Source organism: Suncus etruscus, chromosome 2 (genome assembly GCF_024139225.1).
Source record: "Suncus etruscus isolate mSunEtr1 chromosome 2, mSunEtr1.pri.cur, whole genome shotgun sequence".
Taxonomy (NCBI): domain Eukaryota; kingdom Metazoa; phylum Chordata; class Mammalia; order Eulipotyphla; family Soricidae; genus Suncus; species Suncus etruscus.
Genome location: NC_064849.1, coordinates 33,328,949 through 33,399,497, shown reverse-complemented (window position 1 = coordinate 33,399,497; position 70,549 = coordinate 33,328,949). Strand labels below are relative to the sequence as shown.

The 70,549-nt window shown below is 42.2% G+C and overlaps 1 protein-coding gene and 1 pseudogene across 1 annotated transcript; both read right to left on the bottom strand.

Annotated features, from left to right (window-relative positions):
• Nucleotides 1-12,108: 12,108 nt before the first annotated feature.
• On the bottom strand, nt 12,109-37,909 carry LOC126001666 (C-X-C chemokine receptor type 2-like). Its single transcript, XM_049768937.1, has 2 exons — nt 36,861-37,909; nt 12,109-12,136 (listed from the first exon to the last, which is right to left on the bottom strand). The coding sequence occupies exons 1-2, from the start codon at nt 37,907-37,909 to the stop codon at nt 12,109-12,111; spliced, it is 1,077 nt and encodes a 358-aa protein (XP_049624894.1).
• Nucleotides 37,910-67,903: 29,994 nt separating this feature from the next.
• LOC126000889 (lysM and putative peptidoglycan-binding domain-containing protein 3-like) lies at nt 67,904-68,494 on the bottom strand (annotated as a pseudogene).
• Between the last annotated feature and the right edge of the window lie 2,055 nt (nt 68,495-70,549).

Sequence of the window (70,549 nt, the reverse complement as noted above, 5' to 3'; positions counted from 1 at the left end):
TACTCTCTGACTCAGCAATTCCACTCGTACATATGTAGCTAGGAGAATTGACAAGGTGGCTTTGAATGCTGTTAGCAGAATAGTTCATGATAGACCTTCCAACCCTCAATGAAAACAGTGTAGAAATCCATCAGCTGAGAAAAAGCTAAGTACATTGCGAGACACACAGACAACAGAATATTATTCTATCATAAAAAAGGAATGCTACTACCTGTATCTGCTAACAATGTGGATGAAACTGAAAAACATTATTCTAAGCTGATGAGGAAAAATTTCTTAAATGTTTTTAGGTCTTATATATATATTTTAAACTTCCCTTTTTCAAAGACTGCCCCATCTTAGAATTCTAGCCTGCAAACAGAAACCCCTGCCAGAAGAGCGGAGAGCTGCAGAGACAAGAGGCCTCAGACAGTTAGAAAAAGGCCTCAGACAGTTAGGAGTTAAGATAAACAAGTTCTGCTCTCACAACTCCCAAGGACAGCAAGCCTGGGAGATAAAGACCTGGGCATGTGGGATCAAGGCCCATTTATACTTACTATTATGTTATAGCTGCCACTTTAAGTAAGTTTTAAGTTTTATAGGATATATGTATATCAATAAGTTAAGTTAGCCATTAAGTATTATTATATTATTGCTAATAATTATAAGCCTAGAGTGATTTCAGCAGTACCAACCAGAGGCCAAAAAAAAAAGCCAAAAAGCCCAACTCCCATGCTTCTGAGGCTGACATATGTGCCACTCTGTGCAAAGGAATCTAACAATTAGCTACATTTGAACCTTGAGTTTTAGTGACCCCCTTTCTTCTCTGTAACTAACAAGGGTCAGGTGTTCCCATCCTGGCCCACTGTGATAAGCTGACACCTGCAATATGTAGCACTAGGGTTGATAAGTTTTTTTTTTTTGGTTTTTTTTTTTTTTTTTTTTTTGGTTTTTGGGCCACACCCGGTGACGCTCAGGGGTTACTCCTGGCTATGCGCTCAGAAGTCCCTCCTGGCTTGTGGGACCATATGGGACACCGGGGGGATCGAACCTCGGTCCGTCCAAGGCTAGCGCAGGCAAGGCAGGCACCTTACCTCTAGCGCCACCGCCCGGCCCCCTTTTTTTAATTCTTCTTTTTTTTTTTTGGTAGGGTTGATAAGTTTTAATGATCATCTCTTTGTTCATTGAATTATGTTTCTTTCTTCTGGCTAAGTTATGAAGTAAAAATGCACACAAACTGCGCTGCGGCCTGTAAGAAAATGATGACACTGTTCCTTTAAGAAATGATCTATATAAACCTTGCTCAAAACAAAGCTTGAGGGTCTTTGCTTTGGGGATCTGTCCCGGGGTACTGACCCTGGATCCAGAATAAAATCTCATCTGTCGCTCTTGCATGGTCTCTAAGTCATTCTTGGAACACTCGGGTGCCCTGAGGATGGGGATTTTTCCCAGACCCCTAACAAGCTATGTGCAAGAGAAAAGCCCTACCCATTGTGCTATCTCTCTAGCTTCATTTAGCTCACTTTTGAAAGAGGATGCAGGTTCTAGAGTGATGTGGAATTCCAGATTGAAGAACTCCATTAGGGCTGAGGAGGCCTGCGAGATAGCATCAAATGTGCTTCTTAAATAAGTTCTTATCTAGATTCTTTGCACACCCTGGAGGATGCAGGAGGCTGGTGAGATCCCAACCCCGGCAGGCAGGATCACTGAGGGGGAACATGGTCCCTGCATGAAGGAGGGCAGAACACCCAGAACAGAAAATCCAGCCAAAACAGAGAATGACCTCAGGCAGAAAACGTGTAAGAGAATTGTAGGGACCACCACAGAAACTGGAGAGAGGATGTCTGGTTTGGCAGCAAATAGGTCATTCCCTGAGAGGTATTCCCATAGTGAAAAGTGACGAACATGGCTAGGAGCTCATAGTGGTTCATGGATTCATGGTGTCCCTCAGTAAGTCAGTTAATCCATTCAGCCATCAATAGTTCCACAGCTGATTCTGGTCAGAAGGAGTACAAAGAAGGGCCATACCAGAATTCCCCCAAAGCTTGAAGGACTTTTCTAAAAGAGCGAATCTACTTCTGAGCCCACTCACATTTCCTGTGTTAGGTCCATTTGCCAGCAGGTTCTGGAGACCATGTGAAATTAACCAGTACATTGTTTTTGCTCAGGGGCAGCTGGTTTGTGCATGGATTTCTGCACTCTTCCCAAAGCTCAGTACAGAAGAAAGTATAGAAGCTCTTGTAGGAATGAGAATTTCACCAACTGCCAGGAACTGCCTAATTCTGACTCACCACCCAGTCTTATTTTTCAGGACCACGGAGAAGGTCCCTTTATGGGCCTCTCTGCTAACTCCCTAATAACCCAGATTGCTCAGAAGTTCTTAGGATGGGGTCATTTTATTTAGGTTCCTGAACATGCTTTAAAACAAACACACAGATTTCAATCAACATATATAATAAAAATAACAATGATGGATCAAATCCCCATCATCTATGCCTCTCAAATTAGAATCTGCATATATTTTCAGAAGCCAGAGTGATAATGCAGCAGGTAGGGCATTTGCCTTGCACAAAACCAACCTGAGTTTGATCCCTAGAAGCCCTGAGTCCACAATAAGTGATTTCTGAGTGCAAAGCTAGAAGTTACCACTGTGTACAGCCGGATTTGACTCCTCAAACTAAATAAAACAAAAACTGCATATATTTGCACTGTTTATGGGTGCAAGACAGTGTCTGGCTCTTCCTCTGATCCACATTCCCCATTTAAAAGAACTCTCTGTAGTTCCAGAGGGCAGGGCTACTGGCTTAGTGGACATGACCAAGGGTTTTTAATGTTAATGTCTCCTTTGGGTGCAGAGAGATCTCAGGAGAGAAAATAAAGAGATCAAGGGTAGAGAACAAGAGCTTGCCATGAGAGGGGTCTAGCTTGTCTGGGGGACAGGACAGAGTCTTTGGGAGGTGGGATGGAGGGGATGTTCTGATTTACCGGGACTTCAAGCTTCTCACCTGGAGGACACCTCCAGATGACACTTCTGATGGCCTTTTGCTAACCCAATGGACAAAGTGAGTGGGAAGTTGGATTACTCAATTCTGGGATGGAGCTTGCAAAGTGCTGGGTGCTTTGATCACCTGAATATTAATTCCCAGGCCAGAGCAATAGGACAGTGGGTAGGGTACCTGCCTTGCACATTTTCGACCTTGGTTGGATTCCCAGAAACCCCTATGGTGTCCCAAGTCACACCAGGAGTGAGTGATTCCTGAGTGTGGAGCCAGGAGAAACCCCTGAGTATCATCAGGTATGACCCCAAAACCAAAAAGGAAAAGAAAAGAATATTAATTCCCAGGACAGTTCCTCCATTATCAATGAGTTTATGGCTGGGAATAGCTCCTATTCGCAAATGTGAGTCCCTCTTCCCCTTTCCCAGATGAGGAAACTAAGTCCTGCACAAAGAAAGTGGCCTGTTGGGGGGTATGAGTTTCTTTCCTCTTTGCCTTTATGTCAATCCCCCACTTTTTTCTGCTGGCCTGAATCTCCCAATCCCACTACCCTGGACTTCCTGTAGCTGGCACCCCAGCTGTTCTGCTGCTTTGGAACTGATTATTATTTTGGTTTTTGAACTACACCTGACTCAAAGTTTAGTTCTGGCTGTATTCAAATAGAATACCCAGTACTGAACTCAGATTGGGCAACAGTCAAGCCAAGTTCCTTTCCCACTCTATAATTGTTCTAGCCCCTAGAATGAAATTTTTTCTGTGTAGTCAAAGGGTAGTTGGAAGGGTTGAAGAGATAGCACAGCTGTAGGGTGTTTGCTTTGCTTGCGATTTACCCAGGACTGACCTGGGTTCAATCCCTGGAATCCCATGCAGTCCCCAGGAGCGATTTCTGAGCACAGAGCCAGGAGTCCCTGAGCACTGCTGCTGGGTGTGGCCCTAAAACCATAAACTAAAGAAACAAAAACAAACAAACAGAAAAAAAAAACAAAAATAAACGAAGGTTAGATGGCAAGAAGTGAAATTACTGGGTCACATGGAAGCTCTATTTTTACTTTTTGAAGAAATGTTCATACTTTCACTTAGTGATCTACCAAGCTCAGTGAGCCTAAACTATAACACAGAAAGCTCAACTAGCACCAATCACAGCCTAGAAAATTCGTAGATGCTGACATTAGTAACACATGGAAAGATAGAACAAGTATTACAAATTGACTCTTGCTAATCTAAGTTTTGATAATTCAGTTTGGCTTTGTGTTGTAACAAATATCTGAAGTATACTTGTTTGTACCTGCCTGGAGGCAGGCTAGGGTGGTGGGTGAGAGATGGGGGACACTAATGAAGAAAGAGTCACACTGGTGTCAGAATTGGTGTTTGAACCTTTAATGCCTCACCTCAACTGAACAACTTAGTGATGGGTAACTTGTGTGTTATAATAAACATTAGGAAAAAAAGAAATTAAATGAAATAAAAATTATGTGTTGCTGACATAATCTACATAGAAACAAAATGTAGATTCAAAAACAAATGAGGCAAGGAGTTGAAGAGATAGTACAGCAAGTAGGGTGCTTGTCTTGCACATGGCCAACTGGGTTCAATTCCCAGCATCCCACGTGGTCCCTTCAAACCTGCCAGGAATAATTTCTGAGTGCAGAGTCAGGAATAACACCTGAGCATCACCAGGTGTGACCAAAAACCTAAAAAAAAAAAAAAAAAAAAAAAAAAGAGCTATGTTCAAGGAGCTGAATACTTTCTGAAGACATATGGGTGACATATGGAAAAGTGTTTGCCATTTTATTTTTCAGGGAAATGAACATCTAAATGACAATGAGGTATTATCTCACAGCAGCAAAATAGCATGAATCAGAAAACTGAGACCACCCAGTCTGAAACTTCTCTCAACCTCTCCAGACCACAGTGGTGTAATTTAGGTTTCCGGCACATCTGGTAGCTTTTCTGCCTGGTCAAGGCCTCTGGTCTCTGACTTCCCCCTTCCTCCTAATCTTTAAAACTTCTTCTTATTTATGATTCATCCTTTGGACCAGTCTTATATGGGACCTCATTACACTCTGCTTGTCTTTTACCTACCTCCTTCCTGGATCACCAAGTCTGGGCATATGGCCCCTGGGACACTCACTGCCTTTCTTCTTTGGCCTGAACCCTTGTGCTGGGTGAATAGCAGCTGTCATTTTCAGACACAAGACCATGTAATTTGGAAAGAAAGCCTTTTAGTTATCCTTCAATCCAGCCCAGCCCCAACTCATTTTTGAACAGTGGCAAGTAAACTAAGGATGTATTCTGTTGCATGGGTTATTCATTGATTATGATTAGAAGGAGAAGTATATGTGTGTACAGTGTGAGTGTGTGTGTGTATGAGTTGTGTTTGGGGGAGCAGGGAAGGAAATGAATAAATAATTTTCTCACTAGCTCCTATCCCAGCAAACTCATTGCTGCCTCTGAGCCTGAGACCCTTGCTCTGGTACGTTAAGGCTCAAAAAGCACCCAAAGACTGGGGCAAAATCCTCATAACACCTCACCCCAAGGAAAGAACCTTTACATCTAATGTCTAGCAAATGTTCTTAGTATTTGTCATCTCTTTCCTATTTGGAGAAAAGTACAGTGAGCTATAGAAAGGTGAATAGACCTGGGCACCGTTTCCAGTACTCCATAGTCCTTCAAGCACTGCCAGGAGTGACTTTGTCCTAATGACCTGGCTCAGACCTCAGAAGAATGGGCATTGTCCATGCATCCCTGAACCAGGATGCCATTTATGAAACAACCACGGTTGTCTATAACATAACCTGGGAGCAATCCTCTATCGCAGAAGACCCTACTGCTGCCCTGGCATCTACTTACTCCAAAGAGAGGTCCCTTAACACCGTGAAGGCATAACAACAACAATCTGCTTTTAGAGCAGAGCTATACACATTGCCTCTAATTGTAAGGTGAAACTAGAGGATGCTCCACATCATCCTGACTTCAATGTAGGATATGCACAGAATTCAGGATCTTTAACTGCAGAAAACTGACAGTCACAACAGTGACTGCAGGAAAAAAAAAAGTTTATTGGCACTACAGACAATGACCTAGTTTGGACAACCTAGGGTGCCCAGAGCCTAGAGTTGGTCTTATGCCAGAAAACTTCAGGGGTAAGGTCTCCTTGTATGTAGACGAAGGTTTTTCCTTTCCATGTCTCTTAATTTTGCTGGCCCTATGCAAACAACAATTGCCACTCTAACACCATTTTTACTGTATTTCTTTAACTCTTATCCTTAAAAAAAAAAAAGAAATAAAAGAAAAGAAAAAGAAGAAAAGCTTATTAAACCTTTTGCTAGGCTTTTAATGAGTTAATTGGTGATTCAACCATTTTCAAAAAATGAGAAAAGTTACAAAGGTTTGATTTCCTATTCTCCTTTTTTTTTTTTCTCCTGGAGGGAAGTCTCGGGGTTTGTTTACTCCTGGTGTTGTGCTCAAGTGGACCCTATACAGTAAAAGAGAATTAAATGTGTGTCAATGGAATTCAAGGCCTTAACCCTCCCTTAACTATGTCTCTGGCTCAGTGAGAGACATTTAAAATGCAATACGCTTTTTTAATTCTAAAACACATTTGTTTTGTGTTTGGGACCACACCTGGCTCTGTCATATGTAGTGTGGGGGTAGGGGGAGTAAAATCCAGATCTGCTGCAGACAAGATAAACACCTTGTACTGCCTCTCCAGTCCCTAAAGCCCAGCAAGTTTGAAATGTCAACACAGAGGTCAAACACTGTCCAGTCCCCCAGCCACACACAATGTGCCTGGTGTTTACACTTACACTGCCTGCGAAGGTAAGTGACTCTTATCCCAGAATTCTCTCCCACCACTTCTCTTTTCCAGGCTCAGCTCAGGGAGTCAGAATTCTGTAGAAAGGAAGAGAGGAAGGGCTTTAGAAACCCTTTTCTTTCTATAAAAAAAAAAAAAAGTCATTTCCAACTTGGGAAGAAGTTCTGTTGCCCAATAACAACCTATTAGACTACATCAGCACCACTGGCTTCCCATATTGTAAACAAGGCAATCTTCCTGAAAGAGAGAAAGCACAGACTCAGGGTGTCTGCCTAGGATAGGACTGGGTTCAATTTTTGGCATTCCATATAGTCCGATGTAAAGGAAAAGTTTCCCCTGGATTTGCTAACTGCCCTGATCACCTACCCCCCTTCACAATTCTGGGAACTTAAGTTTCCCCTGAGTTTCCTGACCGCCTTAAATCATTCCCCTCCCTTCACAATTGTGGGAACGTGAAGACCCAGTTATAGTTTAACTTTCTTTCTGTTCCTACATGGTTTTAACCTGGTCATGTTAACCCTGTAAGCTTGCACCTGTACCTTGCAAAAATGTGATTGAGCAAATGCCAGATGTCATGTACTTCCTAAAGCCAATCAATCTACTGAACCTTTCTATTGTTTGAAATACTATATACAGCTTGTATGCTCATGGCTCAGGGCTGGCAGTTTCTGGCTAATGCTGGATTCTAGCGCAGCCCCTGCATGCTTGTAAGAAAATAAACCCCCTGTTTTTGCATGAGACTGTGGTCTTGGTGTCTTTGAACGGCGCATCATCCTCCTGGACTTAACATTGGAGGCCCCAGCGAGATATTCACGCCTGTTCAGGGACATCAACGCTTCACCTCGGGGTTTTGAGAACACCGGCGCCTAGGAGGTAAAATGTGCACTTGGTGTGGGCAGTGTGACTGCCGTATGAGCCCGTGAGGGTTCTCGGTGGCGGCTGACAGACGTGTCTAGAGGGCCGCAGGTCACAGATCTGAGGGACGCCTCAGTGAGGTTTGGGGTTCCCGAGGACGCTCGGGAGCCCTTCTGTATGTATGACCCTTAGTGGGGTATACATTTGTAAACTGCCCAAGTATCGGGACCTAGGTCAGATTCTGTCTGTCTACTGTTTTGTGTAAGTTGTTTCTCCTTGTCTTGTGTAACTTGTTTTATTAAGGAGCCCTAGGGAGAAGTGGCCAGAGGGGCCCTTCTCATCGGGGAGGAGGTCGAGCGAGACCTCCTCAGCAGGGAACAGAAATCTTGGCTCCAAACGTAGGAGACTCCACGGAGCTCCAAGGATCAGTGTAAGTCCCGGCCGGGCTTTCCAAAGTGGGCGTGAGCCCTTCGCAGATCCTTCAGGTTGGTTTGATTACATTTTGATCTCATTTTTAGTTTTGGTTTTATTTTTTGGCTTTCCACTTCTCTGGTTCATTTTCTCCTGTCTCTCTCTTCAAAAACTGGAAGTTACTCAGTGAGGGAAAAATCCCTCCCAGTCCTGGAGAGGTGTGGAGTCATTGGGCATGGCTCAGAGAGCAAAAGAAATTTGTAAAGTTTAAAGTGAGAGTGAAGACCGGTCAGTGTGAGTGGTGAAGTGCTTGGCAGAATGTGTGGGGAATTTGTGTGATAATTGATTTCTTGATTGTTATTATCTATTGCCTTTTCTCAGTCAACCATGGAGCAAGCTCAGACTGCTCAGACCAAGGTCTCTTGCTGGCAAACTTCCCAGAGGTGCAAAAATTGGTGTTAAGTGGCAATTTCTATACTTCCTTGTTATTTTCTGTTTCGTTGTGTTTTTGTATTTCAAGGCAGGCTCTGTTAGGAACAGGGCAAGGTGGTGGTCGCAAACTCTGCCTCTTTGCTGGCCAGCAGGACTTAAATTTGTCCTGGAGGGGCTGGACTTTGTGACTAAACACCTCAGCCAAAAGGTAAAAATCAGAAAAATCTTGAGAGCTGCCGTCTTGTTGCTTCTGGCTGGGAAGCTAAGAAATTAGTCAGTTAAAAAAATTATTTACTGGAGCTTATCCAAGAAAGGGAAACTTACCAAACTCCCTCCCCTCCCTGGTTTACATATCAAAAAAAGAAATTGGAAGTGGCTGGAAGTCCAAAAGGAAAAATTGGGTCTTTAAATCTCTTTGAAAAATTCCTCTGACTTAAAGGTTTCTTAGAATAAATAATTTGGTGGGAAAATGTTGCAAATTATTGTAATTAACTTTTCTGATGAAACTAAGTTCAAATACAGACTGGAAAATGCCACCTGCCATAAGGAATTTCACTCACTCTAAGAAATTATCAATCAGTTCAGAGACAGGTTCCAACAGCATTGTAATGTGGGAATAATACAAATTTTTGTATTTCTATTTCTGTTAAAAATAATATTAATTTTAAGAGGCCAAAACTGTGTAAAAAATGTTGTGGTTAGCATTTTGATAATATTGTTAATCTTGTGACCGCTTAATATTGTTGAAATAACTAAATCTAAATAACAATATGAAATTTAATGTGGTTTTAAGGTCTTAATGTAAAAATGCCTAGATTGTCTTTACTAAGTGATAGAAAAAAACTTGCTCCTGTCAGATAAAAGTAATTCTAGCAATTTGTTTTCTAATTGGAAAAATAAAAGAAATAAAAGTTTTAGGTATTTGTATAAAGTGCAGACCTTTTAAAATTGAAGTAAAATTAGTCATATTTAATATCTCTAAGGTTTTTATAACTTAAGTTATACTGTAGTGCTTGGATGGTTACAATACCTTCCTCTCATTTGCTGAAGTTGCATCTTGTAAAGCTTAAGTAACTTGGTAACTGGAATTTAAGATATAACATATTTGAACACTGTCATAAATTTGGCATTTTAATCAATAAACAAGGTATATTTGCAGTAAACTCATTTGGACCTATGATAAGTTATAGAGCAGTAAAAAATTGTAAAATAAATTTTTAGAAACTGCAAAATGCTATGTCTGAAAATAGTTAAAGACAAAAGACCATTTTGGATAATGTACTAAGTTGTTCAGAAAAATAAAGTAATTAAAATTGAGTGGAAGGATCAGACTTTAAGAACTATAACTTCTCTAAATTGTAAATTTAAAATACTTTTAAGAAAATTTATGTTTTGCTTTGGTCTAAAAATTTAGTCAAATCTGGCATATAGGAATTTTAACATGAAATACATAAAATATATCAAATATTATTTATGTAGAAGAATATGTGGTTATGCAAAATAAAAAGATATAAATTTAATACTGAAAAAAAAAAAACTCTGAGAAAGAGTAGCCAGTTGGTAAAACTGAAGGAAGTGTACTATTTGTAAAGTGAATTTAAAAAGAAAAAATGTAAAAATGTGTAAAAAAAAAAACTAAGGAGGTGTACTAAGAAAGAAACTATCAGATTAAGTCGAATTATTATTATTATTATTATTAAAATGCCTCTAACTCAGGAATTAGCCAATGTTCATGTAAAAGAAGTTTAAATGTTTTAAACCATGTTATAGTGTTCATATGTTGTTGGGTGAAAATGAAATAATAATGAGGTATTATAAACACCTAAAATATATATAAAGGTTTTAAAAGAAAATAATCAAGAATTTAAAATATTGAGGTTCAGTTTAAAGGTGTTTAAAAATATAGTAATTGTTAATTGTAAATTTTTTAAAAAGTCTAAAGTCTGCCAGAAAATTTTGTAAAATATAAATTGCTGGTGTCTAATATGTTTCTGCTTTAAGCTAAGTCCAGAAGAATAAGCAAACTTCTACTCTCTGTATGTAAATTTATTTGCTGCCAAGAATATTAATAAGTGTATCACAAGGAACTTTGTGAATATGAACATGGTTTAAAAAAATTAAAAATATGGAAAATCTTATTGTAAAAGCCTTTAGACAATAATCAGGTTTAGAATTTTCTGTGCAAAATTAAGTAACATTTGTTTTTTCTCTCCTCCTTAGCACTTTTAGTTCCATTATTTATGTCATGGCATCAATTTGCTTTGCATAAAATACAAACAAATAAATTTCCTCTCTGCATGAGGAATAATCCCCGTGCAAACAGGGAATCTTAAAATTAGTAAGGGGACCCCAAAGCCCTCTTTTGGGAAAATAATCAGGCTTGAAGTGGTGTGACAATCAGGCACCTTTAGGCATCTGGCTAACAAAACCAGGAAGACATCAAGATAAATGGCCTGAAAAAGGAAATGGGAAATTTCCTAGAAGTTTCTGGACCTGCACTAACTGGCCACGGCCACTCTCACCTTCCACCCTCAGTCACAAGAAAAGAGGACTTGAGGTCAGAGTCTCTTCCAAGCCTGAAGAGGAGTGGAACAGGCTACCTCTAGGAAAATCCTGCAGTGGGTGAGAAGACAACAGCCATCCTCGAACCAACTCGTTCCTACATCAGCCTAGCCTAAGTGACTGTAACGTGACAAACCTGCTGTGTCCCCACCCTATCCTCAAAAATTCTCTGTAAGTATTGGGGGTGCCCCAAATGGAGATTTCTCCAGTAGTATTGTGTTTATGCAAAGAAAAGAGCCAAAATTTTTTCAAATATCTGGTAAGGTGCAGGGTGGAGGTGGAGAGAAAAATAATTTTTATAATTAAAGTAAAGTAACCTATGTGTAAAAGCATTCTCATTAATTGTACTGGAACAGATCATAAATTATACATGCAAGCATAAGTCTAACTAAAAATAATTTAGAGCTGTTTGTTAATAATGCTATGATGCTTTAATTTCTGTTGTTTAACTTGTGTTATCATTAATTGTTACACGCCAGGTGTAAGAGACAGTTCTCTTAGATACAGAACAAGTAAGAAACCCCCCAAGAACCTCTTCATAAGTCTTTTTCAGATACTTCTCAGAAGCCCACAGCCCGGGTGGTCAGTGGCCTGGACGGACTATCTGAGACCTCAAAGGACCCCCCTGCATTTCCATCTGACTCAACTTCCTGGACCGGGGCAAAATGAAGATCACCTACTGTACCAGATGACAGCATGGGACTGTAAAACCACCGGTCAGGCATACTGGAAGCTCCCTTCCAGTTGGGACTGAATCGTGATAACCAGATTTGTAGTGAATCACACTTTTTGAAGAGCAGCTGGGGAAGGGGGCATAAAAAAAAAAATGCCTTGCATTGCCCTTGAAGTTTTTTAATCTGGCTTCCCATTATTATGTGCTAATTCAGAAACTGCCCAGAGTGCTATATTATAATTCTGATTTCTTTAAGGCAAGGTTTAGTAGCTGCTCTACCCTCGAGAACTAGTTTCCCTCACCCTCGCAGTCATCCTAGGGATGGGGTTAGCTGCTGAAATTAAAACAGGAACAACTGCGCTCTTAAGGGGGGCCGATCAAATTAGTCAGCTTGAAACAGCCGTCAGGCAGGACCTAAGAGAAATAGAAACCTCAGTTCGAGCTCTCAAGGACTCGCTAACTTCCCTGTCAGAAGTTGTGCTCCAGAATAGAAGGGGGTTAAATCTTCTCTTTTAACAGGAAAGTGGGCTATGCATGGCCCTCAAAAACACTGGGGTTGTACAGGCATCCATGAACATACTTAAAAAGAGGCTAGACGAAAGGGAACAAAAATCCCGAGTTCAAGACAACTGGTTTCAGTCCTGGTACAAGAAGTCCCCCTGGCTAACAACTCTAATATCTGCCATTACAGGCCCACTTGTGCTCCTACTGCTATTACTAACTATTGGGCCTTGCATTATTAATCGTCTAGTTACTTTCATTCAAGAACGAGTGGGGGCGGTAAAATTAATGATTATTAGGCAGCAATATGAGGCACTCAATCAAATAGCCCAAGATCTCTAGGATTAGAGATCAAACAAAAAGAAAAGGGGGGGATGTAAAGGAAAAGTTTCCCCTGGATTTGCTAACTGCCCTGATCACCTACCCCCCTTCACAATTCTGGGAACTTAAGTTTCCCCTGAGTTTCCTGACCGCCTTAAATCATTCCCCTCCCTTCACAATTGTGGGAACGTGAAGACCCAGTTATAGTTTAACTTTCTTTCTGTTCCTACATGGTTTTAACCTGGTCATGTTAACCCTGTAAGCTTGCACCTGTACCTTGCAAAAATGTGATTGAGCAAATGCCAGATGTCATGTACTTCCTAAAGCCAATCAATCTACTGTACCTTTCTATTGTTTGAAATACTATATACAGCTTGTATGCTCATGGCTCAGGGCTGGCAGTTTCTGGCTAATGCTGGATTCTAGCGCAGCCCCTGCATGCTTGTAAGAAAATAAACCCCCTGTTTTTGCATGAGACTGTGGTCTTGGTGTCTTTGAACGGCGCATCATCCTCCTGGACTTAACACCCCAAGTCTGCCAGGAGCAATTTCTGAGCACAAAGCCAGGAGGAACCCCTGAGCATGGCTGGTGGGACCCAAAAACAAACAAACAAACAAAGAGCTGGCTTTGCTTTATTTGCATGTGTTGTGGGTTGAATGGGGATGAAGCAAGGAAGATAAAGGGGCCACAAAGTGGTGGCTTTCCACTTTGTACAGTATGAACTGTCCCTGCACATAGGCACTAAGGCCAGTTTGGAAACATCTCCAGGGCTGAAGAAATAGAGGCAGGCTGGGGGATCAGAGGGGGCAATGATAGAGGTAGTGGACACTGGTAAAGGGATTGGTGTTAGAACATTATATTCCTAAAACTCACTCATAGAAACTCAATCATGAACAACTTTGTAACTTGGACACTATATGTGTATGTACATATATATTATATAATTATATATAATTAAACATATCCAAGTTGTTTTATTGGCATTTGCTTGCACTTTCCAAATTACCAGCAAATGACAAGACTAAGTACCATTTCAAAATATAGTAGTCACTTCTATTTCCATAAACATGATGGCTATTGTATTTAACAATTGAACCGGGGCCGGAGGGATAGCATGGAGGTAAGGTGTTTGCCTCTCATGCAGAGTGTCATAGAGGTCATGGCTCGAATCCCGGTGTCCCATATGGTCCCCTGAGCATGCGAGGAGCGATTTCTGAGCATAGAGCCAGTACTAACCCCTGAGCACTGCTGGGTGTGACCAAAAACCAAAAACCAAAAACCAAAAAAAAAAAAAACAAAAAAAAAACCACCAAAAAAAACCCCCCAAACAATTGAACCTAGATAGAATTGTCTTTGTGGAAACATAAGAAGGGCATTGAAATATGCAGAGAGGAGCAGAGAAGGGAAATGGAGGGGAGGGGGAGACAAAGAAGGAATCCACAGACACCCCCCTGGATTCTTTCTGCAATCTTCTTTCCCCTCTCCTCAGTTAGATCTCTCTAAGGCTTACATCCCTAATTTCTCATTTATCCAATTACATGGAGAGCCTCTAAACTCAAACTGGATGGGCTAGACAGACTCCTCCTCCTAACCCCAGGAACAGCATCTTAGACAGAATGATGCCCTACCCATGACAAGGCAAATGCTGTTAGTTATTTCCCCAACAGCCACAAATGGGAATAAACAGACATGGTGATTGCAGGACCACCAGGGCATTGCTAGCAGGCTCAGCAGGAAGACCAGGATGTAGATGAATACCATAGCGTAGTGGTTGAACAACTCATTCTCCAACTTACAAGGTACACTAATGGGTAGTATGTACGTGAAATTTTCAAATTCCTCAAATTCTCTCCACAGATCGCTATCATTCCATATATTTTCCATGAAGAAAGTCATCGTTTGAGCTAGCTGCAACATGTAAAGCAAAACAACAGGATTTTTCACTCAGATTTCGGATCACACCCATTGACCCTATGGGAAGCATGACCCAGATGTCATTGGCTTCCTTGTAGATTCAGCAACTAAACACCAGTTCTTTGGTCTTTGGCTCTGACCTTTCTGAAGATCAGCTTTGAAGTGAGTCAACCTTCCCTCACTCTGAGTTCTGACTTGAGCATGACATACATGGAGCACAGGATTGATCCTACTGTGGACTGATATCACCATTGCATCAACTTTCCCTTACCAGCCATAGTTTGCCATCCTTCTCCTGCTATAAACTCACTGGGCCCATCAGGATGATCTTTTTGTTTGTTTCTGGGCCACTTCTGGTGGTGCTCAAGGATTACTCCTGGCTTTGCACTGAGTAATTACTCCTGGCAGGTTTGAGGAACTCTATGGGCTGCTAGATATCAAACCCTCGTCGGCCTTATGCAAGCATAAGCCTACGGCTATGCTATCACTTCAGCCCCAGGATGATATTTTTTATTCCACCTGGTGTGAAGGTTCAGGGATTTGGGGAATACCTGCTGCTCCATCTCGCCAGGCTCTTTCTGGAGACGTATTCTACATTCAGAATAGGGTGAGCATAAGTCTAAGTAGGAGACAAGCCTTGCCTGAAACATTTCTTTCTATTCTATAACCCTTTCTATGATCTCCCTGTTGCTTCTCTTATATTCTTAAAACCTACTGAGGATTGGGGAGGAAAAAGCCATAGAATTGCAGTAAAATATTTAAACTTCTCTCTAATGGAGCAGTAAATATTTTGGTCCTCAGTATCAAGGGAATCAAATTATTTAAGAGAAGTCCCTGACCTGGATCATTCTGGCTCTGAGATCACTAGTCACAGAATTCAATTGTTTTCATGCCATTTTTACAAGGTTTGTCTAGGAGATTCATCTGCACCTGAAATGTACCTTATGGCTTCCCTACCTTACCATTGTCTCTGAAAAAGCCCATGTTCTCTCTCTCTTTCTCTCTCTCTCCCTCTATCTCTTTCTCTCTGTCCCTCCCTGTCTCTCCCTTACTTCCTTTCTCTCTCTTTCTCTCTCTCCCTCTATCTCTTTCTCTGTCTCTTCTTTCTGTCCCTCCCTATCTTTCCCTTACTTCCTTTCCCTCCCTCTCTCACTTTCTCTCTCTTTCCCCATTTCTCTTTTACTCTCTCCCTGTCTCCATCTCCTTGTCCTTATCTCCTTCTCTTTCCCTATCTCTCTTCATCTCTCTCTACCCCCTCCTCCTCTAACTAAAACTATTATACTTCACTATTCACCTCTTCCTGAAATTCTTTAAAACAAACCAAAATAAATGTGAAAGAAGCAAACCAAACTATAAAGAGGCCAGAACAAACTTCTCCTTAAAGCCTTTTCTTACAACAGGGAAAACGCATGTTAAGTCCAGGAGAACGATGCGCCGTTCAAAGACACCAAGACCACAGTCTCATGCAAAAGCAGGGGGTTTATTTTCTTACAAGCATATGCAGGGGCTGTGCTAGAATCCAGCATAAGCCAGAAACTGCCATCCCCGAGCCATGAGCTTACTAGCTGTATATAGTATTTCAAACAATAGAAAGGTACAGTAGATTGATTTGCTTCAGGAAGTACAAGACATCTGGCATTTGCTCAATCACATTTTTGCAAGGTGCAGGTGCAAGCTTACAGGGTTAACATGACCAGGTTAGAACCATGTCAGAACAGAAAGAAAGTTGAACTGTAACTGGGTCTACAAGTTCCCACAATTGTGAAGGGGGGTAGGTGATCAGGGCAGTCAGGAAACTCAGGGGAAATTTTTCCTTTACACGCACAAGTTTACTAGCTGTGGATCAAGGCAGTGTCCCTCTCTTTGCAGTGACAGTCAATGGGGAGCCCCAAAACAGACCCTACAGGACACAAACCCATCTCACTTGGATAGGTGAGGTGAGGACAGAGGTGAGGGTTGCAGAGTTCCCAAGACAGGAAGGCAGGAGAGCAGAATTTAAGACACAGTCAGGTGGGACCCCAGGACACCATCAGAAGAGGAACTCTCATGTCCCAGAGAAGAAAAGGCATTTTCTAAAACACAGTCAAACACCACCTGCTGCCCAAGGAAATGGGTAGAATGTAGATGTGTCCTACTGAGGCATCCTCCTGGCTCCTCTAAGTATCCAATCCAGGGAACGCAGCTCAGCCCAGAGTCCAGAGCAGTATGAGTGCCAGTGAAAGGGAACTTGGTGAAGAAAGAGAAGGAAGGAAGAAAGAAGGAAGGAAAAAAGAAACAAGAAAGAAGGAAGAAAAAATGAAGGAAGGAAGGAAGGAAAGAAAGAGAAAGAAAGAAAGAAAGAAGAAAGAAAGAAAGAAAGAAAGAAGAAAGAAGAAAAAGAAGAGAAAGAAAGAAAGAAAGAAAGAAAGAAAGAAAGAAAAGAAAGAAAGAAAAAGAAAGAAGAAAGAGAAAGAAAGAAAGAAAGAAAGAAAGAGAAAGAAAGAAAGAAAAGAAAGAAAAGAAAAAGAAGAAAGAAAGAAGAAAGAAAAAGAAAGGAGAGAGAGAGAGAGAGAGAAAGAAAGAAAGAAAGAGGGAGGGAGGGAGGGAGGGAGGAGGGAGGGAGGGAGGGAGGGAGGGAGGGAGGGAGGGAGGGAGGAAGGTAGGTAAAGGGGAGTACTCTAAAGACGGTTGGGCTGGGGCTATCAGCAGCAGTTTTCTTTCTCGCTAGTCTCCATTTTCAAAATGATATTAATTAAAAATATCTTCTATCATTAATGTATGTTTTGCAGATGCAGAATGTCCATATTATATTCTGCCCTTACTTACCACAGTACAAGCTCATGTGTAGTCCTTCACTCTCTCATCCCCAACCACCATTACCCCACATTTAATCCTTTATACCTTCAGTTCATGGCTCCTCAAGAAGCAGATAATTATCCCCACACAAAACCAGCTGCCAAACCGTACACTAAGTGATATGATAGACTCACAGCTTAAGAAGATCCAATACTCTGTTGCTATTTATCTACTCTCAGAGGCCTTCTTCCTTCCTCCTTCCTTCATTGTGGGCTTTTGCTTACTAAGAGACTCGATTTCTGAGAAGTCATGAGCTAAGGATTTTTCCTGATATGGGTCCATCATCAGTCGGTTATCAGACTGCACAAGCCAAACCACAGATCAAACCCTCAACTATTTCAGAGACATAAAAAGGACACACACACATATGTATTTAATATCTTGTATGTATTCGCTTAACAGCTATAACCTTTACTGAATATCTCTTATACAGTAATGATTTTCCCCACTGTTTTGTCTGTTCTCTTTTTGATCTGTTCAATAAGGAATCTTGGAAGAAGAGTTCCTAGATTTAGAGCTTATGTTGGAACCAAGTTATGGGGATTGTTGAACTTATTCCAGTGTCCCCATACGCACCAAAAACACCATAAGGTATTGTTCAGCTTTTGCATAGGCACATTAAAATGAGAAAATACTATACATACAGGAAAGTTCTTATCTAATAGAGATAGAAACACACAAACCCTGTAATGCAATGGGACCTTATGCTCTGAACATTGTTATAATGACCTTTCTCAGGCCTCAGAAGAACGGGCATTGTACATTCATCCCTGAACCAGGATGCCATCTAGGTAACAACCACCGTTGTCTATAACATAACCTGGGAGCAATCATCTACTGCAGAAGACCCTACTGCTGCCCCCACATCGACTTACTTCAAAGAGAGGTCCCTTAACACTGAGAAGACATAACAACAACAACCTGCTTTCAGGGCAGAGCTATCTACATTGCCCTCTAATTGTGAGGTGAAACTAGAGGATGCTCCACATCATCCTGACTTTGATGTAGGATATGCACAGAATTCAGGATCTTTAACTGCAGAAAACTGACACCAATAACAGTGACTTCAGGAAAAAAAAGTTTTTTGGCACTACAGACAATGACCTAGGTTGGACAATCTAGGATGCCCAGAGCTTAGAGTTGGTCTTATGCCAGAAAACTTCAGAGGTAAGGTCTCCTTGTATCTAGACAAAGGTTTTACCTTTCCATTTCTCCCCCATTTTGCTAAGCCTATGTAAACAACAATTGTCAGTCTAACACCATTTTTACTGTATTTCTTTAATTCTTATCCTAAAAAAAGGAAAGAAAAAGAAGAAAAGCTTATTAAACCTTCTGCTAGGCCTTTAATGAGTTAATTGGTGATTCAATGATTTTCACAAATATACTTGCTACTGAACTTTTTCTTTATCTTCCATCTCATTAGTTTTTCTATTTTTTAAATAACTTTGCCTTTGTTCTTCCTGAAACAAATATATCATGACCAATTGTCTCAACTATGTGATATATTTTCTTTTTTTTTTTTTTTTTTTTTTTTGGTTTTTGGGCCACACCCTGTGACGCTCAGGGGTTACTCCTGGCTATGCGCTCAGAAGTTGCTCCTGGCTTCTTGGGGGACCATATGGGACGCCGGGGGATCGAACCGCGGTCCGTCCTAGGCTAGCGCAGGCAAGGCAGGCACCTTACCTCCAGCGCCACCGCCCGGCCCTATTTTCTTTAAATAAATTTTAAAAATTTAAAAAAGAAAGTAAGAAAAAGGTAAGGAAGGAAGGAAGGAAGAAAAAAAGGAAGGAAGGAAGGAAGGAAGGAAGGAAGGAAGGAAGGAAGGAAGGAAGGAAGGAAGGAAGGAAGGAAGGAAGGAAGGAAGGAAGGAAGGAAGGAAGGAAGGAAGGAAGGAAGGAAGGAAGGAAGACAACCAACATAAATGACTGCATAGAGAGTAGATACAGAAGCTATGGTCTGTGTACTAAATGGAATACTACTCTACCATGTAAAAAGATATGCCTTGAGACAAAATGGTTAGAACTTGGAGTGATTATGCTCAGTGAAATAAGTAAGAAAGTAAAAGACATGGGAGGCCAGAGCGGTGGCACAAGAGATGAGGAAGCTTCCTTGCCTGCGCTAACCTAGGACTAACTGCGGCTTGATCTCCCGGCCTCCCATATGGTCCCATAAGCCAGAAGCAATTTCTGAGCACATAGCCAGGAGTAAACCCTGAGCGTCACAGGGTATAGCCCCCTCCCCCCCCAAAAAAAAGGGAAAGAATGTAAAAGACATGGGACTGGAGATGAGATAGCACAGCAGTAGGGCAAATTTGCCTTGCATATGGCTGACCCAGATGGACCTGGGTTCGATTCTCAGCATCCCATAGGTTCCCAAGCCTGCCAGTAGTGATTTATCAGTGCAGAGCCAGGAGTAGCCCCTGGGCATAGCCAAGTGTGGCCCCAAAACAAACAAACACACACACACACAAAATAGAAATGATAACTATCAGTGGTTTCACTGATGTGTGGAACATGAAATATTAAAGCAAATGAAATGGTAAGAAGCCACATATTCATTGCCTAGATTCAGAGCAACTAAGAACATTCCTAGAGGAAAGAGGAGGGTGAGAAGAACAAGGAATGTGGATTTTTTTATGTAGTGGGATGGTAGGTGTTTTGACTAGTACATGTACACAACGATATAAAGCTATACCCCATTTGTTTTTTTAATTTAGTTAAAGAAAATGCATCACATAATTGGCATAACTGATCATAATACATTTGTTTCAAGATACAGAAGGCAAAGTTATTAATAAATAGAAAGAAAAACTAAAAATGGAAGAAAAAGGAAAGGAGAAAAAGTTCAGTAGCAAGTATATTTGAGAACATTTTTGTATCTCCAAAGAACTCATTAACACAATAGCAGAATATTTAGTAAGCTCTTGTTTTTTTTTAAAAATAAGAGATTTAAAAAATACAGTATAGAGGATGTGGGGGAGTGGGGAGGGGATAAAAGGGTGTGGATGTGGAAATTGTTGTTTGCATAGGCCCAGCAAAATAGGGGAGAAATAGAAAGGAAAAGCCTTTGGCATACATACAGGGAAACCTTAACCCTGAAGCATTCTAGCATAAAACCAACTCTGGGATCCAGGCATTTCTGAATCATTCTCTGTAGTCCCAGTAAAAACTTTCCACACAATTGTGGTTGTTGCTGTCAGGTTTCTGTAGTTAGAGATCTAGGTTTCTGTACAGATCCTACATAGAAGTCAGGATGACTGAAGTGTTTTCTGGATTAATTTCACCATTAGGGGGCAATGTGGAGAACCCTGCCCTGAAAGCAGGTTGTTGCTGTTGCTAAGTCATCTGGGTGTCAAAGGAACCCTCTTTGGAGTAACTCGATGCCAGGGCAGCAGTCAGGTCTTCCCTGATAGAGGTTTGCTTCCTGGTGATGGTATACACAATTGTGGTTGTTTCTGTAAATGGTGTCCATGGATCAGGGGTGAATGGACAATGTCCATTCTTCTGAGCCCTGAGCCAAATATTTATGACAATGTTCAGGGTATAAGGCCCCACTGCACTAAAAAATCTGTGTGTTCCCATTGTTTAGTACTCGAGATGCAAAACCTATGTGTATCATAAACTGCTCCAGCCATTATCTAACCCTGAAAGCTTCATTTAGCAAGGCCCAACCCCATCATTGACAAAATGCCTAGAAACTGGGAAAAACGCCCAACTCCGATGCACCGACCCAATCTCTTTTATTTGATCTATTAACTTTTCTTTAATTTATTTTTACTATATTTACCTATTTTGCTGTTCTCCTCTCTTATCTCTTGATCTCCCTTCCTCTCTTTCTTAAGCTATACCTAAGCTAATTATTTACCTTAATTCAACCAGTCCTTAAGAGCTCAGACTCATCCTATTAGGGTCAGGCCCCTAACAACACCTTAAGAATAGACCACTAATGTATGTCTTTATGTGGGCATGAGTACATAGAGAGAGGACTCCTCTATGAGAGCCAAACCTAAATTGTAAACAAGCCATGCCTATAGTGTATGTAGCCCCTCCTATATACTATCCCTCTCCCACTGTCAGAAATGCTGTTATCCCTTAACACACACTCCAAATCCCAATTCGATATCCTGTCTTATTAATGCTCTTTACCCTCAGTTCTTAACCCATTAGGTATCAAGACCGACCTCCTGCCCCCAATAAGCCATCACCCAGCTCCCAAGCTAAGGGACACCCACTCAGCCCCACATCACATCTCTCAGCAAGAAACTGCAACAAACACTCCTGCTGACTCATACTCTGTGGCCCTCGTTCACCCCCCACCAAATGTGGACTGTTGATTGATACCGGATTCAGCTTTAGAAGGACCCCCAGTGCAACAACTCTACCTGAGTGAACCCTTTCTGCCACAAAGCACTTCTCAAACTCAACAAGACCAGGGTGTGTGATGAAAATGTACCCTGGATTCCACCCCACAAGAATATCCCAAATGACAATGGGGAAGCCTATATTTTCTTTTATAAGTTTAAGACTTTTGTAAAACTATCTCTTAACCTGTTTATCCCCAAATGCAAAATAGCCTCCTGCATCATTTTGTTTCCTTAATTACCTTTTCTTAAACTTATTTTTAATTATTTTTCTTTATATATATATATATGAGTATATATATGGCACAAAAAATAATAGAAAAAGTTTTGCCTGGAATAAAAGCTCAGGTCAAAACCAGGACACAGAGATGATGAAGCCTGACACTCTCAACCCCAAATGCAACAGCAATATAATATAGCACCATTTTTTTTTGCAAAGGCACACTAAAAAAAGGAAATTTTACATATAGAAAAACTCTTATCTAATAGGGATAAGAACTCATACATTTTACAATACAGGGGCACCTCCCACCTTGAACATGTGTCATGTGGTCCCAACTTGGACTCCATGTGATTAGACAGCTACCATCTAACACTAAACCATAGATCTCAGACATACAACCGACACAGGTCTCTGCAAGAGCTCCAGGTACCAAACTCCCTCTGGGACATTCATAATGCTGCTCTGACACCAACAGACACAAGTTTTGACATGACATCCTGAACAATGAGGAAATGGCAACAACTTGATCTAAGAGTAGTTTATCTTACCTCACCACCTAACGATAAGATGAAGACAGAAGACACGTCATCCTTTGATCTGTGCAAAAGCCAAGATCACTAACTACAGAAGATTGACTATGACAACTATGACTGGGCAGAACATGTCCTGGGACCAATAAAAAAGACCCTAATCTAGGCTTTGGCTTATGATCTGTACAACAACCAAGATCTGTAAATCTAGAGGTCTGACTGAGACAACTGCAATTGAGCAGAACTTCTGAAAACATAATGAAAGACTATCCCAGGTTTCGTCCTAGGATTGATGCAAAAACCAAGATCACCAACTATAGAAGTATGATTAAAACAACAGTGATGGAACAGAACTTCTAGAACCATAAAGAAAGACTCCATCATTGGCTCCATCCTATGGCCTGTGGAAATACCAAGGTCTCTAGTTACAGAGACCTGAGTTTATTATCCAGGACTGAGAAGAAAGTTTCCAGACACCACAAAAGGACCTAGGGAAGAGTCAAAGAGTATCTATGGAGCCTGGAGTTATTCCCATGACAGTATACTTCAAGGGAAAAGAAACCCTGTATCCTTTTTTTTTTTTTTTTTTTTTTTTTTTTTTTTTTTATTTTTTATCTTTATTTAAACACCGTGATTACAAACATGATTATAGTTGTATGATTACAGTCATGTAAAGAGCACCCCCCCTTCACCGGTGTAACATTCCCACCACCAATTTCCCAGATCTCCCTCCTCCCCACCCCCCTACACCTGTACTCGAGACAGGCTTTCTACTTCCCTCATTCATTCACATTTTATGATAGTTTTCAGTGTAGTCATCTCTGCAACTGCACTCATCACTCTATGTGATGAGCTGCATGTCCTGAGCTGCACCTACCAGCCCTCATCTCTCTTGTCTCTGAGATATTGTTAAAAATGTCCTTCATTTTTCTTAAAGCCCATAGATGAGTGAAACCATTCTGCGTCTTTCTCTCTCCCTCTGACTTACTTCACTCAGCATAATAGATTCCATGTACATCCATGTATTGGAAAATTTCATGACTTCATCTCTCCTGATGGCTGCATAGTATTCCATTGTGTATATGTACCACAGTTTCTTCAGCCACTCATCTGTTGAAGGGCATCTTGGTTGAGAAACCCTGTATCCTTAAGCCAAAGGAATTCCCTTTCTAATTTCCTCAATATTTATTGTGCCTATGCAAAAAAAAAAAAGCACAAGTTAATTTTTTTTAGTTGTTATTTTTGTTTGTTTGTTTTTGCTTTTTGTGGGTTTTTTTGTACTCTGTTTTGTTGTTTTTTTTTAATTTTGGGACCATGGTTATTGTTTGGTTGTTGTCTTTATTGCTATGGTGCTTTTTGGGTTATTTGTTTGATTTTTTTTTGTTTTGTATTGTTATGTTTTTCTTCCATTTCTTCTCTTAAATCAATATTTATAACCTCTAGAAGGACTCCTCCCATTTTTTGCTTGTTTGATTTTTGCCCCCTCTCTTTCTTTCTTCCTTTTCTTCAAACAGAATCATATAACTGAAACTATCTTATTCTGCCTCGCAAATTGAAGGGGAAATAATGGAGAGTACCAAGATCAAACAGTCTTATGAACATTGAGTAGAAATAAAAAATGATCAGACTTAGGTACCAAATCCAAAGCCAACAACAACAGAATCAATATCCAATCTACAACAAGTAGACACAGAGGGGACCACTCACACTAGCAGCCCAGGGGGGAAAAGAGGGGGATATGGGATGCATGCTGGGAATTGGGGTGGAGGGAGGAGAACATTGGTGGTGGGAATGCCTCTGATTTAATGTCACTATGTACCTAAAATACTACTGTGAAAGATTTGTAATCCACTTTGGTCACAATAAAAAACTATTAAAAGGAAAAAAAATCTGTGTGTTCTTATCTGTATTAGATAAAAACTTGTTTGCATATGTAATATTTTTCCATTTTAATGTACCTATGCAAAAAAAAGGAACAATGTCACAAGATATTACTGGTGCAAATGGTGGCCAAGGTAACTAGATCAACAGCCCCCATAACCTGGTTCTAATATGAACTCTAAACAGAGAGACTTTTCTACTAGAATTTCTTATTTAACAGGTCACAAAAAAAGCAATGGAGGAAATTGTCACTATCTAAAATGATATTCAATAAGGGTTATACCTGTTAAGGGAATACATCTAAAGAAATAGTCAGTGAAGATATACATGTCCCCTTTAAGTCTTTAGAAATAGTTGGAGGGGGGTGTAAAATCCAGAACACCACTTCGACCTGATCTGAAGTCTGAAAAATGGCTCCTAGCAGTCATATATCAGGAAATGTCCTCAAGTGGGAGACTTCTCAGAAACCGAATCTGGGAGCAAGCAAAGGTCTACAGTGAAGGAAGGTGGAGGAAAAGGGGCCATTGAGAGCAAATCAATAGCAACAGAGTATTGGTTTCTTCTCAGGCTGAGAGTCTACCTGTTCACTTTGGGAGCTGGTTGGCAGCTGGAGTAGGGAGAATAATCTTCTTTATGAGGAGCCAAGAACTGAAAGTAAGAAGGGTTAAATATAGAGTAATACCATATGGGGATGAGAGAGTGAAGGACTAGAAAAGAGTTTGTAAGGTGGTAAGGGGGGAAGGACAATATACAAGATAGACATTCTATATATTGCAAATGTACATTAGACCGACATTGGTGTGGCGAACCTATACACTCATGTGCATACATCAACAGACACTGAGGATCAACCCATAGGTTACATTCAAATAGCTGACCCAGGTGAAATGGGAGAGTATGCTTAAAAAGTAAAATAAATAAGATAAAGCCGGAAAGACTGATAGAAAGGTTTTCCATTTTCTAGGCTAGTAATGGTTGGTGAGAGTAGACTTTACTGAAGAAAGGCTGCCTGGATTAGATTGTGTATAAAGCATTTTTAGAAAAAATAATAATTTTCAAGTCTAGAAAGCTTAATGATATTGTAATGAGAACTGTATGCGGAGTCTATACCATGAAATAGATATATGTTACAGAGGACATTGGTATGGTGAACACATATACTCATGTGCGTATATTGGCAGACACTGCTGATAGATTCATGCATTACAGTTGAAAAACTGACCAGGTTCAATGAGACAAAACACTTTAACAAAAAAAAAAAAGAGTAAATAAGGTAAAAGAAAAGAAAAAGAAAAAAAAATATATATATATAAAGCCGGCTAGTTTGATGTACAGGATTTCCATTATCTAGACCAATCATGATTAGTTATGGTAAACTTTACTGTAGAAAAGCTTCATGAATTAGATAGTGTAAAGGGTATTCTTAAAAAACAATCATAATTTTCCAATCTAGAAAACTGGGTGATATGATAGTAGGCCCTGTATATGGACTTTGGGTTTTTTATGTATGTATGTATGCATGTATGTGTGTGTTTGTTTTTGTTTTTGTTTTGGACCACACTCGGTGACTCTCAGGGTTACTCCTGGCTATGATCTCAGAAATCGCTCCTGGCTTGGGAGACCATCTGGAATGCCAAGGATCGAACCAGAGTCCATCCTCGATCAGCCATATGAAAGGCAAACGCCCTACAACTGCGCTATCGCTCCGTTCCCCTGTATGTGAAATTTGTACCATGAAATACTGTCCAATGGATCTTGAGCATACCATTTCCTTTCCTAAAAGTAATCTAAGATTATGAGCACTATGATATCCTGTTAAACTACCTATAATTTTCATGCAGGAGTGCTAGCACCCGTACAGTTTTGAGAATGAAGTTTGATGGGAAGGAAGGTTGCTGGCAGCTTCCCCAAGACTGCCCCATGGCCCCATTCAAACTTGATAGAAGGCATTGGGAGTGGGGCTTCTCAGTTCCCAATGATGGCAAAGGCCTCCCTATTCCCAGGATAGGAATATTCAGCAGTAATGCTGGGAACCAAAAGGTTGCTGGAGACACACCCAAACTGCCCCACTTGTGTTGGGTTTGGGGGGTGAGGCCTAGGATCCCCTTTAAAGTCCTCCCCAGCACCAACCTCACTGCCCCCCTTCTAGGCAATTGCTCACTGGTTACCCTGGAACACTGGAGGCAGAAGTGGGAAGGTATAGGGGGACCAGAAGTCCCGTGGCCTCATTCAAACTCGATAGAAGGCATTGGGAGTGGAGCCTCTCAGCTCCCAATTCCAGCAAAGGCCTCCCTGTTCCCAGGATAGGAAGATTCAGAAGTAGTGCTGGGAACTGGAAGGTTGCTGGCCTATAGCCCTGTAGTTTTGTACTACTACAAATCAATAATCAAGCAATAGCAGAAAATAAATTAAGTTCAATGATGAGACATGAAAAGATATTTAAAAAACAATGTTGAATATTTTTATTTATTTATTTATTTTGGTTTTTCGAGCCACACCCGTTTGATGCTCAGGGGTTACTCCTGGCTAAGCGCTCAGAAGTTACCCCTGGCTTGGGGGGACCATATGGGATGCCGGGGGATCGAACAGCGGTCCTTCCTTGGCTAGCGCTTGCAAGGCAGACACCTTACCTCTAGCACCACCTCGCCGGCCCCACAATGTTGAATTTTTTTAAGTAGAAAATACACCATGAAAGAGAGCTCAAAGAGCTTGAGATTGCTCTCTGGCATCTTATGGCATACATGTGCGCATGTGCACATGAACCAAGCACTACCAGGAGTGAGCCTCCAAGCAAATAGCCTGGAGTGTAACCCTAAAATAACAAGCAACAAAATCAAAAACATGGAAGAGCTTATCCTTTTGTGTATTAACAAACCATAAGATACATGGCTTTCTTATTTTTTTTTTTTTTTGGTTTTTGGATCACACTTGGCAGCTCTCAGGGGTTACTCCTGGCTCTATACTCAGAAATCGCTCCTGGCAGGCCCAGGGGACCATATGGGATGCTGGGATTCAAGCCACCATACTTCCGCATGTAAGGCAAACACCTTAACTCCATGCTGTCTCTCCGGCCCCAGATACATGGCTTTCTAATTGTTCAGAAAATACCAAGAAGGATTACATGAAGAAACAAAAATAAGTCATTAAATAGAAGTAATGGGAAAAATTAAAAAAAACAATAATAAATGTTTCAAAATATTTTTAATGAAAGAATTGATGGAGTAGTATGTATGATTTATTCATACTATTTTGTCTCTTTTTTTTTTCATTTAATTAGTAAAAGGTTTTTTGTTTTTGTTTTTTGTTTTTTGTTTTTTTCAAAAATGGGAGAATTGAGTGAGGTCTGATGGTCTGTGGATGAGCCTGCCAGGCAAAACTTGAACAAGAAGGTTAGACTTAGTGGATACTCCCATTTCTAAGCATGTATAGTTGGTTTTGTTTGTTAATTTGTCTGTTGGTTTGGTTGTTGGATTGTTTAGGTTCTTTGGTTGATTGATTAGTTAGCCAGTTAGTGTGGGGGGGTTGTTATTGTAACTCATGGGATACTCCTGGGTCTGTGCTCAGAAATCATTCCTGGCCATCTCTGGCTGGCTGGCTCCGGGGGCCATATGGGATGCTGGGATTGAACCTGGGTCTCTCCAGTGTCTGCCACGTGTAAAGCAAATACCCTACCACTGAGCTATCACTCTGGCTTTTGTTAGCCAGTTGGGTTAATTGATTGGAATAGCTGGCTGGTTAGTTGCTTGGTTTTTGTTAGTTTGTTGATTGTTGATTGGTTTTGTTTACATGGCTGTTGGATGGATTGGGAGGCACATTTGTCAGCCCCCACGTAACCATGAGGATCAGACCTAGAACTCCATGTAAAACAAGTACTGTAGAATTTGTGCTATCCCTGTGCATTTATGTGTAAATACTGAACAGCATTTATCTTTTTTCCACTTCATTTCCTGTTAAGGTTGGTTATATTTCGCAAAATATGGTTGTAGCTTCAAAAAGCTTAAGCACATCAAATGACCCTGAGAATGAAAGTTTGGAGCAGCTCTCCTAAAATGGCTCATGTTTGGAAAAGTCTTCTTGCTTTTCTGGAACTGTATGACCACTGTTCAAGGGTGCTGGTGAGAAACAAAGAACATGGGGCAGGACAGGGAGAATTGCATCAAACTTCTGAGAATTGGATAAAGGACAAAGGGTTTGGAGAAAGTAATAAGAAATGTTGCAGGGATCCAGAAATATAATCAATGGGTGGAACATTTGCCTTGCCTGTGTCTGTCCCAGGTTTGATCCCTGGCACCACATATGGCCCACCAAGCCATGCCAAGAGTGATATCTAAGCATAGAACCAAGAGTAAACCCTGAGCATATCAATGTGGCCCAAAAAATGGCATGTAGGGGGAGGACTGAGTGATAGTACAGTAGCTAGGGGGCATTTGCCTTGCAACTGGACATTCTAATCCACTCCTCCATCACTCCTATGGCCCGTTGAGCCAGCTTAGAAAGTGATCTCAGAGTACTGAGCTGGAGTAAGATCTGAGAACTGCAGGATTTGGCCCAAATTGGGGAACCAAACTTATAAAATTACAAAGTACCACCCAGACACAGCTATTGCAGGACAGAGAGATAGCACAGCGGTAGGACGTTTGCCTTGCACACAGCCTATTCAGGACAAATGGTAGTTTGAACCCTGGCAACCCATACGTTCCCCCTAGCCTGCCAGGAGTGACTTCTAAGAGCAGAGACAGGAGTAACCCCTGAGCACTGCCGAGTGTGACCTCCTTCCCACTCCAAAAAAAAAAAAAAAAAAAAACAGACACAGCTATTGCAAAGCTGCTCTAACACACAAGAAACACCTTGAAACAGAACAGGTACTCCTAGCAATGCTCTCCCCCATCACAGGTCTGCATCCAGCTTCTCTATGCCTGCTTCTGATCTCCAGAACCTCCTACTGCAACTGACCCTCAGCCCAAAGTGAACAGCCTGGCTTCAGGAGCTGCCTCCAGGGTGCACCAACAGAGCAGATAGGAGAGAGAGCTCAGGCAGGTGAGAAGGAGCAGAGATCCCTGTCCCGCTTCAAGGCCCCTCCCCCAGCAGCCTGAGAGAAGAACAGGGGGCCCCTTCCTGGACAAAGCAGACACACACTGCTGATTTCCTAACAGAGTCTCACAAGGTCTTATGTCAGGCATGTTCCCCCTGGTCATAACAGCAGTCGTTTCCATCAAAGCTGTTGATGCACCAAGCTCTCCCCTCACTCTTGCCTCCCACAAGATAGGCTTCTGGTGTATTTTATCTCTTCTGAGGCAGTGTGAAACCAGCTCGCATTTCCCAAGAACCTGGCAAATGCTACTGTGATGCTACTGTTAGACTGTCCAGCAACCAACCTCACCTTGATCACCTGGGTTGTCCCTACCCAACAACACACTTGCCCAGGTATCCAAACAAAATTTCTGAAAACTGACTGGAGTGTTTATACAGCAGATAGGACCTTTGCCTTGCAAAGATCTTTGCCTCTGCATACCACATGACTCCCCGAGCACCCCCAAGAGTGATACCTTAGCACAGAGAATGGAGCAACCCCCTGAGCATGCCTGGATTTTAAAAAGATTTTTTTCCCAATAACTCATAAGTCCAACTTAGACATTCATTCTGAAAGTCTCCATAACATAGGAGCTCCCAAGAACAAGGGTCAGTAGTGCGTAATGACATCCTCCCACCACAACTCAGCAGCTAAAGTACCCGAGGCCCTGAATTTGATCCTTAATGCCATCCACATTCACTGGGTTTTCTGCTAAACCATAAATAAACATGAGTGAACACCACAAAAAGAATGTGTGACGGTGGTAAACACAGCCATTAAGTGTGCAAATCCGGCAACCAAGTCTGTGTGCAGGCCTTCCCTCATCTGTCACCACAAAAACAACAGAGGTAAGGAAATTTATTAATTTTTTGGGGGGTCACACCCGGCGGTGCTCAGGGGTGACTCCTGGCTGTCTGCTCAGAAATAGCTCCTGGTAGGCACAGGGGACCATATGGGACACCGGGATTCGAACCAACCACGTTTGGTCCTGGATCGGCTGCTTGCAAGGCAAACGCCGCTGTGCCATCTCTCCAGGCCCGTAAATTTATTAATTTAAGCTTATAGGAAGATTCTAGAAACTCATCTTAGGACATAGGCATATACTGTGTTGCTCACATGCTATGCACAAGGTTTAGTATGGTTCTTTGGCTGTCAGAACTGCCCATCAGGAGCTGGAGAAAGTACAGGGGCAAAGGTGCTTTGCTTGTATGTGGCTAACCTGGGTTCAAATTCCAAAGCACCACCAGGGGTCACTCCTGAGCCCAGAGTTGGGAAATGCCCCTATGTCCCACAGGGTGTGGCACCCAAACAAAAAGAAGCAAACTTAGAAACAGTTGCTGGTTCTTCAAGCAATATGAAATAAATTTGTTATGTGACTGCCAAGAAGGCAGGCAAGGGAACAGGAGGAAACCTGGGGAGGGAAGGTCATTCTGGTGGTGGGATTGGTGTTGAAGCATTGTATGCCTGAAACAATTTACCAATAACTCTGTACTTTGTAAATCACGGTATCTTAATAACATGAAACTAAAAAAATAAGAACACCAGTTGAGCAACAAAAAATTCGGGCCGGAGAGATAGCATGGAGGTAGGACGTTTGCCTTTCATGCAGGAGGTCATCAGTTCGAATCCCAGCGTCCCATATGGTCCCCCATGCCTGCCAGGAGCAATTTCTGAACCAGGAGCTAGGAATAACCCCTGAGCACTGCCGGGTGTGACCCAAAAACCACAACAAAATAAATTAATGAAAAGAGGTATTCATAGGGCCAGAGAAATAGCAAAGCTAATAGGACATTTGACTTGCATGTAGCAGACCCACAGTCAATCCCAGGCATCCTAGATGGTCCCCTGAGCCCACCAGACGTAATTCCTGAGGGCAGAGACAGAATTACGCCAGAATTAAGCCTTGAGCACTGCCAAATGTGACCCTAAAACAAAACAGAACAAAAAGATGGGATCAGTGTGATAGCGCAGCAGTAGAGTGTTTGCCTTGCACTCGGCCGACCCATATGGCGGGCCATATGGTCCCTGGCATCCCATATGGTACCCTGAGTCTGCCAGAGCGATTTCTTTTTTTCTTTGTTTGTTTGTTTTTTTTTTGGGGGGGGGGCATACCCGGTGATGCTCAGGGGTTACTCCTGTCTATGCACTCTGAAATCGCTTCTGGCTTGGGGGACCATATGGGATGCTGAGGGATGGAACCGTGGTCCTTCCTAGGTGAACCGTGTGCAAGGCAAACACCCTATCACTGAGCTACCACTTGCCACGGCTCCAGCTCCCTGCCAGAGCAATTTCTGAGAGTAGAGCAAGGAGTAGCCCCTGAATGCTGCTAGTGTGGCTCAAAAAAAGCAAAACAAAACAAAACAAAAAATACCACCAAAAAGAGGTACTCATCTAAAAGTGCTAGACCTAAGTTCAAGATAGGGACAGGAAAGCAGAAGTATATCCTTGCAGACCCTCTTTTCTTTGAAAGGAGAGACTTGAGGCTGAAGTTAATATAGTTAAGATCAGGGGTGGCGAACAAGTTTGACAGAAAGAGCCAAAATTTTAAACTGTGAGAGTCAGCGAGCCACACCACGCAGTGACCTGCCAAAACAGACAAACACACAAAAGCATCTAATTTTAACAATAATCTATTAAACACATATTGTGTTTTGCCATTTTGAGTGAGGGTCAAAATCCTGCAGTGATGGTGAGGGTGTGCTGCGTCCTCCACACGAAGAACTAACAGCAAGATGTGACCCAACATGTGACACATGGTCCCTCCTCCCCACTCCACCCCTCGATGGCCGGTGCAGTTGTTTCCGAGAGATGGGAGACGGAGGACACAGCCTGGGGCGGAACTCCGAGCTCGGAGATCTCTCCTCAGAGGTCCCTCCTCAGGAGCAGCAGAAAAAACTCCAAACTTGGCAAAGAGCCAGGAGTTGCCCCTGAGCGCTACCGGGTGTGACCCCCCCAAAAATAAAATAAATTCTTTAATTAAATAATCATAAGGCACACAGTTACAAAGTAGTTCATGATTGAGTTTCCATCATAAAGTTCCAACACCTATCCCTTCACCAGTGCACATTTTTCCCGCCACCAGTGACAAATGCCGCAGTTTCCCTTCAGCCCTCTCCTTCCCTCTGCCTGCCTCCATAGCAGATATTCTTATTATTCTTATTATTTCTTCTCTTTTTCTTCTTTCTCCCTTTTTTTTTCTTTGTTTTTTTTGTTTTGTTTTGTTTTGTTTTGGGGTCACACCCAGCAGTGCCCAGGGTTTACTCCTGGCTCTTCGCTCAGAAATCACTCCTGGCAGGCTTGGGAGATGCTGGAATTGAAGCCCCTTCAGTCAGGGGTCAGCCGCGTGCAAGGCAAATGCCCTACCACTGTGCTATTTCTCTGGCCTCTCTTCTTTTTTTTGCTTTCTTCTCCTCCTCCTCTTCCTCTTCCTTATTCTTATCCTTTTTTCTTTTCTTCCTCTTCCTCCTCTTCCTTCTCCTCCTCCTCCTTCTCTACCCTTTTTCTTCTTTTTATGATTATGATTATTATTTTTTTCCTCCTTCTCTGCTTCTTTCTTCTCCTTTTTCTTCTTTCTTCATCTTCTCCTCCTTTTCCTTCTATTTCACCCTCTTCTCCTTCTCTGTTCTCCTCATCCTCCTCATTATTATTATTATTATTATTATTATTATTATTATTATTATTATTTTTTGGTTTTTGGGCCACACCCAGTGACACTCAGGGAATACTCATGGCTATGTGCTCAGAAGTTGCTCCTGGCCTTGGGGGACCATATGGGACACCGGGGGATCGAACCGCGGTCTATCCAAGGCTAGCGCAGGCAAGGCAGGCACCTTACCTCTAGCGCCACTGCCTGGCCCCCCTCATTATTATTATTATTATTATTATTTCTTCTCCTTTTTCTCCTCCACCTTCCTTTTTTTTTTTTTTTTGTATTTTTGGGCTACACCAGGAAGTGCTCAGAAGATATTCCTGGCTCTGCACTCAGAAATCACTCCTGGCAGGCACAGGGAACTATATGGGATGCCAGAATTTGAACCACCTTCCCTCCTGCATAGGCTGAGTGCAAGGCAAATGCCCTACTGCTGTGCTATCTCTCCACCCTCCCTACTCCTTTCTTTCTTTTTTTTTTTTTTTTTTTTGGTTTTTGGGTCACACCCGGCAATGCTCAGGGGTTACTCCTGGCTGTCTGCTTAGAAATAGCTCCTGGCAGGCACGGGGGACCATATGGGACACCGGGATTCGAACCAACCACCTTTGGTCCTGGATCGGCTGCTTGCAAGGCAAACACCGATGAACAAGTTCTTATGCACACTGCATATATCTTATTTTGAAGTGAAGAAACAAAACAAAAACAAATACTGTATGTGGCCCACTGGCTGTAGTTTGAGGACCACTGCTCAACCTATTTTAATTCCTTCCTATTTGGGCCAGTATTTCTTTCATTCTCCACTACATCCCAAAATGCCACTGTATTACTAACTTCCTTTTCAACTGACCCAAAATCCAGCCTCAATCTCCTATCCAGTCACTTTTTTGATCTTACTGATTTTCCTGGATCTTCCATCCCTACCCTCAAAATCAAATGAAAGACTAGAATCATCATACAGTGAATAGGGTATGTGCCTTACATGTGTCTGACCCAGATTTTATGCCTGGCACCACATACCGTCGCCCAAGCCTGCCAGAAGTGATCCCTGAGTCCAGAGCCAGGAATAAATCCTAAGCACAATGGGGTTGGATTCAAAACAAAACAATTTAAAATACTATCTTTTATGTTCTAAGAGTTTTTGGTTGGTTTGTATTGTTGTTTCTATTTTGTCACAGCCACCAGTGCTCAGGGTTTACTCCCTGCTCTATGCTTAGGGATCACTCCTAACAGTGCTCAGGGGACCATCTGAGGCAGAAAAGATTGAATCCTAGTTAGTGATTGAACCCAGGTTGGCCACAGCAAGGACTCTACCTGCTGTACTACGTCTTCAGCTCCTCTAAGATTTTCTTATTTTAGCTGTTTTTGTTCAGGTATCATTTATATTTTGAGTGGATTTTTGTATGTGCTGTAAAATAAGGGTTCCATATTCATATTTTTATGTGGATATCTCATTTTCAGGTGTCATTCATTAGAAAATAATCTTTTTTTTTTTTTTTTGGTTTTTCAGGCCACACCCATTTGATGCTCAGGGGTTACTCCTGGCTAAGCGCTCAAAAATTGCCCCTGGCTTGGGGGGACCATATGGGATGCCGGGGGATCAAACCACAGTCTGTCCTATGCTAGCGCTTGCAAGGCAGACACCTTACCTCTAGCACCACCTCGCTGGCCACAAAAAAATCATCTTTTCTCTATTGAAAAGTCTTACCCTGGCTAAAAAACCATGTGATCACATAAACTATGATTGAGCTCTGAGCTCTTTGCTTTGTCAGACTCAATGTGTGAGTTTCTTGCCTCAGAGTGCATGACTAAATGGCTGCCTCAATTTCACTGATTTGACCCTATAGTCCTATTCAAAGACAAGAACAAAATTGTGGGTATATCTCTCTCTTTATTTGATGAGAAATATTTCCCTAACTCTTGAAGATTTCCCCTTTACTGTATGCTAAAGTCTGTTTACCCCTGGCTGTAAAAGCTGGTGTTGATATTTCTAGAACTCTGTTGCTTATACCATTTCCTTTAGCTTCCCTGGCAGAAGCATTTCCACTGTGGAACTGAGGGAATGCCATATATCAGGACGTTCCCCCTGGACAGTGACTCAGCAGCACACAAGTGCTCTGGTCTTCTTACTAGTACCCACTGACTAGTAAGTGTGGCCACTCTAGCTTCAAGGAGCCTTACAAAGTGAGTCTCTGTCTTTCTGGGCTTCTCAGAAGGCTGCTGGCTTGGCAAGCATAAGCAGAGCTGAGAAGCAACCATAGTTAATAGACTGCACATAGCAAATAGTGACTCCAAATGTCATCATTTCAAGAAGCAGCTAAAAAGTATGTGAGGAGACAGAATGCTTAGAGTTCAGTCTAAAGATTTGGCAGAGAGGAGCAGTCAGATGAGTCCTTAAGGTAGGGGGCAGGCTCCCAGGCAAGCTCTCTCCCCACTACAATGAGACTGGTCATCCCGTGGCCTCAGGCAATCCCAGAAACCACAGTGCTGTCAGGCAGCCCTGACACAGAAATATCTAGGTCAGAAGATATAAGACTTGGGGCCGGAGAGATAGCATGGAGGTAATGCGTTTGCCTCTCATGCAGAAGGTCATTGGTTCGAATCCCGGCATCCCATATGGCCCCCCGAGCCTGCCAGGAGCGACTTCTGAGCGTGGAGCCAGGAGTAACCCCTGAGCACTGCCGGGTGAGACCCAAAAAAAAAAAAAAAAAGATATAAGACAGCAATGAAGTGAATAGATCGGGGATAAATCCCCCTCTCCCCAGCGTAGTCTCGAGAGCCCCAAGGAGAGAGACCATGCAAGTCACAAAGGTAAATCTTTATTCTGGCGCCAGGGTCAATGCCAAGAGACGAAGCTCAACACAAAGACCCCGGACCGTTACTTTGGCAGGGTTTTTATAGAGCATTTTTCAAAGAAACAGCATCATCATTTCTTATATCACAAACGCAGCTAGGCATTCCATTACTGTCTTACATATTACTTAGGAAAACAACATAACTCAGTCAGAAGAATGAGACATTCATAAAAACAAAGAATCAATCATTAAACTTAAACTTAAGTTTGGCTACAAACTTATCCTACAGGAAAACATTAAACTCAAGGTTACATTCCTATTTCAAAGGATGGGGGTGGCCATCTTACTGAAAGTTTAGCAAGCAGAGATAAAAAACAGAAAACATAAGCAAACTGGGAGTACACTGCCCTCCCTTGACCAGGGCCAGGTTCTTATCTTTCGGTCAGTGCTGGCCTGCAACTGTGAATACCAGAAAGCAGGAGGCCCTCTAACTGAAGCTGCCTAATACAGGGGCTTTGAAAACTTAAGAAAACTTAAACTGGAGGCCAGAGAGATAGCATGGAGGTAAGGCATTTGCCTTTCATGCAGGAGGTCATCGGTTCGAATCCCAGCGCCCCATATGGTCCCCCGTGCCTGCCAGGAGCAATTTCTGAGCCTGGAGCCAGGAATAACCCCTGAGCACTGCCGGGTGTGACCCAAAAACCAAAAAAAAAAAAAAAAAAAAGAAATCTTAAACTAAATACTTAAAATTAAACTATACTTATACTTAAAGAAAAGTTCTCGTCCCTTTTAGAAGGACTGCATGGGAAGGGCGAGGAGTGGAGGGAGGGTATGGATGCTTAGAGTATAATGGGAGGAGACTGGTCCTTCTTTTTTTTTTTTTTTTTTTTTTTTTTTTTTTTTTTTTTTTTTTGGTTTTTGGGCCACACCCTGTGACGCTCAGGGGTTACTCCTGGCTATGCGCTCAGAAGTTGCTCCTGGCTTCTTGGGGGACCATATGGGACGCCGGGGGATCGAACCGCGGTCCGCCTAGGCTAGCGCAGGCAAGGCAGGCACCTTACCTCCAGCGCCACCGCCCAGCCCGAGACTGGTCCTTCTTAGCCAAATAGTCCTTGCTGACCAGGCCATGGTGTGCTATGAACCTCAAGAGGCTGTGCCGAAACCTCTGGCCAATGAAGCAGTAGGTGAAGGGGTTGAGGCAGCTGTGCAGGAAACCCAGAATCTCGGTGACATTTAGAGCCCGGACAATGTCATTGTTGAGATTGCAGCTATCTTTGATGAGCCTAGTGCGCATCAGAGTGTCCGCAACCAGCACCAGGTTGTAGGGTAGCCAGCAGAGCAGGAAGATCAGCACCACAGCAAAGATGACCCTCATGGCACGGTGCTTCTGGCTCATGTGGGCCTTGAAGAGTGTGCGCAGGGAGAGCCCATAGCAGATGAGCATGACCAACAGGGGCAGCAGGAAGCCGAAGGTCTGAGGCAGGATTCGCATCACCAGGCGCCATTTGGTCGTGTTGGTTCCCATGGCCTCGTAGCAGAAGACGTTAGAATTGTATTCAACAGTAGTACGGAAGAGGAGCATGGGCAGGGACAGGATCAGGGACAAAGTCCAGATGCCCAGGCAGATGAACTTGACCCAGTGTCTTTTCTGGGTGAGTGTGCGGGTAGCATGCACAATGGCCAGGTAGCGATCCACGCTGATGCAGGCCAGCAGGAGAATGCCACTGTAGAAGTTGACCTCCTTCAGGAAGGACACTATCTTGCACAGGGGAATGCCAAAGACCCAGCCCTTGACCTTGGAGGCAGCCCAGATGGGCAAGGTCAGGGCGAAGAGCAGATCTGCGATGGCCAGGTTGAGCAGGTAGATGTCGGTGACTGAGCGACTGATCAGACTGGAGAGGACAACCAGGACCACCAGGGCATTGCCCAGCAAGCTCAGCAGGAAGACCAGGATGTAGATGACCACCAAAGCATAGCTGTTGATACCCAGAGTTTCTGGCTTACATGGTATAGCATCTGGGTTGATATAAGGCATGCCAGTACTTAAATTGTCATTATAGTCATCAAAGAGGCCCTCAAAGTCCTCATAGTTCAAGGTATATTGTTTCATCATTAAGTTCAGTTTAAATATGGTCCTAGGGAAGAGAAACAAGAGTTAATGCACAGAAAGGAGTCCCTAGTTTCTAATCTCAGGGCCCACCAAACTTTAATGGTTTTCGTTACGTTTGACTTTGACATTTCATAGAAGGAACTTTCACCTCAGGAAAGCCTAGCACAGAAGCTAGAGATTATCAAAGGTAGGGTTTTTATTTTGCAGGAGACCACCCTGATTTCTGTCTCTGGTACTCCATATGATCAGTCCTTCAAACCTCACCAGGACTGATCCCTGAGTAGCAAAGCCAGAAATTTGGTTTGAGCACCACCAGATGTGTCCCAAAACAAAATCAACAACAATATAAAAAATAGAGAGATAAAAAATAAATAGGAGCGAGAGGGAGAAAAAAAGGAAGAAGAAAAAACAAGATGGAAGGAAGGAAAGAAAGATAGAGGGGAAAGATATCCTAGTCCATGGCCTAGTCATAGATAGATTAAAAAGGAGTTGGGGCAAATTATTTTCATGCAAGAATCTCCATCCAAGCATTGCCAGGTCACCTGAAGACCACCAAAAGTGACTTCTGACCACTGAGTTGGGAGTAGCTCTAAGCACCGGTAGCTATGAGCTAAAAACAAAACAAAGAAACAAAAGCTGAGCTTTCTAAAGCTCTAGTTAGGTCTACTGACCTAACTAGTTCTTTCAATTCCCTTTAGACAGCCACACAGTCACTTTCCAAACATGGCACACTCACCCCTTCCTTTGGCAGTCTCTGTAGCAGGTGATGTTTTGTACCTGTAGCAGTGAGCAAACTCACGACTAACTACAGGGTAGTTAGTTCACAGTCTCAGGGCTGGACAACTAGAGCAGATTGTGAACTGATGCTGAAGCAGGCAGATGTGTCACTCCATCAAACTTTCTAAATGCTTAATTTTTTTAGACACCCAGAAGTGCTCAGGACTGCTGACTCTGTGACCAAGGATCACTCTTGATTGGGTTCAAAGAACTAGATCCAATGCCATGGTTAGAGCCCAGGCCAGTCACTAGCAAAGCAAGTGCCTTGCTGATATACTGACTCTCTAGTTCTCTATCTATTTTTGGGAAGGGGAGAAGACACTCCTGACAGTGCTCCAGACCTATTCTCAGTGAGGTTTTTGGGAAAAGGGTATCTCCTAGTGGAGTTCAGTAGTGCCAGATATGGAGTGCCAGATATTAAAATCAGAGTTCTTCTACATGTAATGCATGAACTCCAGTGTTTTGGGTTAGTTCTTAGCACTTGCCCCTTTAAAACTGGAAAAAAAACTTAAGTAAACCAGTTTTTGCATTCATTTCCTTCTGAACAACAGAGATCTCACAATTGTGCCATTTCTGTTACCAGGTAGGACCAGCCTGTGACTAGGTGATGTCTGAAGACTCTTCTGAACAGAATACAAGCTAAACAGGACACAGAAAACCCCAGGGGTTAACTCAGATTCACAATGAAAACAGATGGACATGGGGCTGGAGCAGTGGCACAAGTAATAGGGCGTTTGCTTTGCACGTGCTAATCTAGGACGAACCACGGTTCGATCCCCCAGCATCCCATATGGTCCCCCAAGCTAGGAGTGATTTCTGAGTGCAAAGCCTGGAGTAACCCCTGAGCATCACCGAGTGTTGGCCAAAAAAGCAAAACAAACAAACAAACAAAAAAACACAGATGGACTGCCTCAGAGGTGGGAGAAATTTGGCTCTTGCAAATCACCATGGGGAAGTGCCAGGGTGCAACTGATTTGGAAGAGATTGCCTTTGTTTACCAAGTTCAACACAGAGGGGTTGACGAAATACTAGTGTGTAGGGGTTTGCCTTACATAGGACTGATGCAGATTCAATCGTCAGCACCCTTGATGGTCTTCCAGCCCTGAGTACAGAGTCAAGAGTAAGCTCTTTATACCATTGCCTGATAACCTCAAAACAAAAATGTTAAACAGAGTTACTCTCTGACTCAGCAATTCCACTCCTACATATGTAACTAGGAGAATTGATATGGTGACTTTGAATACTTTTTGTTTGTTTGTTTGTTTGTTTGTTTTTTCGGGCCACACCCGTTTGATGCTCAGGGGTTACTCCTGGCTAAGGGCTCAGAAATCGCCCCTGGCTTGGGGGGACCATATGGGATGCCGGGGAATTGAATCGCGGTCCTTCCTTGGCTAGCGCTTGCAAGACAGACACCTTACCTCTAGCGCCACCTCGCGGGCCCCGACTTTGAATGCTCTTAGCAGAATAGTTCATGATAGACCAGTGATGGCTAACCTTTTTGAGCCCGAGTGCCCAAATTGCCTCACAAAACCAAAGAATTTCCTCAAAGTGCCAGCTGCAAAGTAGATACCGGCACACTCGCCTCTGCCATGCCACATATCTTAATTGCGGACCTTTTCAAGTGTGCCAGCTGCAAGGCCTTCGCATGCCACAGCGTGCCATAGGTTCGTCATTGCTGCTCAAGACCATTGTCCATTATAGGGGGCATGTCCAAAATGGTGCCCAGGGTGTGTTCAGGTCCATCAGATAGACCATCCAATCCTCAATGAAAACAGTGCAGAAATCCATCAGCTGAGAAAAAAACTAAGTAAATTGCAAGACACACAGACAACAGAATATTATATTATACACAGATAACAGAATATTAGAATATTATTCTTAGTAATACTCAATAAATAAAAATGAAAGAAAAAGAAAATCAACCCGGAAAGACCAGGGTTGTAGCTCAGAGGTACAGCACTTACCTAGTGTGAGGGAGGTACAGGCAACACATCACACTCACACACATACTCATATTCATAACACTCACATAATTCACACTCACACAAATTTACATATACACATTCATACTTCTATACTCATTCACACTGACAGGTTCACACACATGCATACATTGACACATATATCTTCATACATCCACACACATGCACACACTTAAATACACACACAGAGATTCTCTGAATAGAAATCTACGTAAATGAAAAGAACCTGCCTCTACAAATGGATAAAAGATAGGAAGTAGACCAGTGGCTCCCAAGGACTGGGGAGTGGACAGCATGTTACTGGGGACAGTTTCCTTTTGTGGTGGTGTCTGGGAGGTGTCTTGGGCAGATATTATGTGTACTTTTACCTGCAAGACCCCGCCCATTCCTGGGAGGGGTCTTGGAAAGGTTAGATAAGGCCTTGACCCAAGGGATTAGGGTCTTTGGCCAGCATGGAGGTTGGAGGAGACATGGATGAAAGAAGCTAAGACGCAGGGCAAACCAAGAATGGCATGTGCTTAAGTGGTTATGATATAGGCCACACACACGATGGCCAGGGCCAATAAAGATGTTATCTCTCTGGAAGCCAGCCTGTGAGTGAGTTCAATACCCATCGATTTCCTTGAACCAGACCCGCCGGTTGAAGGGGTTGCAGAGCTACGTGGTCTGGGATGGAAGAGAAAGGTCCCTCCATCCATCTCCATCCAGCTCCATCATAAGGGCTGTTTTTCTACATCTGGTGCCATCTGGCGCTCGAACTGTGATTTGAATCCTGAACCCAAGAGAACAGTGATTATGATGAGATTTCTGCTCTTCTGTTTGATTTTGGCTCTTTTCAGATGGAGTCAGCCCAAAGCGTTTGGCCACATGAAGCTATGTTTAAAGATGGCCGTGACTCCTTCTAGGGGCAAAAATATCAGTAAAACAGGAGAGGTGAAAACTTGTATCACTCCCATCCGTGGCCCAGAACTAAAATTTTGTTGCCGATCCTTTTTCAAAAAAACCTAGGCCTCCTCAGAAACTGATGGAGGGTCTTAATTGGAAAAGATTCAGAAAGAAAAAGCTTCTACAAGCGGACTGATTTTCTGAGAATGACCTTCGGCTTGAATTTGGACTTTGACTTTGAAAATTTCGAACTGGAAGAAAAAGGAAGCTGCGATCAGCAAAGAACGCCAGTCCTGCAGGCAGCTGCCATCAGCCAAGAGCGCCTGTACTGCGGCAGAGAAGTGGAGGAAAAGCTCTTGATCAGGCAGAAAGCGGCGAGCCCATGTGGCTCCTACTGGGACTGGCCCTCCACATCAGGATAGTGAAACAGTGCGAGCGAACCTGCCTGCAAGGGGCTGAAACTCCATGGCAGTGAAACCACGTGATGAGAGCAGCGTGGGACAAACCAGCGTCTGGACTTATGGTTTTAGGTGAAGAATTAAGTGGGTAGCCACAGATTTTACACATAGTTTGTGATAGGATAAGTTTTAGTTTGTGGTGTAAAAAAATCTTTTTAAAAAAAAGGGAGTAATACAGCTTAGCCCAACTAAAAGATCTGATTTCTAACCGCCTGCATCTAACTTTGTCTTAATTAAGTCATTTTCTTTATTATTTAAATGTGCTTTATTGTTTCCCATAGTTAATGTTTCCATTGGTATAATGTTTTACTGTGTATTTTAATGTATTAAGCCTGTTTTTTTTAATGTATGTTGTGCAGTTTTTACTGTAGTACTTGTGTGTAGAGAAGGTTAATAGAAACAAAAGTTCCCCAAGAAATAGTTTATGTAGTATTAAAAGTATAGGAACACTAAAGTTCCAGGATAGTGCTTGGTAAAAAAGCATTAAGAGAATTTTAAGTTACAGGTGTAGGGTATATTTTGCAGAAATGTTGTTTTTGAAAAGGGCTGGTATGTTAATTTTCATTTTATTATATTGTTGCTTTGGAAATATTAGTCAGGATTACAAAAGCTTCATTTATATTTCAGAGAATGGGGAGATGTAACTCCACCCCAGATTTATGTATAACTACCTTCAAGAACCTGCTCATCTCTGGGAGGTGTCTTAGGCGGATATTACGTGTATCTTTACCTGCAAGACCAGGAATTCCTGGGATGGATTTTAGGAAGATTATATAAGGCTTTTGACCCAAGGGATTAGGGACTTTGCCAGCATGGAGAGGTAAGAGGAGGAGACATGGCTGAAAGAAGTTAAGACGCAGGACAAGCTAAGTATAGCATGCATAAATGGTTGAGATTGACCACATATGTGGTGGATAGGGTATGAAGAAAGCTGATACTTCCTGGAGCCTGTCTGAGTGAGTCTGATTCCTGCCGCAACCACCTGAAGATGATGACCTGCTGGTTAATGAGAGATGGAGCCACTTGGCCAGGGCCTAAGGACAAAGGCTTCCATCTCCACCATCCAAGCCCATCCTAAGGGCTTAATGCAACAGTGTCCCTCAGTGGGTCAGTTGACTCATTCAGCCATCAATAATTCCACAGCTGGCTCTGGCCACAGGAAGTACACAGAAGGGTCATACCAGAATTCCCCAAAGTTTGATGGACTTTTCTAAAATAGCGAATCTACTTCTGAGCCAACTCACATTTCCTGTGTTAGGTCCATTTGCCAACGGGTTCTGGAGACCATGTGAAATTAACCAGTACATTGTTTTTGCTCAGAGGCAGCTGGTTTGTGCATGGATTTCTGCACTTTTCCCAAAGCTCAGAATAGAAGAAATAGCTCTTGTAGGAATGAGAATTTCACCAACTGCCAGGAACTGCCTAATTCTGACTTACCACCCAGTCTTATTTTCCAGGACCACGCAGAAGGTTCCTTTATGGGCCTCACTGCTAACTTCCTAATGACCCAGATTGCTCATATCCATTCCTAGGATGGGGTCATTTTATTTAGATTCCTGAACATGCTTTAAAACTAACACACAAGATTTCAAACAACATATATAACAAAAATAACAATGATGGATCAAATCCCCATTATCTATGCCTCTCAAATTAGAAACTGAATATATTTTCAGAAGCCAGAGTGATAATGCAGCAGGTAGGGCATTTGCCTTGCACAAAACCAACCTGAGTTTGATCCCTGGAAACCCTGAGCCCACAATAGTTATTTCTGAGTGCAAAGCTAGAAGTTACCACTGTGTACAGCTGGATGTGACTCCCCAAACTAAATAAAACAAAAACTGCATATATTTGCACTGTTTATGGGTGTAAGACAGTGTCTGGCTCTTCCTCTGATCCACACTCCCCATTTAAAAGAACTGTCTGCAGTTTCAGAGGGCAGGACTGCTGGCTTAGTGGACATGACGGAGGGTTTTTAATGTTAACGTCTCCTTTGGGTGCAGAGAGATCTCAGGAGAGAAAATAAAGAGATCAAGGGTAGAGAACAAGAGCTTATCATGAAAGGGGTCTAGGTTGCCTGGGGAACAGGACAGAGTCTCTGGAAGGTGGATGTTCTGATTTACTGGGACTTCAGGCTTCTCATCTGGAGGTGCCCTCCTTCTGAAGGCCTTCTGCTGAGTCCAATGGACCAAGTGAGTGAGAAGTTGGATTACTCAATTCTGGGATGAAGCTTGCAAGGTGCAGGGTGCTTTGATCACCTGAATATTAATTCTCAGGCCAGAGCAATAGGACAATGGGTTGGGCACCTGCCTTGCACATTTCCGACCTTGGTTGGATTTCCAGAACCCCCTATGGTGTCCCAAGTCACAACAGGAGTGAGTGATTCCTGAGTGTAGAGCCAGGAGAAACCCCTGAGTATCATCAGGTATGACACCAAAACCAAAAAGGAAAAGAAAAAAATATTAATTCCCAGGACAGTTCCTCCATTATCAATGAGTGAATGGCCAGGCATAGCTTCTATTCCCAGATGTGAGTCCCTCTTCCCCTTTCCCAGATGAGAAAACTAAGTCCTGCACAAAGAAAGTGGCCTGTTGGGGGTATGAGTTTCTCTCCTCTTTGCCTCCATGTCAATCCCACTTTTTTCTGCTGGCCTGAATGTCCCATTCCCACTGCCCTGGACTTCCTGTACCTGGCACCCCAGTGGCTCTACTCCTTTGGAACTGATAATTATTTTGGTTTTAGAACTACACCTGACTCAAAGTTTACTTCTGGCTGTATTCAGAGAATCATATAGAATACCCAGTTCTGAACTCAGATTGGGCAACAGTCAAGCCAAGTTCCTTTCTCACTGCATAATTGTTCTAGCCCCTAGAATGGAATTTATTCTGTGTATTCAAAGGGTAGTTGGAGGGGTTGAAGAGATAGCACAGCTATAGGGTGTTTGCCTTGCTCGCGATTTACCCAGGACTGACCTGGGTTCAATCCCTGGAATCCCATGCAGTCCCCAGAGGTTGCCAGGAGCAATTTCTGAGCATAGAGCCAGGAGTAACCCCTGAGCACCGCCGCTGAGTGTGGCCCAAATACAATAAACTAAACAAACAAACAAAAAACAAAGTGTAGTTGGCAAGAAGTGGAATTACTGGGTCACATGGAAGCTCTATTTTTACTTTTTGAAGAAATGTTCATACTTTCACTTAGTGATCTATCAAGCTTAGTGAGCCTAAACTAGAACACAGAAAGCTCAACTAGCACCAATCACAGACTAGAAGATTCTTAGATGCTGACATTAGTACCCATGGAAAGATAGAACAATTATTACCAATTGACCCTTGCTAATCTAAGTTTTGATAATTCAGTTTGGCTTTGTGTTCTAATAAATATCTGAAGTGTATTTGTTTGTGCCTGCCGGAAGGCAGGCTAGGGTGGTGAGTGAGAGATGGGGGACACTGATGAAGGAAAGGTCAGATTTGTGGAAGGATTGGTGTTTGAACCCTTCATGCCTCACCTCAACTGACTATATTCTGAACAACTTAGTGATGGGTAACTTGTGTGTTATAATAAACATTAGGAAAAGAGAAATTTAATAAAATAAAAATTATTTGTTGCTGATATAATCTACATAGAAACAAAATGTAGATTAAAATAATAGGCAAGGAGTTGAAGAGATAGGACAGCAAGTAGGGTGCTTGTCTTGCAAATGGCCAACTGGTTCAATCCCCAGCATCCCGAGGGGCCCCCTGAATCCTGCCAGGAATAATTTCTGAGTGCAAAGTCAGAAGTAAGACCTGAGCATCACCAGGTGTGACCAAAAACCTAAAAAAAAAAAAAAAAGAGCTCTGTTTAAGGAGCTGAATACTTTCTAAAAACATATGGGTGACATATGGAAAAGTGTTTGCCATTTTATTTTTCAGGGAATTGAACATCTAAATGACAATGAGGTATCATCTCACAGCAGCAAAATAGTATGAATCAGAAAACTGGAACCACCCAGCCTGAAACTTCTCTCAACCCCTCCAGACCACAGTGGTGTAATTTAGGTTTCTGGCACATCTGGTAGCTTTCCTGCCTGGTCAAGGCCTTTGGTCTCTGACTTCCCCCTTCCTCCTAATCCTTAAAGCTTCTCCTTCTTTATAATTCATCCCTTGGACCAGCCTTATATGGGACCTCATTTCACTCTGCTTGTCTTTTACCTGCCTCCTTGGATTCCCCAAGTCTGGGTATAAGGCCCCTGGGACACTCACTGCCTTTCTTCTTTGGCCTGAACCCTTGAGCTGGGTGGATAGCAGCTGTCATTTTTGGACACAAGACTATGTCATTTGAAAAGAAAGCCTTTAGTTATCCTTCAATCAGCCCAGCCCCAACCCATTTTTGAACAGTGGCAAGTAAGCCAAGGATGTATTCTGTTGCATAGGTTATTCATTCGTTATAATTAGAAGGAGAAATATATGTGTGTACAATGTGAGTGTGTGTGTGTGTGTGTGTGTGTGTGTGTGTGTGTGTGTTTGGGGGGAGCAAAGAAGGAAATGAGTAAATCACTTTCTCCCTAGCTCCTATCCCAGAAAACTCATTGCTGCCTCTGAGGCAGGTCTCAGGACCCTTGCTCTGGTACGTTAAGGCTCAAAAAGTACCCAAAGTCTGACCCAGAATCCTCAAAACATCCCACCCCAAGGAAAGGACCTTTACAGCTAATGTCTAGCAAATGTTCTCAGTATTTGCCATCTCTTTCCCATTTGGAGAGAAGTACAGTGAGCTATGGAAAGGTTAATAGAACACTAGATAGAGGTACACTGGATGAGACAAGCAGGTGAGATCAGCAATTAGGGACACAGAGAGGCAGGTAAAAGCAGTGGTTAGGGACCACAGGGGGGTAGGTAAGTACAGCATTTACAAACCTAGAGGGCGCAGCAAGAGTTGTACCTGAAAACTTTGCAGCTGAGCCAACTTTTTTATTTAAAAATTGTTTTGCTTTATTTTTTGGGCCAGACCTGACACTGTTCAGGGTATACTTCTGGCTCTGTCCTTGGAAATGACTCCTGGTGAGGCTTGGGGCATCCTGTGGAATGCTAGAAATTGAACCCAGGTTAGCCACATTAAAGAAAAGAGCCCTACACTCTGTACTATATCGCGCCATACTTTCTGGGTCTCCATTTACTCATCTGGAAAACAAGACCAGTGACCAATGAACACTGAATGGTGCTGAAAATTAAATGTGTGTTTCCAAAGACTAGAATGATAGATTGCAGTTGGGTGTTGCCTTGCACTCATGTTCAATCTGCACTATCCCAGTCAGTCCCAATTCACTCCTGGTGAATTGCCAGGAGTAATTCTTGAGTGTAGACCCAGGTGTAGACCTCAGAACATTACCGGGTATGGCCCCACAACCAAAATCTAAAACAAAAAAAGAAAGAAAAAAACACAATAAAAAGCAAAATGTGTGTTCCCAGTAAGACCCGGGAAGACATGTAGGTGTAATTTATTGCTGAAACAGCTCAGAGCTGTCACCCACTCCAGTCTAGGGTTCTGACCTCTTCCCTGGTCAGCCTGATGTCTATGTATGTCTGTACTCTCTCTATCCTGGGCACCTAGAATGTCCTTACCTGTTTTAGTGAGTGCCAGGTAGGTCTTGGCCACTGCCAAAGTGCCTTTCAGAATTAAGAGCACACCTGCCATGAAGCAGTTTCCACAAAATGAGGAATTTAGACACTGGGCATTAAGCTACTTACCTAGACTGATGCAGATAATGCAGATTACTTTTTACTATTTTTTTTAGGGGAGTAGGGGACCATACTTGGCAAAGCTCAGGGCTTACTTCTGGCTCTGCATTTAGGAATTATACCTGTTGGTGCTTAGGGAAACAGATAAAATGCTGGGGTTGTAACTTGGGTTGGCTATATGCAAGGCAAACATTCTATCTACTATACTGTCTCTCTGGTTTCCAAAAAGAGTATTTTAAAGAACTGTTTGGAGGCACTCTCTACCCACACTACCAAATACAGCTAAAAATGGGGGGGGGGCGGCAATAGCACAGTGGTAAGGCATTTGCCTTGCACGCAGACAACACAGGATGGACCCAGGTTCGAATCCCAGAACCCCATATGATCCCCCGAGCCTGCAAGAAGAGATTTCTGAGCACAGAGCCAGGAAACCCTGAGCAATGCCAGGTAAGGCCCCAAAACAAACAAACAAAAACAAAATAGGCTGGGGGGACAGGATTTTAAATCTAACCTCTTTCCCCAACCCCTTTTTGTTTGTTTGTTTAGGGCCTTTCTTGGCTCTGCACTCAGGAATCACTCCTGACAATGCTCATGGGATCAAACCTGGACTGGCATGTGCAGGGCAAGTGCCCTACCTATGCATCTTCCCTCCAGCTTCTTCCCACCAGGTTTTTCATCAAGGCCTCCCACCCTGTGACAGGGATTAAACTCAGAGCCTCTGGCACACAGGTGCTTCCAGCCTTGGTGTCAGGCTCCCAGGCCTGCCACTTTTAGACTCTAGTGGTGGGCTTCGTTTCCCTGAAAGGTCTAGGGGAGTGGGATTGAGAGAGAAGCAGCTTCTATTTCTGGTTCATCATTAGTGGATAGGGTGAGCCTGGGAGTTCAACTGGACCGTGAGCCTAAAGCTAGTGGTTTTCTAGGGTGTACTTATCAGAGCATGCAGGTTTTGGGGGATTTTTTGAGGTTTCCACCATGATTTATTGTTCATTATTTCTATAAATCTGATGATAATCATTCACACACTGAAAATTTCAGACATTTCAAAGGCATCATCCATCAGCATGACTGGTAATAGTAGATTATATAGTAGTAGTTTGGTTTTGTTTTTATCCAAACTCCGTAGTGCTCAGGGATTATTCCTGAGGTATCTCAGAAGTATATGGCAATGGGGACTGAACAAGGGTTTGACACATGCAAGCCAAATGTCCTAATCCTTGTACTATTTCTTCATCCCAAAATAATTAAAAAATCTTTAGGTTGTTTTTGTAATTTTGACCACACCTGGTAGTGCTCAGGACTTATTCCTGATTCTGTGCTAAGGATCACTTTAAGGGACCATATGTGGTACCAGAGATTGGACCTCGGTTGGATGCATGTAAAGTAAGTGCCTACTTATATTAACTTATATCTATTTATATTATATCTCTGGCCCCTATTTCCTTTTTTTTTTTTTTTTGGAGGGGTCAGGAATCAAATTGAGGGACTCACTCATGCTAGGTGAGTGCTCTACTGCTGAACCACATTCTTAGCACTGTTTAACATGGTTATCAATCACTACTTTAATTTTGTTGTTGCTATTGCTATTATGAGGGCCATATTTTAAACAGATCATCAGGGTTCAAGTGATGTTCTGGGACCATTGGTGCCGTGAACTGAACCCAAGACCTCAAGCATGCAAGGCATGAGTACTCTACCACTAGAGTCACATCCCATGATTAAATAGAAATAAATTGATGCTGGAGCAATGAAAACTGATGTGGGTTTCATCCCTGGCACCACCTATAGTAGCCTGAGCCTCTCTAGGAGTGATCCTTGAGCTCAAAGCCAGATATAAGCACTGAACACTACCAAGTGTGACACCCAAAAATAAACAAATAAAAATAAATAAATACTGGCTGTAGTGGTAGCACAGTGGTAGGGAATTTGCCTTGCATGTGGCTGACTCAGGAGGAATGTGGGTTTGATCCCCAGCATTCCCAAATAGTCCCCAGAGCCAGGAGTGATTTCTGAGTGCAGAGTCAGGAGTCACCCCTAAGCACCACTGGGTGTGGCCCAAAAAAAAACAAAAAAATAAATAAAACTGAATTAACATAAAATAAGATGCATTCCACTCCAGTGACCAGAGCGGTGGTGCAAGCTTTAATGTGTCTGCCTTGAGCCTACAAGCCTAGGATGGACCGGGGTTCCATTCGCCAGCATCCCATATGGTTCCCCAAGCCAGGAGTGATTTCTGAGTGCATATCTAGAAGTAACCCCCCTGAGCGTCACTGGATGTGGCCCAAAAAACAAAAAAACGAAAACAAAAAAAAAGATGCATTCCACTCTGAAATGACCCACATCCTTACATTCCTTTATTTCACTCTGTTCCCCTCTGGAGAAGTTCATGAGCTAGATTGCTTAAAAAAAAAAAAAAAAAAAAAAAGCTAGTTTGCTTTTCTCTACATTTCAATAAAAAATCTTTTACTTCAAAACATTAAATTAAAACATTTGGTTCCTTGATCTCACTAACCACAATTCAGTAGCTCAATAGTCACAGGTGACAGGTGGCATCACACGCGCACAAATAGACTATTTCCATGACTTCAGACATGACCTTTCCTTTCACACACTGTCCAGGAGATAGACAGCCCTGATCATCACCAGGGTTATACACACCTGTGACTCCACCCTGGATTTAGATATAACTACCTGCAAGGCCCGCCCATTTCTGGGAGGTGTCTTGGGCGGATATTACGTGTTTCATTACCTGCAAGACCCCGCCCATTCCTGGGAGGGGTCTTGGAATGGCTAGATAAGGCCTTTCACCCAAGGGATTAGGTCTTTGCCAGCTTGGAGGTCAGAGGAAAGATGGCTGAAAGAAGTTAAGATCAGGGCAAGATAAGAATAGCATGCGTGAATGGTTAAGATAGAACACACATGTGGTGGATAGGGTATGAATAAAGCTGATACTTCCTGAAGCCTGTCTGAGTGAGTCTGATTCCCACTGCAACCACCTGAAGATGATGGATGACCTGCCGATTAATGGGGGATGAAGCCACATGGCGGGGGCCTAAGGACAAAGGCCTCCATCTCCACCATCCAAGCCCATCCTAAGAGCTGAATGCAACACACACCTGCAAGTGGATGAAAGTGGATGGACACTTTGTGATCTGACAAAGGTGAAATAAACCTATGGTTTAGATTTTTTGTGCATTTATATATATGATTTTGGTGTTTGTCCACCTCTTGAGGTATGGAGAGGTGACATCAGCTAAATGTTTAAGTCATTCCTGGCAGTGCTTGAAGGACTGTGTAGTACTGGAAACGGTGCCCAGGCCTACTCGGTACATAACATGCTCCTCTCTAGCTGACTAGATTCTTTCCTAGGGTCTCTGAATTTGATTTTCTTTTCTTTTTTTTCTTTTTCTTTTTCTTTTTTTGTTTTTGTTTTTGGATCACACCCAGCAGCGCTCAGGGTTACTCCTGACTCTACGCTCAGAAATCGCTCCTGGCAGGCTCAGGAGACCATATGGGATGCTGTGATTTGAACCACCAATTTTTGCATGTAAGGCAAATTCCTTACTTCCATGCTATCTCACTAGCCCCCTGAATTTGATTTTTAATCAAAGATTATAAAATGAAAGCCTTGTGTTGGCAGCACTGACTTATATGTGGACTGGCAGGACATTTTGGTGGACAGATTGGCTGTTGTGAACCACTGGCACAAAGGGCTAAATTCTATTTTTAGCTACATTGCAATTCATCACGCCAGTTCTGAGCGGGGGGATCTGAAGTGGAAATTGAAATGTCCAAGTCCCAACTGAGCTTCAGGAATTGGATCGAAAACTCAATATAGAGCTGGAGCAGTGGCGCTAGTGGTAAGGCATCTATCTTGCAAGTGCTAGCCTAGGACAGACCATAGTTCTATCTCCCAGCATCCCATATGGTTCCCCCAAGCCAGAAGCAATTTCTGAGCGCATAGCCAGGGTTAAACCCTGAGCATCAATGGGTGTGGCCCAATAACAAACAAACAAAAGCTCAACAGATTGAAGCACATGCTTTGATCCAAGCACTGACCGGTCCCTAAGCATTAAGGATGTTTTTCTACCAAAGAGCCGTGAGGTTGGTTCCTCTCAAAGTCCAGTATTTACCTGGAAATTGGATAAGTATCCCTGAGAATTGTCTAGTGGCTGCTGCAGGAGGCTGCCAGTTGAGGGTGGAGGCTTGCCACTCCTGCCACTGATGGATCTGAACTTACACTTCCTTCTTCAAGAGGAACCTGAGTGCCATCAGTTTCCCTGCCTCCCAGGCAAATTCACCAGAATTTGTGTGGCACTATCTTTGTTCCTTCTAGGCAGAGAAGAATGGGGTGGGGGTGGGGTCATCTTTTTCCGCTGAATCTCTGAATTTGATTATTTGTTTTCCTTACCACAGAGATGATAAAACAGACTTAAGTCAAGTTTACCCCTGGTTGGCTACAAAAGTTCTTCTCTTTCTCCTTCTTCTCCTTCTATCCTCCTCCTCTTTGTCATTGTCTCTCCTCTATCTCCTCCTCTCCTTCTCCTTCATATCTTCCCCACTTTTTTTTTGTTTGTTTTCAGGCCTCACTTCTGGCTATGTACTCAGAGGTACTGGTGGATTTGTGGAGACCATTTGAAGTGCCAAAAATCAAACCTGATTTGATTGTATTAAAAAAAAAAAGTGCCCTATCCATAGTACTACCAATCCAGCCTCTTTCCTCTCCATTTTTGGCCATAACGCACAGTACTCAAGGTTTCCTTATGACTTTGTGCTCAGGAGTGACTCCTGGCATTGCTCAGGGGAAATAAATGCAGTGCTGAGGATTGAAAACCCAGATTGGTTTTGTAATCAAAACACGAAATTATCTTTCTAGCCCAATAGAAATCCTTTACTTAAGGAAAACCAACATAACAAAAATAGAATAGAGCATGCATATGTTAAGAATAAAGGTGATACATTTTGATTCCAGGCGAGGAAGGAAGGAAGGAGGGAGGGAGGAAGGAAGGAAGGAAGGAAGGAAGGAAGGAAGGAAGGAAGGAAGGAAGGAAGGAAGGAAGGAAGGAAGGAAGGAAGGAAGGAAGGAAGGAAGGGGGGCTCCCTACCTTGGGGGTGCTGGGAGGCTTCCAACCATCTCCCCCCTTTCCTCCAGGGCTCCAGAGGCATGCCTGGGTGCTGACCCAGGCACCCACAAAAATGGGTACTGGGGAGTACTCTAAAGATGGTTGGGCTGGGGATATCACCAGCAGTTTTCTTTCTCGCTGGTCTCCATTTTCAAAATGATATTAATTAAAAGTATCTTCTATCATTAATGTATGTTTTGCAGATGCAGAATGTCCATATTATATTCTGCCCTTACTTACCACAGTACAAGCTCATGTGTAGTCCTTCACTCCCTCACCCCCAACCACCATTACCCCACATTTAACCCTTCTTACCTTCAGTTCGTGGCTCCTCAAGAAGCAGATAATTATCCCCACACAAAACCAGTTGCCAAACTGTACCCTAAGTGATATGATAGACTCTCAGCCTAAGAAGATCCAATACTCTGTTGCTATTTATTTACTCTCAGAGCCCTCCTACCCTCCTACTTCCTTCATTGTGGGCCTTTGCTTACTAAGAGCCTTGATTTCTGAGAAGTCACGGGTTAAGGATTTTTCCTGATATGAGTCCATCGTCAGCCAGTTATCAGACTGCACAAGCAAAACCACAGACAAAAGTGATGAACCAGATTTAACAAACCCTCAAATATTTCAGAGACATAAAAGGGACACACACATAGATATAGATATATATATATATATATTTTAATATCTTGTATTATTCCCTTTACAGTTATAAACCTTACTAAATATTCTCTTATACTGTGATAATTTCCCCCACTGTTTTTTTCTGTTCTCTTTATGATCTGTTCAATAAGGAATTCTGGTAGAAGAGTCCCTAGATTTAGAGCTTATGTTGGAACCAAGTTATGGGGATTGTTGGACTTGTTGCAGCGGTCCCCATATGCAACAATAACACCATGAGGCATTGTTCCGCTTTTGCATAGGCACATTAAAATGGAAAAATACTATACATACAGGCAAGTTCTTATCTAATAGAGAAGAAACACACAAATCCTGTAATGCAGTGGGACCTTATGCTCTGAACATTGTTATAATGACCTTTCTCAGGCCTCACAAGAACGGCCATTGTTCATTCATCCCTGAACCAGGATGCCATCTATGAAACAACCACGATTGTCTATGACATCACCTGGGAGCAATCCTCTACTGCAGAAGACCCTACTGCTGCCCTGGCATCGACTTACTCCAACGAGAGGTCCCTTAACACCGAGAAGACATAACAACAACAACCTGCTTTCAGGGCAGAGCTATCCACATTGCCCACTAATTGTGAGGTGAAACTAGAGGACGCTCCACATCATGCTGATTTTGATGTAGAATATGCACAAAATCCAGGATCATTAACTGCAGAAACTGACATCAACAACAGTGACTGCAGGAAAAAAAAAGTTTATTGGCACTACAGACAATGACCTAGGTTGAACAATCTAGGATGCCCAGAGCCTAGAATTGGTCTTATGCCAGAAAATTCAGGGGTAAGGTCTCCTTGTATCTAGACCAAGGTTTTTCTTTTCCATGTCTCCCACATTTTGCTGGGCCTATGCAAACAACAATTGCCACCATTTTTACTGTATTTCCTTAACTCTTATCCTAAAAAAAAAAAAAGAAAAGAAAAGAAAAGAAAAAGAAGAAAAGCTTATTAAACCTTCTGCTAAACCTTTAATGAGTTAATTGGTGATTCAACGATTTTCAAAAGTATACTTGCTACTAAACCTTTTCTTTCTATTCCCTCTTATTCGTTTCTCTATTTTTAAAAAAATTTTGTCTTTGTTCTTCCTGAATCAAATGTATTATGACCATTTTTCTTAACTATGTGATATATTTTCTTTAAATATATTTTAAAAAATTAAAAACAGAAAGGAAAGAAAGAAAGAAAGAAAGAAAGAAAGAAAGAAAGAAAGAAAGAAAGAAAGAAAGAAAGAAAGAAAGAAAGAAAGAAAGAAAGAAAGAAAGAGAAGGAAGGAAGAAGGAAGGAAGAAAGATGAAGGAAGGAGAGGAAAAAACCACATAAATGACTGTATAGAGAGTAGATACAGAAGCTATGGTCTATGTACTAAGTGGAATATTACTCTACCATGTTAAAAAGATATGTCTTGAGACAAAATGGTTAGAAATTGGAGTGATCATGCTCAGTGAAATAAGTAAGAAAGTAAAAGACATGGGAGGCCAGAGCGGTGGCACAAGCGGTAAGGAAGCTGCCTTGCCCATGCTAACCTAGGACTGACTGTGGTTCGATCCCCGGCATCCCATATGGTCCCCCAAACCAGGAGCAATTTCTGAGCACATAGCCAGAAGTAACCCCTGAGCATCACAGGCTGTGGCCAAAAACAAATAAACAAACACAAAGTAAAAGACATGGGCTGTAGAAGAGATAGCACAGCAGTAGGGCATTTGCCTTGCATATGGCTGACCCAGACAGACCTGGGTTCAATCTCAGCATCCCATATGGTCCCCAAGCCTGCCAGGAGTGATTTCTGAGTGCAGAGCCAGGAGTAACCCTTGAGCACAGCCAAGTGTGGCTCCAAAACAAACAAACACACAAAAAAAATATGTAAAAGATAACAGTAGTTTCACTCATGTGTGGAACATGAAATACTAAACAAATGAAATGGCAAGAAGCCACTTACTCATTACCTAGATTCAAAGCAACTAAGAACATTCCTAGAGGAAAGAGGAGGGTAAGAAGAACAAGAAATGGGGGGGAGGAAAAAAAAGAAAAAAAAAGAAAAAGAAGAACAAGAAATGGGATTTATATATAGTGGGATGGTAGGTGTTTTGACTAGTACATGCACACAAGGATATAAAGCTATACCCCATTTGTTTTTTTTATTTATTTAAAGAAAATGCATCACATAATTGACATAATTGATCACATACAATTTTTTCAAGATGAAGGAAAGCAAAGTTATTAAAAAATAGTAAATAAAAAGAAAAACAAAAAATGGAAGAAAAAGAAAAGAAGAAAAAGTTCAGTAGCAAGTATATTTGTGAAAATTATTGTATCTCCAATGAACTCATTAACACAATAGCAGAAGGTTTAGTAAGCTCTTTTTTAAAAAAGATAAGAGATTTAAAAAATACAGTAAAAAGGATGTGGGGGCGAGGGGGGATAAAGGGGGTGTGGGTGTGGCAATTGTTGTTTGCATAGGCCCAGTAAAATAGGGGAGAAATAGAAAGGAAAAGGCTTTGGCCTAAATACAGGGAAACCATAATCCTGAAGTATTCTAGCGTAAGACCAACTCTGGGCTCCAGGCATTTCTGAATCAGTCTCTGTGGTCCCAGTAAAAGCTTTTCACACAATTGTGGTTGTTTCTGTAGTTACAGATCTCGGTTTCTGTACAGATCCTACATTGAAGTCAAGAAGATTGGAGTGTTTTCTGAATTAATTTCACCATTAGGGAGCAATGTGGAAAACCCTGCCCTGAAAGCAGGTTGTTATTGCTAAGTCATCTGGGTGTCAAAAGAACCCTCTTTGGAGTAAGTCGATGCCAGGGCAAGCAGTAGGGTCTTCCCTGATAGAGGTTTGCTTCCTGTTGATGATATATACAATTGTGGTTGTTTCTGTAGATGGCATCCATGGATCAGGGGTGAATGGACAATGTCCATTCTTCTGAGCCCTGAGCCAAGTCATTATGACAATGTTCAGGGTGTTAGGCCCCACTGCATTAAAAAATCTGTATGTTCCCATTGTTTAGTACTCAAGATGTAAAACCTATGTGTATCATAAACTGCTCCAGCCATTATCTAATCCTGAAAGCTTCATTTAGCAAGGCTCATCTCCATCAATAACAAAATGCCTAGAAATTGGGAAAACCACCCAATTCCGACACACTGACCCAATCTCTTTTATTTGATCTATTAACTTTCCTTTAATTTATGTTTACCATATTTACCTATTTTGCAGTTCTCCTTTCTCTTATCTCTGGCTCTACCTTCCTCTCTTTCTTAAGCTATACCTAAGCTAATTATTTACCTTAATTCAACCAGTCCTTAAGAACTCAGACCCATCTTATTAGGGTCAGACCTCTAACAACACCTTAAGAATAGATCACTAGGGGCCGGGTAGGTGGCGCTGGAGGTAAGGTGTCTGCCTTGCAAGCGCTAGCCAAGGAAGGACCGCGGTTCGATCCCCCGGCGTCCCATATGGTCCACCCAAGCCAGGGGCGATTTCTGAGCACATAGCCAGGAGTAACCCTTGAGCGTCAAACGGGTGTGGCCCCCCCCAAAAAAAAAAAAAAGAATAGATCACTAATGTATGTCTTTATGTGGTCATGAGTACATAAAGGACTCCTCTATGAGAGCCAAACCTAAATTGTAAACAAGCCATGCCTATAGTGTATAAGTAGCCCCTCTTATATACTACCCTTCCCCCGCCTTCAGAAATCCTGTTATCCCTTCACACACACCCCAAATCCCAATTCTATATCCTGCCTTATTAATGCTTTTTACCCTCAGTTCTTAACCCATTAGGTATTAAGATCAACCTCCTGCCCCTATAAGCCATCACCCAGCTCCCAAGCAAAGGGACACCCACTCAGCCCCATATCTTATCCCCCAGCAAGAAACTACAACCAACACTCCTGCTGACTCATGCTCTGTGGCCCTCATACTCACCTCCCGCCAAATGTGGACTGTTGCTTGATACCGGATTCAGCTCCAGAAGGACCCCCAATGCAAGAATTCTACCTAAGCCCTTTCTGCCGCAAGCACTTTTCAAACTCAACAAGACCAGGGAGTGTGATGAAAATGTACCCTGGATTCCACCCCCACAAGAATATCCCAAAAGACAATGGGGAAGCCTATATTTCCTTTATAAGTTTAAAACCTCCAGAATATTACCTCTTAACCTGTTTATATCCAAATGTAAGATAGTCTCCTGCATCGTTTTGTTCCCTTAATTACCTTTTTTTAAAACTCATTTTTACTTATTTTTCTTTATATATATATATATTTGAGTATATATGGCATAAAAACTTACAAGAAAAAGTGTTGCCATGGATAAAAGCTCAGGTCAAAACCAGGGCACAGAGAATATGAAGCCTGACACTCTGACCCCCAAATGTACCAGCAATATAATATAGCACCATTATTTTTGCAAAGGCACACTAAAAAGGGGGATATTTTACATATAGAAACAAGCTCTTATCTACTAGGGAAAAGAACTCATACATTTTTTTGTTTTGGGCCACACCCGGCGGTGCTCAGGGGTCACTCCTGACTGTCTGCTCAGAAATAGCTCCCGGCAGGCATGGGGAACCATATGGGACACCGGGATTTGAACCAACCACCTTTGGTCCTGAATCGGCTGCTTGCAAGGCAAACACCGCTGTGCTATCTCTCCGGGCCCTAAGAACTCATACATTTTATAATACAGGGGCACCTCACACCTTAAACATATGTCATGTGGTCCCAACTTGGACTCCATGTGATTAGACAGCTACTGTCCAACCCCGAACCATAGATCTCGGACATAGAACCGACACAGGTCTCTGCAACAGCTCCAGGTTCCAAACTACTTCTGTGACATTCTTAAGACTTCTCTGACACCAACAGGCTCCAGTTTTGATATGACATCCTGACATGAGGAAATGGCAACAACTTGATCTAAGAGCAGTTTATCTTACCTCACCACCGAAAGATAGGATGAAATAAAAAGATATGTCATCCTTTGATCTGTGCAAAAGCCAAGATCACTAACTACAGAAGATTGACTGTGATAACCATGACTGGGCAGAACGTGTCCTAGGACCAATAAAAAAAGACCCTAATCTAGGCTTTGGCCTACGATCTGTACAACAACCAAGATCTCTAATTCTAGAGGTCTGACTGAGACAACTGCAACTGAACAGAACTTCTGAAAACATAATGAAAGACTCTATCCCAGGTTTCATCCTAGGATTGATGCAAAAACCAAGATCACCAACTATAGAAGAATGATTAAAACAAGTGATGGAACAGAACTTCTAGAATCATAAAGAAAGACTCCATCGTAGGCTCCATTCTATGGCCTGTGGAAATACCAAGATCTCTAGTTACAGAGGCCTGAGTTTATTATTCAGGACTGACTGAGCAGAAAGTTTCCAGACATCACAAAAGGACCTAGGGGAGAGTCAAAGAGCATCTATGGAGCCTGGAGTTATTCCCATGACAATATACTTCAAGGGAGGAGAAACCGTGTATCTCTTAGGCCAAAGAAATTCTCTTTCAAACCTCCCCAATATTTATTGTGCCTATGCAAAAAAAAAAAATAGCACAAGTTAATTTTTTTAGTTGTTATTATTTTTTGTTTTTTGTTTTGTTTTTGCTGTGTGTGTGTGTTTTGTGCTCTGTTTTTTTTTTTTTTTATTTTGAGACCATGGTTATTGTTTGGTTGTTGTCTTTATTGCTATGGTGCTTTTTGGGTTATTTGTTTGATTTTTTTGTTTTGTATTGTTATGTTTTTCTTCCTTTTTTCCCTTTCTTCTCTTATATCAATATTTATAACCTCTAGAAGAACTCCTCCCATTTTTTGCTTGTTTGATTATTGCCCCCTCTTTTTTTCTTCCTTTCCTTCAAACAGAACCATATAACTGAAACCATCTTGTTCTGCCTCACAAATTGAAGGGGAAATAATGGAGGGTACCCAGATCAAACTGTCTTATGAACATTGAGTATAAATAAAAAAATGATCAGATTTAGGTACCAAATCCAAAGCCAACAACAGAATCAATATTACAACAAGCTAGACACAGAGGGGACCACTCACAATAGCAGCCCAGGCGGGGAATGGAGGGGGATATGGGATGCATGTTGGGAACAGGGGTGGAGGGAGGACAACATTGGTGGTGGGAATGCCCCTGATTTAATGTCACTATGTACCTAAAATATTACTGTGAAAGATTTGTAATCCACTTTGGTCACAATAAAAAAAACTATTAAAAGGAAAAAAAATCTGTGTGTTCTTATCTCTATTAGATAAGAACTTGTTTGCATATGTAATATTTTTCCATTTTAATGTACCTATGCAAAAGAAAGGAACAATGCCACAAGGTATTACTAGTGCAAATGGTGGCCAAGGTAACTAGATCAACAACCCCCATAACCTGGTTCTAATATGAACTCTAAACAGAGAGACTTTTTTACTAGAATTTCTTATTTAACACATTACCAAAAAAATGTAGGAAATTGTCACTATCAAAAATGATATTCAATAAGGGTTATACCTGTTAAGGGAATACATCTAAAGAAATATTCAATGAATATATACATGTTCCCTTTAAGTCTTTAGAAATAGTTGGAGGGGGCAGTGTAATATCCAGAACACCACTTCGACTTGTGATCTGAAGTCTGAAAAATGGCTCACAGCAATCATATATCAGGAAATGTCCTCAAGTGGAAGACTTCTCAGAAACCGAATCTGGTAGCAAGCAAAGTTCCACAGTGAAGGAAGGTGGAGGAAAAGGGGCCGCTGAGAGAAAATCAATAAGAACAGAGTATTGGTTTTCTCTCAGGCTGAGAGTCTACCTTTTCACTTTGAGAGGTGGTTGGCAGCTGGAGTGGCAAGAATGATCTTCTTTATGAGGAGCCAAGAACTGAAGGTAAGAAGGATTAAAGATAGGGTAATAACAAATGGGGGTGAGAGAGTGAAGGACTAGAAAAGAATTTGTAAGGTGGTAAGCAAAAGGGGGAAGGACAATACACAAAATAGACATTCTATATATTGCAAATGTACATTAGACCGACATTGGTGTGGCGAACCTATACATTCATGTGCATACATCAACAGACACTGAGGATCAATCCATAGGTTACATTCAAATAGCTGCTCCAGGTGAAATCGGAGAGAATGCTTAAAAAATAAAGTAAGATAAAGCCGGAAAGACTAATAAAAAGGTTTTCCATTTTCTAGGCCAGTAATGATGGGCGAGGATAGACATTACTGAAGAAAGGCTTCCTGGATTAGATTGCGTATAAAGCATTCTTAGAAAAAAATAATTTTCAAGTCTAGAAAGCTAAGTGATATTGTAATGAGAACTGTATGCGGAGTCTATACCATGAAATAGATATATGTTACAGAGGACATTGGATAGACATTGGTATGGCAAACACATATATTCATGTGCGTATATTGGCAGACACTGATTAGATTCATGGGTTACAGTTGAAAAACTGACCCAGGTTCAATAAGACAACACTTTTTTTTTTTTTTTTTTGGTTTTTGGGCCACACCCGGTAACACTCAGGGGTTACTCCTGGCTATGTGCTCAGAAGTTGCTCCTGGCTTGGGGGACTACATGGGACACCGGGGGATCGAACTGCGGTTCGTCCAAGGCTAGCGCAGGCAAAGCAGACACCTTACCTCTAGCCACCACCCAGACCCAGAGACAGAACACTTTAACAACAACAACAAAAAAAAGTAAATAAGATAAAAGAAATAAAAAAGAAAAAAAACCCAGCCCCAAAGATCCGGCAGAGACAATTGTAACGGAATGGGGCTTTTGGGAGCACAAAGAAAGACGCTATCCTAGGTGCCACCCTAGGCTCAGTGCAAAGACCAAGATCATCAACCACAGAAGATGGATTAAAATGACACTGAGGTAACAGAACCTCTAGAACCACAAAGACTGACTTCATCATAAGTCCCACCTCAGGATCTGTACAGATACTGAGACCTCTAAACACAGAGCAGAAGTCTTCCACACACCAAAGGAAAAAAAAAAAGAAAGAAGAAAAAAAGAAGAAAGAAAAAAAAAAAAAAAAACACCACCGGGAAAGTAAAGGATCCTGAGCAATGTCTAGAGTTGATCCCATGACAGTATGCTCCAAGGACGGAGAAATCCCATATCTCTTAGGCCAAGTGAATTCTTTTTCGAATGACCCCAATATTTACTGTGCCAGTGCAGGAGGGAAAAAACAAAAATACAAAAAGCACAAAACCTTGGTTATTTTTTGATATAAATATATATATTACCTTTATTTATTATTGTTATTATTATTTTTGATTTACCAATCTATTTTGGTCGATTTCTCTGTTTGGGTGTGATTATTGAAAGTGTAGTCCCCAATTATACTTATTTTTTTTTCTCTTCCTTTCTTCTCTTTCGTTATGTGCTATGCCATGTTTCTTAATTCAAGACCATGGCGTGATTTTTGTTTGTCTGTTTTTGTTTTGTTTTGTTTTTCTACTTGTTTGTTTGTTTGTTTTGTCTGCTCTGTGTGGTGCTTATCGATATAGCTGGAGCCCTCACTGGATATTTGACACTTCTTTTGGTACTAGTGGAGTGTTTCACCTACTTTTTCTCCATCTCCCAGATTGATGATGAGAGCCTTTAGAAGGACTCCGCCCATTTTCGGGGTATTAGACTCTTACCCCAGTTTATTACTTTTTTCTCCTTCAAACAAAACCACGCAACTTGAACTAGCTAGTCCTGACTCCAGTTAGAGGGGGAAATAAGGGAGGCATCAAGACCAAACAGGTGCAAGACTACTAAGTAGTGGGTTAGATACAGAGGGGACCACATATTCTAGCCGCCCTGGGGTGAGGGAAAAGGAAAAGGGAGGTAGGATAGAAACGGAGGCGTAGGGATGACAATTTGGCGATGGGAATCCCCCCTGATTTTATGTAAATATGTACCTAAAATATTATTGTCAACAATATGTAAGCCACTATGATCAAAATAAAAATTTATATTAAAAAAAATCCAAAAAAAAAGAAAAAAAATATATAAAGCTGGCTAGTTTGATGTACAGGATTTCCATTATCTAGACTAATCATGATTAGTGATGGTAAACTTTACTGAAGAAAAGCTTCATGGATTAGATAATGTAAAGTGTATTCTTAAAAAACAATCATAATTTTCCAATCTAGAAAACTGAGTGATAGGATAGTGGGCCCTGTATGTGGAGTTTCGTTTCTTGTGTATGTGTATGTTTGTTTTTTTGTTTTTGTTTTTGTTTTTGTTTTGGACCACACTCAGTGACTCTCAGGGTTACTCCTGGCTAAGAGCTCAGAAATCACTCCTGGCTTGGGAGACCATCTGAGATGCCAAAGATTGAACCAGGTTCCATCCTGGATCAGCCATGTGAAAGGCAAACACCCTACAGCTGTACTATCGCTTCGTCCCCCCTATGTGTGAAATTTGTACCATGAAATACTGTCTAGTGGATCTTGAGCATACCATTTCCTTTCCTAAAAGTAATCTAAGATTATGAGCACTATGATATCGTATTAAACTACCTATAATTTTCACGTATGAGCGCTAGCACCCACGCAGTTTTGAGAATGAAGATTGATGGGAAGGAAGGTTGCTGGCAGCTTCCCCAAGACTGCCCCATAACTCCATTCAAACTTGATAGAAGGCATTGGGAGTGGGCCTCTAAGTTCCCAATGATGGCAAAAGCCTCCCTATTCCCAGAATAGGAAGATTCGGCAGTAATGCTGGGAACTGAAAAGTTGCTGGAGACATATCCAAACTGCCCCACTTGTGTTGGGTTGGGGGTAGGGGGATGTGGCCTGGGGTCCCCTTTAAAGTCCTTCCAGCACGAACCTCACTGCCCCCCTCCTGGGCAAGTGCCCACTGGTGACCCTGGAACACTGGAGGCAGAAGAGGAAAAGTATAGGGGAACTGAAAGCCCTGTAGCCCCATTCAAATTCGATAGAAGGCATTGGGAGTGGGGCCTCTCAGTTCCCAATTCTGGCAAAGGCCTTCCTATCCTGTTCCCAGGATAGGAAGATTCAGCACAGTGCTGGGACCGGAAGGTTGCTGGCCTATACCCCTTTAGTTTTGTAAAGCTACAAATCAATTATTAACCAATAGAAGAAAATAAAGTAACTTCTATGATGAGACATGCAAAGGTATTTAAAAAACAGTGTTGAATTTGTTTTAAGTAGAAAGCACACCATGAGAGAGAGAGAGCTCAAAGAGCTTGAGATTGCTTTCTGGCATCTTATGGTTTTACACACACACACACACACACACACACACACACACACACACACACACACACACACACACGTGTATGTGCACATTAACCAAGGACTACCAGGAGTCCCCAAGCAAAGAGCCTTGAGTGTGATCCTAAAATAACAAACAACAAAATCAAAAGCATGGAAGAGCTTATCCTTTTGTGTATTAACAAACCATAAGATACATGGCTTTCTAATTGTTCAGAAAATACCCAGGATTACATGAAGAAGCAAAAATAAGTCATTAAATAGAAGTAATGGGAAAAATAAAAAAGCAATAATGAAAATGTTTTGAAATATTTTTAATGGAAGAATTGATTAATGGAGTGGTATGTATGATTTGTTCATACTATTTTGCCTCTTTTTTTACATTTAATTAGTAAAGGGTTTTTTCCAAAAATGGGAGAATTGAGTGAGGTCTGATGGTCTGTGGATGGGCCCTGCCAGGCAAAACTTGAACAAGGAGGTTAGACTTGGTGGATACTCCCACTTCTAAGCATGTACAGTTGGTTTTGTTTGTTCATTTGTCTGTTGATTTGGTTGTTGGATTGTTTAGGTTCATTGGTTGATTGGTTAGTTAGCCAGTTGATTTTGGGGGTGGTTGTTGTTGTTGGTTTTGGGGTCTTTTGGGGGGCACACACAGCATCGCTCATGGGTTACTCCTGGGTCTGTGCTCAGAAATCATTCCTGGCCATCTCTGGCTGGCAGGCTCCGGGGGCCACATGGGATTCCGGGATTGAACCCGGGTCTCTCCAGTGTCTGCCACGTGTAAAGCAAATACTCTACCTCTGTGCTATCTGTCACTCTGGCCCTCATTAGCCAGTTGGGTTAATTGGTTATATTGGCTGGCTGGTTAGTTAGTTAGTTGCTTGGTTTTTGTTAATTTGTTGATTGGTTTTGTTTATTTGGCTGTTAGATAGATTGGGGTCACATTTGACAGCCCTTAAGTAACCATGAGGATCAGACCTATAACTCCATGTAAAACAAGCACTCTAACATTTGTGCTATCCCTGTGCATTTCTGTGTAAATACTGAACACCACTTATCTTTTTTCCACTTCTTTTCCTGTTAAAGTTGGTTATACTTTACAAAGCATGGCTGTAGCTTAAAAAAGCTTACGCACATAAAATGATTCTGAGAATGAAAGTTTGGAGCAGCTCTCCTAAAATGGCTCATGTTTGGAAAAGTCTTCTTGCTTTTCTGGAGCTGTATGACCACTGTTCAAGGGTGCTGGCGAGAAACAAAGAGCATGGGCAAGACAGGAAGAATTACATCAAACTTCTGAGAATTGGGTAAAGGACAAAGGGTTTGGAGAAAGTAATAAGAAATGTTGGGCCCGGAAAGATAGCACAGCGGCGTTTGCCTTGCAAGCAGCTGATCCAGGACCAAAGGTGGTTGGTTCGAATCCCGGTGTCCCATATGGTCCCCCGTGCCTGCCAGGAGCTATTTCTGAGCAGACAGCCAGGAGTAACCCCTGAGCAACACCGGGTGTGGCCCAAAAACAAAAAACAAAAACAAAAAAAAAAGAAATGTTGCAGGGGTTCACAAGTATAATCAATGAGTGGAACATTTGTCTTGCCTGTGGCTGACCCAGGTTTGACCCCTGGCACCACATATGATCCACCAAGCCGTACCAAGAGTGATATCTAAGCACAGAACCAAGAGTAAACCCTGAGCATATCAATGTGGCCCAGAAAAAGGCATGGAGAAGGAGGACTGGAGTGATAGTACAATAGCTAGGGCATTTGTCTTGCAACTGGACATTCTAATTCACCCCTCCATCACCTCCTATGGCCCCTTGAGCCAGCTATAATTGATCTCAGAGTACTGGGCTGGAGTAGGATCTGAGAACTGCAGGGTTTGGTCCAAAAAGTGGGATTGGGGGAACCAAACTTATGAAATCACAAAGCACCAGCAAGTCACAGCTATTGCAGGCCCAGAGAGACAGTACAGCGGTAGGGTGTTTGCCTTGCGCACAACCTATTCAGGAAGAATAATCGTTCAAATCCCAGCATCCCATGTTTCCCCTAGCCTGCCAGGAGTGACTTCTGAGAGCAGAGCCAGGAGTAAGCCCTGAGCGCTGCAGGTGTGACCTTCCCAACCCCCCCTCTCTCCCCAAAATTGACACAGCTATTGCAAAACTGCTCAAACACACAAGAAACACCTTGAAACAGAACAGTTACTCCTAGCAATGCCCCCCCCCACAGTTCTGCACCCGGCTTCTCTATGCCTGCTTCTGATCTCCAGAACCCCCAACTGCAACTGACCCTCAGCCCAAAGTGAGCAGCCTGGCTTCAGGAGCTGCCTCCAGGGTGCACCAACAGAGCAGATAGGAGAGAGAGCTCAGGCAGGTGAGAAGGAGCAGAGATCCCTGTCCCACTTCAAGGTCCCTCCCCCTGCAGCCTGAGAGAGGAACAGGGGGCCCCTTCCTGGACAAAGCAGACATACATTGCTGATTTCCTAACAGAATCTCACAAGGTCTTATGTCAGGCATGTTCCCCCTGGTCATAAACAGCAGGTGTTTTCATCAAAGCTGTTGATGCACCAAGCTCTCTCCTCACTCTTGCCTTCCACAAGATAGGCCTCTGGTGTATTTTATCTCTTCTGAGACAGTGTGAACACCAGCTAGCATTTCCCAGGAACCTGATATAAATGCCACTGTGATGCTACTGTTAAACTGTCCAGCAACCAACCTCACCTTGATTACCTGGGTTGCCCTACCCAACTCCACACTTGCCCAGATATCCAACAAAATTTCTGAAAACTGACTGGAGCATTTATACAGCAGATAGGATCTTTGCCTTGCATGGTTTGATTTGGGTTTGATCCTCTGCAAACCACATGATTCCCCGAGCACCCCCAAGAGTGATACCTAAGCACAGAGACAGGAACAACCTCCCTGGATTTGAAAATAATTTTTTTCCCAAAAACTCATAAATGCAACTTAGGCATTCTGAAAGTCTTACAGGTGTCCATGGCATAAGAGCTCTCAAGAACAAGGGTCAGTAGTGCATAATGACATCCTCCCACCACAATTCAAGGGCCAGATGAAAAATCAGTGGCTAAAGCACCCAGGGCCCTGAGTTTTATCTCTAATATCACCCACATGCACTGGATTTCTTGCTTAACCATAACTAAACATGAGCAAACACCATAACAAGAATATGTGACGGTGGTGAACACAGCCACTAAGTGTGCAAGCATGACAACCATACCTGTGTGACAACCTCCCTCATGCATCACCACAAAAACAACAGAGGAAAGGAAATTAATTTTTTTGTTTTCATGGTCCACAGCACTCAGTTTTATTCAGTCACACACATCTGATACTATCATTAACCTTAAATCAAAAATGAGCTTTAAAATTTCAAGCATAAGGCCAAAATGATAGTATAAATCTTTTAAGAACTTGTCAAAGATATTTAAATTCCTTTGGCCTTTCAGCACTGATATGTGTTTACTGCTGTCACATTAACAACAGCAACTATGTCCTTAGTCCATTTGTAAATGGCTCCCCCAAAGGAAAAACACAAAGCATCTCAACCTCCCTAAATTCTGCCTTTGAAGTGGTCACTAAACAGAAGTGATTCACACATTTCAGATACATGGGTGATCAACAATTTTGTGGTTTTGAACTGTTATGTTCTGGATTGAGCAGCAGGTGACTAAGAATCTTGACTAAATTGTTTATGATCATTTTGTTGGCCAAGATGTCCTCGATTAGTTGGAGCAATTCCGTTTTCCATTTCTCTCTGCTGTGATGGAAATGTGATTCCCGAATGCAAAGGTGAAGAATCCACTGTTGAATGGTGACTAACGTCCACTTTAGCTAAAATTTCATAATACAGCAAATAAAAGACTGGCTATCAACATTATCACTACAGCTGTTCACCACCCTATTCCCCAGTCAGCTCCATAATAAGGATCCTTACGCTGAATGTTTTTGTTATCATGTTCAAAATGTCCTTGTGATGTTAATGCAGACACCACCTCATCAAGGTTTTCTTTCTTAGTATCTGTACATCTTACTATTTGTTCTATGTCTCGGTCTACTTCTTTTAAAAAGCTTTTAAAAAGCTACCAGCTGACTCAGTAGAAGAAAAAGAATCATTAGGAGACAAAATGTCCTGTTGTTCTGTAACGTGTTGAACAGATGCCGGGCATGAAGTTCGTTTTCCTTTTGGAGGATAAAGTGTTTCAGTCAATGAACTAAATTTTTGGACTGGAATTTTGATAGATCTAAGGGCAAAAAAAGTCTTGATCACTGATGAGATTGTTAACCCGCTTGATATCTGCTACCTGCTGTACTATCTCTCTGGCCCCCGAAACTTTTACTTCTAATATCATTAACTCAATGGGTTGATATATTGTGACAACGTACAACAGTATTGAAGGGCTATTGCATTTAAAGTGTCGCCTTCCTGTATGTCTTTTGTTAATACTATAATGTCATCAAGTCTATCTTTTGATGTACTCTTCGGACTTTTTCTTTCCCTCGGGGTCGGAGCTCATACACTTCAGCATCCTCCTCCAACAACGGATCACTCTCTGTACAACTTCCAAATGAGTGGACTTGACCACCTGGAAGAACTCCTAGAAGAGGAAAACCACGAGTCTGATGCCTCCCTGCCATCATTTCAAAATTTGTCCCGTGAGGAGGGGGGACTCGATCCCCGGAAGCTCAGCAGGTCGTCAGACTACGCCGCCACTGTTCCAGGGAAGCTCATAGCCGCCTCAGCAGCTCGGCCATCTACGTCCTTCACCTACCGCCGCTGCCGCCGCCCGGAAATAAATTAATTTAAGCCTATAGGAAGATTCTGGAAACTCAGCTTAGGACACAGGCATATAGTGTGTTGCTCACATGCTCACAGAAGGCTTAGTATAGTTCTTTGGCTGTCAGAGCTGCTCATCAGGGGATGGAGAAAGTACAGGGGCAAAGGTATGTATGTATGTATGTATGTATGTATGTATGTATGTATGTATGTATGTATGTGACTAAATGTCATAAACTACCACCAGGAGTCACTCCTGAGCCCAAAGTTGGGAAATGCCCCTGAGTCCCACAGGGTGTGGCATCCAAAAAAAAACCAAGCAAATTTAGAAAGAGTTCCTCGCTTCTCAAGCAATATGAAATAAATTTGTTATGTGACTGCCAAAAGGGCAGGTATTGGAGCAGGAGAAAACCTGAGGACCTGGGTGGAGGGAAGGTCACACTGGTGGTGGGATTGGTGTCAGAACATTGTATGCCTGAAACAGTTTACCAACAATTATGTAATTTGTAAATCATGGTATCTCAATAAAATGAAACTTTAAAAAAATAAGAAGAACATAGTTGAAAACAAAAAAATAAATGAAAAAAAGGTGTTCATGGGCCAGAGCAATAGCACAACTGGTAGGACATTTGTCTTGCATATAGAAGACCCACCACAGTCAATTCCAGGCATCCCAGATGGTCCCCCGAGTCCACCAGGAGTAAGTCCTGAGGGCAGAGCCAGGAGTAAGCCTTGAGCACTGCCAAATGTAGCTCCAAAACAAAACAAAACAAAATGAAAAAGAAGTATTCATCTTAAAGTGCTAGTCCTAAACCCCTAGACCTAAGTTCAAGGCAGGGATGGAGAGGCAGAAGTATATCCTTGTAGACTCTCCTTTCTTCGACAAAGGAGAGACTTAAGGCTGAAGTTAAGATGGTTGACATAGGTCTTGAATCACAGCTTCAGAGATGGCATTGCAATAGCGTCATATCCTCCTTGCTTAGTCAGAAATTTTCCCCTCTTATTGAGAAGAATTTTCTTCTTCCAGGAGTGAGTGCATGTTGCAGGAGACTGTGTCCATAAACACTGCTAGAACTGTAGGTGAAGAATTAATGGGGGTGGAGGCAGTAAACCCCAACAGAGTACCAGAGGGTTGACCTCACGGAACTCCTGCACTTACTCAGACATTGCCAGTCACTGGACAAAGTTGGAAAGATATAGAGCTTTTTCCATGGGAACATTGGCACAATGAGAATTCTGGCGAGTTACTGTGGTGTTTTTTGTTTGTTTGTTTTGTTTGGCTTTTGTTTGTTTTGCAGCCACACCTGTCCATGATCAGGATTTACTCCTGTCTTGGGTTCAGGGATCATTCCTGGCGGGCTCAGAGGACTCTATGGAGTACTGCAAATCAAACCTAAGTTAGGTTGTGCAAGTGAGCACATCACCCACTGTACTATCTCTCCAGCCCACAGACTTGTTGCCTTTTAAATAAATTCTTTAGTTGAATAATCATGAGGCACACAGTTACAGAGTCGTTCATGATGATTTTCCATCATATTGTTCCAACACCTATCCCTTCATCAGTGCACATTTTTCCTGCCACCAGTAACCAATATTCCCAGTTTCCTTCTGCCTGCCTCCTCTCTTCTTCTCCTCATTATTATTATTATTATTTATTATTATTCTTTCTTCTCCGTCATCTTTCTTCTCCTCTTCCTCCTTCCTTCTTCTTTTGTTTCTTTCTTCTCCACCTTCTCCTCCACTTTTCTACTCCTCCTTTCTTTTTCTTCTTTTTTCTCCTCCTCCTCCCTCTTCTCTTCTTTCTTTTCTTCTTTCTTTCTTTCTTTTTTTTGGGGGGATTTTTGGGCCACACACAGTGACGCTCAGGGGTTACTTCTGGCTATGCTCTCAGAAATTGTTCCTGGCTTGGGGAACCATATGGGACACTGGGGGATCGAACCACAGTCCATCCTAGGCTAGCTCAGGCAAGGCAGACAAACGCCTT

Excerpts from the sequence above, each read along its gene's own strand:
- LOC126001666 (XM_049768937.1), bottom strand. The coding sequence starts at position 37,909 with ATGAAACAATATACCTTGAACTATGAGGACTTTGAGGGCCTCTTTGAT. Across the intron at positions 12,137-36,860 it reads GCTGGGCGGTGGCGCTGGAG|GTCCTGCCTGACGGCTGTTT; the intron begins GTAAGGTGCCTG and ends TATTTCTCTTAG.